The sequence below is a fragment of the Alligator sinensis genome, unplaced genomic scaffold, assembly GCF_000455745.1.
Source record: "Alligator sinensis unplaced genomic scaffold, ASM45574v1 scaffold579_1, whole genome shotgun sequence".
Lineage (NCBI taxonomy): Eukaryota > Metazoa > Chordata > Crocodylia > Alligatoridae > Alligator > Alligator sinensis.
In genome coordinates, this window is record NW_005842023.1 from 2,794,859 (window position 1) to 2,862,047 (window position 67,189).

General features: G+C 44.7%; 1 long non-coding RNA gene across 1 annotated transcript; it reads right to left on the minus strand.

Annotated features, from left to right (window-relative positions):
- Positions 1–18,126: 18,126 nt before the first annotated feature.
- On the minus strand, positions 18,127–53,107 carry LOC102371124. The gene is made up of 3 exons (XR_323664.2): positions 52,775–53,107; positions 32,847–32,978; positions 18,127–18,458 (listed from the first exon to the last, which is right to left on the minus strand). It is a non-coding gene; the product is annotated as an uncharacterized LOC102371124 (long non-coding RNA).
- Positions 53,108–67,189: the final 14,082 nt, after the last annotated feature.

Consider the following 67,189-nt stretch of genomic DNA (forward strand, 5'->3'; position numbering starts at 1 on the left):
GAACGGACATGGATGTATATATGTGTTTAACCTAAGCGTGTGCTTAAGTTCTGTGCTAAATTGTAGTTTTGGCTTATGATAGGAGCTTATTTTGCTGTGGTTGCTACTCTCAAGGTCTCCCATGGCCATGGGCGACTGGTGCCTCCTGAGTTGGGGGGGCACTTGCCCCCCCAGTGGCCAGTCAGTGACCCGGGGGAGGGGGTTCCCCTGTGGCCGATTGCACCAAACAGGGGAGCTATGGGGGAGGGTCCAGCGGCGTGCCAGTGGTGCACCAGGAAGTGCCAGTGGTGCGCCCCCACTCCCTGGCTGGCACTCTCAGGCAAGGCACCAGCACTCCCGCCTGCCCCCCCTGCCTGTTGTGTAAGCAGGGAATAGTAGCTGTCACAGGGTGCACCAGCGCTCTCAGGGGGTGTACATGCACCTGCTACGCATCGCCACTACCCATGCCCAAATCCAAACTAGCTACTCTTGCAAGGTTTTCAATGGTGGATTTGGCCCAAGAAGTTTATGTCAGAATAAAGATTTCATAGATTTCATAGACATTAGGGCTGGAAGGGACCTCGGAAGATCATCAAGTCCACCCCCCTGCCCCAGGGGCAGAAAGTCACCTCAGGTCAAATGATCCCAGCAAGATAGGCATCCAAATGTTTCTTAAAAGAGTCCAGAGTAGGTGCTTGCACTACATTTGGAGGCAGTCTATTCCAGGCCTTGGGGGTTCGGACAGTAAAGAAGATTTTCCTAATGTCCATCCTGAAACAATCTTGGTGGAGTTTGTGACTGTTTGACCTTGTCATCCCTTGGGACGCACTGGTGAACAGGCATTCCCCCAGATCCTGATGTACACCCCTTATATACTTATAGGCAGCTACCAGGTCCCCCCTGAGCCTGCGCTTTTCCAGATGAAGAGTCCCATAGCTATCAGCCTCTTATCATAGGGCCTGTTCTCCTGCCCTCTGATCATGCACGTGGCTCTCCTCTGGCCTCTCTCAAGCATTTCCACATCCTTTTTAAACTGTGGAGCCCAAAATTGGATGCAGTACTCTAGCTGTGGCTTCACCAAGGCCGAGTACAGGGGGAGGATGACATCTTGGGATTTGCTTGAGAAGCATGCAAGCCAGAGTTTTGCTTGCTTTACCAGCTGCAACATCGCATTGGTGGCTCATATTCATCTTGTGGTTAATCACGACCCCCAAGTCCCTTTCAGCCGTGCTGTTAGCAATCGCAGTACTACTGAGCCTATAAGCGTGCTGTGGGTTTTTTTCCCCCCCAAGATGGAGTACCTTGCATTTTTCAGTGTTGAATGTCATCAGGTTTTCATCCACCCATTTTCTGAGCCTGTTTAAAGAAACACTTTGGAGTTTGCATAACGCCTGACCTCTTGCATATTTTCAGCTAAATTACATGCAAGTCACATACTCCTTTTCAACATAAAAAGCCACATCTGACCTGGCACATGCTGCAGGTGGCACCTAGCAGTTGAAAAGCAGGCTTCTAATTTATCTGTCATTTAACATACTTCAGTGCAACAGAATGAACAAAAGCTGATGACCTTCCCATGTTGTGGGTGAAGAGTTTTCTGCACAAACGGATTCTCTCCCATGTGGTGTATGAAAACAGCTAAAAGAAGTTACTCATCCTATATATTATTTCTGATTTTATTTCTGGTAAAACACAACTCTAATCTTCAGATTATTTTAGAGTGCTGGCCTAAGCAATGTCAGTATAAATTCTCCTAACATTTTATGAAACATGTTAGAGCAAAGCTATAACTGCCAAACATTCTTAGTTGGTTAGGGACCATCCTAAACCCTTGCTGTGAGTTGGATTGTAATTGTTTTCATTTAGGACTTTACATTGACCAATCTAGGGTATGTAAGGATACACAGCACATACTGAACATCAACCCTTCTCCTTAATGGGTTTAATGCTCAAGAGGATGCGGCGTATAATTCTTTACACCTAGGGGGTGGAATAATTTGTGCATCTCATATGGATTTAATTTCAGCCAGTGTTAGTACACTAGATTCTGAAGTATTGTGATGGTGAACTGCCTAGAAACACCCTTTTAATGGCCAAAACATTACCCTTTCAGAGATCAGTTTGCTATAATGCAGACATAGTGTGCAGCTGATGCAAAACACTATATGAAGTATGGAAACATCCTGCATTCTTGCACTGGAGCCAAGATAAATCTTTATTTCTGTTACTTAGCTGAGATCCACCCTGTGGAAGTGATGTAAGGGTTTAACCTGGAGTGTGGAATAATTTTATGTATGCCAAATTCTGCTTTGAAATGTACCCATTAACTTCACTGTAGTCAGAATTGAACAGGTGCATCACAAAGAAAATAATCCAGTGTTTCACATCTAGAGTTTTAGTTTCATTTTTCCTTTCAGGGCCCCCTCTTGTAAGCAAATCTCTATCTTCTCTATAATTACCCTTCAGGTATTTGAAGACTATTATCAAATCCCCCTCAGTCTTCTTCTCTCAAAACTAAATAACCCTAGTTCATTCAGCCTTTCCTCATAGGTCTTGCCTCCCAGATCATAATAATTTTTGTTGCTCTGTACTGGACTCTTTCGATGTGCTCGACGCTTTCCCAACTGCCTACATCTTTCTTGAAGTGTGGAGCTGAAACCTGGACACAGGACTCCACATGAGGACTCACCAAGTGACACTCCTGTTAATATATCCCAGTATGTGATCTGCTTTTTTGTATCAAGAGCATACTGTTGGCTAATGTTCATCTCATGCTCTATTGTAACTCCCAGGTCCTTCTCTGCAGTACTGCAGTCTATCCAGTGATTCCCCAGTCTGTTTTTGTGCATGCAACTATTCTATTCCACAGGCAGGACTTTCCCTTGTTTTGTTGAATTTCATCTGATTGATATTGGACCATTTCTCCAGTATATCCAGGTCATTCTGGATCCTATTTTGCCTCCAGATTATCTGAAACTGCACCCAACTTGGCGACATCTGCAAATTTGCTAATCATGCACTCGTTCCCATCATCCAAATCATTAATGAAGATACTAAACAATACCAGACCCAGACCAGAGGTTCCATGGGGAACCCCACTTGATATCTCCTCCCAATTAGACATTGAACCATTGATGATTACTCATTGAATATGATGATCCAACCAATATCCACCTTACAGTACTTTTGTCTTGTCTGTATTTCCTTAGTTTGTTAATGAGAAAATCAAGAGACAGTATCAAAAAAGCCTTGCTAAAGTCAAGGTATATCATATCCACTGCTCACCCCATCCACAGAGTCTGTCATCTTATCATAGGAAAGAAATTAGGTTGGTCAGCATGACTTACTCTTAGTGAAAGAGTTGATGGAACTCAGTGTTTAACAGAATCTTCACTTAAAATCTTGCAGAATTAAGGTCCCTCAGGTTGTCAAAAAGGCTCAGGGGCAGTTTTTCAAGTGGTCAGCACTTAGAATAGGTGCCAGATTTGCAAACATGCTCAGCATCCTGCAGCATATACTGTGTACCTTGTAGACAGATTTCCAAAAAGAACTCAGCACTCAATGTGCAGGATGGTTTTGAAAACTTGAGAGTGTATTCAGGTGCCTCAGTGGGAGCTGAACTTTTTAAAAAGTCTGGCCCTAAGCATTCAGTGCTTCCAGAATTACCCTGTCATAAACCCTGTTTATTTTAGAATATGGGATTTTTCTGTGTCAACTAGTGGCTAGTCAATAGTTAAAAACTAGTGATTCTTCAAGACAGCAAAGGCATTACATTATTTTACTTCATATGACATGTCAAGTGGACTGTGTCTTGAGTACTGTGAAAACCAAGGATATAAACACAAATGCATCCACATAATTTTATTACTGACTAAAATAAAACCATATGATCTCTCTGTATCATTGCCTGAAAAATTTGTTCACAAATATGCTGGCAATGTAGCATGTCCTTAACACTTTTGTTCATACACATACACACGCAGAAACCTAATAAAAAAATGGGGATAGCTATTGTCAAGGAACAGCTGGAAAATGGTGCTCTCAGAACTGAAATTGCCTCAGTTGTTTATAGTTATTGCCATCAACACAGCAAATGTTTAAAATGTGCTGCATATGACAAACTCTAGGGTTTATCCAGTGTCAAATGAACTCAATAAAAAGGTTCTTGTTATCTTTGACAAGCTTTGAATTGGAGCATATATATAGTAACTATTTCTGAAATCAGCTAAAGTAACTAGAGTTGTTCAGTGTAGAATCACTATACTCTATATAGCCTCTGTAACAAAAAGGGAATTTGAAATAGTGATACCCAGCTTCAGAAATTATTTCACAATGGAGGTAAACTCTCTCCAGAGGACAATAATTTCCAGCTGTTTAAAACAACTACCATTATTGTTTTAATATATACTTTTATGTGAACAACAGCAAGGCCCGCCCACAAGCCCCACACCCACTCCAACAAACCCCACGCAATCCCATACCCACACTCCCTCACACACCCCACACCCACCCACAAACCCCACATATACACCCACACCCCCTACAACCCTTCACAAGCCACCACAAACCCCACCCCACCCCTTCACAAATCTCCCCACATACCCACTCATACACTTCATACCTACCCCCAACCATATAAAGTATCTGCATATATTGCTAGAGAAGGTTCAAATAGTGTTATTTTTAGTTTAATTTGTAAAACAAACTGAAAATAATTAATTTCACATAATTTTGAATTTTTCTCTGCATAGTTGCCTGGGTGTAACTATTGTTTTCCACAGCTCTTCTACCAGAGGAATCTACTCCCAGCTAGATCCAGGACTCTTAGGGCCCCTTTATATTACTCCAGCTCTTTTACCAGAATAAAGGGGTGAGGAGCAAAGATGGGAAGCTGGCACTCTACCCAACAGGTTAGTTAAAGCTGTAAAGCTAATCCTGAATATCTACAGTTCAACAGGCTTCTGTTTCCAGTTCATTGTGTATCTTTTTGAGAGAGGTTTGAACAATGAATATATGTCAAAGACCCAATATGAAATGAATCCACTCCCAATATATAATAAATTGCTTTCATTCTACAATATATTGCTTATATTCCATACATTTTTTGGACTGTGTAGTCCTGGAACTAGGAAATGCTGGCTGAGCTTCATCTAACTGAAGTTATGCAACTAATTCACTCTGTAGGTATGAGTGACTGAGTAATGTTGCCCTCTATTGGCTAAGCTGTAGAGAGGATAAGAGATCAGCTGCTGCAGCCCGTGACTACAAGCATTCACTCTTAATAGAATTGATAGAAGGCCTGTGTTTTGTTGGGTTTTTTTGAGGCTCAGATATGGAGATTCTAGTCCCAGCTCCCTGTATGCGTGCCTGTGTATTTAATTTGAAAATAATTGTTGCTCCTATTCGCAGTGCATAAACTAACCTGCCAACTTGCAGGAGTCAAGGTCAAGTGATCTTTACCCACTGCTGCCTGTTGTCTCTGATGATACTTTTATGTATCAGTTTTGCCTGTTTCACTCTCAGATGTCAGCAGCCTCCAGTGGAAGTGAATAATGTGGCATCCTAGAGTGTATGGTTATGATCTCAAAATGCACTTGAGGCAAGCAAGCAGATGCTCAAGAATTTGAGAGACTTAATAGATTGTAAAATCAAATGAAACAACATTTTCTGAGGCAGCAGGTATTTGACAGATGCTATTACCACTTGTTGGCAAGGAACAACTACCCAGTGTCTTCACTTATAATATGAAGAATAGGAACCTGATCACAGTCAGAACAAACACAAGTGTGGCTGGCTGGCTGTCAGGCTCACTGGCAGTCCAGATTGTTATCTTGAGCCCAAAAGGCTTGGGGTCCCATTGGTGGAGGCTGGTTAATTGAGTGGCCCGAACAGGCATCCTTGCCTGTTTGAGTTGCCGCCCCTCCTACCATGTCTGGAGCGTCATCGCCCCTCCCGTGGCATCACCACCACTCCCGTTGGACAGGGAGGTGGGCTCCACACAGCCTGTTATGTCCCCAGGCCATGGGGGCTCAGAGAAACCACAAGTGCCGTGGTTTCACTTTTCCTTACGAGCTGGCATGCCGGTTAACAGAGCAGGCCAGCTTGTAAGGTGCCAGTTACCGTAGATTTTACTGTATATCAATTTTATAAGTCTGATTTCTTGCATCACAAGAAAACTAGACTGGAGGTGAGGTAAGAAAACACAATAAGCTGTTTACAGCACATGTTAAATACATTTAATTCTAATTTAAAATAACAGTTGATTAACCAACACAGATGGGGATGTCTGGTCACAAATTAATTTATCTCTCAGAAAAAAATCAGTGATTAATTTTTGTGTGTTTGGGTTTTTTTGCCAGGTAAAACTTGGCATAGGAGCCTCTCACTATTCTTTATTTTCTTCTTTATTCCTTTACTCCATCAAGAGGGTTGATTTATGCCAATGGTGTCAAATGTTAATTATCTGTTGTTTAACCTAGTAGGAATAAACCCTACCTGGAGCTTGTAAAAAAATCAAAAGTTTGCTTTTGTATCTTTGAGGTTTGGACAAAAAGCTCCTTTTTTCACCTCCCTCATAACTTACTACCTTGATCTTTTTTTCTCATTTATTTTAGAAAGTGGGAATGAAAGATGAAAGAAATGGGATATGCTTTATAAAACTATTTTCCACAGGCGTGCCTTCTATGACAGGCTGTGTCCTTAGAACACCTTGGCGCAAAGCTGGGAGCTTTGGGTGTGGTGGTTATTTCCTGGCATAAGGAAAGACTTCAGGAAAGCACTGGCTTTGCCCCCTCCACCCAAGCAGGTTTCTGACCCTATTTACAAGTGAACGAGTCCTCATGGACATAAATTCTACAGGATCCTGAAGGCAAAATCACTCACAGTATTTTTATTGTGGGATCATTGCCCTTCAAATATAAAATGCATGTATGGCATGCCTGAGGGTATCCAGGTTTGAATTATAGAGTGCCTCTTGAGTACTTGTGGCATCTGGTTTGAAGATATGTTTTTCCCCTTCTTATTTTAAATTCAACTTTTCAAGAGCCTGTTACCTAAAATATTTTGATAGATTCATGGTAATGTTGACTAGCAATACCCTTGCAGAGGATGGAAAAAAAAAAAGTATTGGGGAGGCTGTGTTATATATCACACTTGACAGTTTCTTTCCCAATACTGCTTCTTTCTTTTGGCAGAAATGTGTGACTTTATTTTATTTTTATTTTATTTTATAGTGTGAGACTTTATTGCTCTTCAGAGGTGCTAGACTGATAGCCATGAGGATCAGAGTTTAGTGCAGGCATTGCCATTCTCCCCCTATTACTGAGCCTAAGTCCTAGTTGGAAGGAACCCACCTACGACTGAGATGCTTAGATACTAAATTGATCAGGGGTGTATGAGTAGTTAAACATGTAAGTTCTGTGTGCTCATTTAGTTCTTGCCACCAAACTAACAAGTATGCAAATTAGTGATAATGGTAAACACAGACCTTGCAACAGTGATATAATTTTGTCATGTTTGTATTGGGAACTGGAGCAGGACCAGATATTTTTTTCCCATCAGACTTTTTTCCTGGAGTGAGAAAGTTACATTTAGCCCAACTGGTCTGAAGCAGGGAATAAAATGTTGCATCTAAGCAGTAAATGCCAGACTTATGTCTTCTCTATTTCTAATGAAACTGCTTTCTTTAGTATTTTGACTATTCTTAGCAAACAGAATGGGAACGGGAAAAGAAGCCAGAGGTGAGATAAAATATGGATGGGAACAGAGACCTGGCAAAAGGAAGCCTGCTTGAGGGAAATGAATAGAAGAGGCTTTGACCTATATAAGTATACATCTCCAGAGGCTTGAGCCTCTTATCTCCATAGTTCCTCCGGTGACAGCAAATATCTGTGGAATAGCCAACTGCTTGCCCCCTCCCTACCTGCCACTCACTGTTATTTATCTGCATAGGGGATAACAACCTCCTACTACTGCTCTCAGTTACTGCATTAGCTCAAGTAGCCAAGATCTACCCTATAGGGTCCCAGCCCTGCTGATGGTCTGTGTAGCAGGGCACTAAGGTGCCTGCTACTGAGAGAGCCGGGATAACTCCTCAGGTGCCGGTTGCTGAGGTAACTGGAGGGAACTAATGATCCCCACCTGCTTAGCTAGCTGAACGAAGGGGCAGGGCCTGGCTCCTATGTAAATCACAGGCAGGAGGCCAAGAGGCAGTTCCCTACCAGCAGCCAAGGAAGAAAGAGCTCTTGGTCATGAAAGAAAGACGAAGCCGGACGCAGGAGCAACGTCTGACACTGCTGAGGGAAGAAGAAACCCTGGTAGGCTTGAGTGTGATTATAGCCGGGCGGCTTCTGTTTGTGTTATAGCCCAGGGGCATGTGCTTGTGTTGCTTTTGTTACTGGTGGTTTGGGTGAGGCTATTAGGGGTTGGAGGAGGCCTCATAGGGGCCCACAGCAGTGTGGGAACCCCAGCGCCAGCAAGGGTGCAGCATTCGGGGTACACAGACCCCAGCCCCAGAGAGGGGCAGCTGAGAAACCCCAGAGAAGGGGGCGTTGCTGAGAAGCCCCAGTACGGGTGTGTTGAGTCCTGAGAGAGGGTGGCATTACTGAGAGGGCCCTGGAGAGAGAGACGGGACTGCAGAGAGCCCGAGCACTAGAGAGGGCACTGTGAGAGAGAGACCTAACAATGTCAGGCACATCTGCAAGGCTTGGGGCATGGTACAGGGGTGGTTGGAGCCACGCATAGCCCATAAGGCGGAAGTGTACAGGATACTCAATACCGGAGAGGAACTAGAGATAGCAGGAGAACTGTGGCCAAGCAGACGAAGGGCAGCCTCCCTATAAAATATATAAGATCAAAATCGTGGCGGGCTAGAATCAGAGGGTGCTAATCGGCAACTTGACATGGTAAAGGAGACGGCAGGGGAGAGCACGGCGACCCTGACTGTCCTACTGTTACAGTCTGTATAGCTATCGGTATGATGCAACATGATATAATTTCTGTTTTTCAGTTTGATTAAAAAAATCAGGAAATTACATATAACAAATTACATTAAAAGTACATTAATAAGGTTACAAATTCCAGTGCTTAAAACGAGATGCCTGGAAATCCATACCCCACCTTTCAGGAGTTATGGCTGTGCTCTTATTTTAAATTATTACTGTGAGAGGGGCAATGGAAGCCCCTCTAAGGGCTCCTGGACCCCCACCCCATGCACCCCGGGACTCACCTTAGGGATCTCAGAGAGCAGCAGCCTGGAGGAAATGCAGGTGGCGGCCCCACAGTTCCAGACCTGCCTGCAGCTGAGTATCGGTGGGGGAAGGGGCGGAGCCTCCAGAAGCTGCGGGCTGCTCAAATGGTAGCCGGAAAAGCAGCTGGGCAGCAAACGGCGGGGGGAGAGGACACCGACCCAGAGATGCTGGGGAAGAAAGAAGAGGACGCTGACCCATAGATGCTGGGGAAGAAAGAAGACACTGACCCAGAGCCACTGGGGAAGGAAGAGGAGGACGCCGACCTAGAGATGCTGCTGGAGGAAGAGGAAAGCACTGATCCAGGGACACCAGTGGAGGGAAGAACAGATGGTGACCCAGACACACAAGCAGCCAGAAGGAGGATTCCCAGCTGCAGGCAAGAGGAGGGAAGCCGAGGGCCCTGACACAGGAGGCGGAAGGCACCAGCAGGAGCAGGTACCCCACACGGGGGGCATGACAGCGGGGGCACAAGCAACCCTGCATGGGAACTATGCACTCTTCCAACCCGGAGAAGACCAGGAACAACACCAGGTTGGCCGGGGGCCAGAGCCGGCCAAATTGAGAGGCAGGGTGAGGCACGTAGCGGCAGTGTACCCCCATAGTTACCCGGGGCGCTGGGATGCGTGGGTCCCTTATTTACTCTTCTAAGTTTCTCCTTTATGTTGGACTCTGAAAAGGACATTGTGAGGCAAGATCCCAGGGGGTCCCCCCAGTGAAAATCTGGTTGTTGAGTTTTGTTGAAAGCTCTAGCTGGCCTGAGACGGCCTGCCCAGATACACTAGTCAGCCTGAAGCCAAGGAAGAGAAGTAAGAGAAGGCTGAAGCCATATAACACCTTCAAGCAACAAAGTGGTGCATTGGCTGGGAATTTAGAACCCGGTCCAGAGCCAGCCCCACAGATGGAAGCCCAGGCAGGGCCACTAGTCGGGATGGAGGCCATGCAGCAGACCTTGAATCTCGCGGCCCAGATCCAGCAGCAGAAACAACAGCAAGCCAACAGGAGGTTGGCCCAAGATGAACAAATGATGAAGCAGCAGGAGTTGATAAGTCATAGGGGGATGGACCTCAGGAATCTGAAGATGACGGCGGAGGACGACCCTGAAGCGTTCTTAGAGGGCTTTGAGCGGGCGGCCATAGCTGCAGGTTTAGGTAAGTCCCAGTGGGCTGCCAAAGTGGGTTTGCTGCTGGTGGGCCCTGCCCAAGCAGCCTACAGGACTCTCTCATGACTCACAGCACAGGATTATTATCGAGTAAAGGAACAAATCCTGTATTGCCTGGATATTACCCGAGAGCGCTACCGGCAAATGTTCTGAGTCAAGAAGAAGAAGGAAGACAAAGTTCCCTGGATCCTCCTACAGAAGTTGAAAGACCTTCAAGAGCGGTGGATACAACCTGCCCGAGCATCTAGGGAAGAGATCATGGACGCTTTCCTACTAGAATAGTTCCTAGTAGACTTAGAGGAGAATACCCAGAGGTGGGTATGCTGCCACTGCCCCAAAACGTCTCAAGAGATGCCTCAGCTGGTGGAAGACTACGACTGTGCCCAGAATGAACTACCCCAAAACCAGGTGGGAATGTCCGGGAATACTAAAACTAATGAGAGACAGGGGGACCGGGATAGTAGAGCCCCCATCTGAGCCCTGTTGTAAGGATCAATGTGCTTCTGATGTGGAAGAAGGGGTCATTTCTTGAGGGAATGCCCGGCAAACCCATGGCTCATTGGTCAGGAGATGGAGGGACGATGGGATAGCTGAGGCAGCCACCACATGCCCTGAGATACATCCCCAGTGGATATGAAGGACTGTAGCCTAGGGAGCACCGCAGAAGCCACCCAAAGAGACAAACCGATGGTGATGGCAGTGGTGGCAGGATGAGCCGTCTGCGCTATCTTACACACTGGGTATGATCAGACGCTAGTCAGGGATGGGTTGATATCAGGTGATGAAGGAACCCAAGTGAACCCTATTACGATGCTCTGCCTGCACGGACAAACCTCCACCTATCCTAGACTGAGAGTCCTCGTGACCGTGCAAGGGGTCACGAGAAAGATGCCTGTGGGGATTGTGGTAGGTCTACTTTACCAGATGATCCTAGGCTGGGATTGGCCGAGGATTTATGAGATCCTGGAAGACAAAAGGACCAGGGAAGACTGGCACCCAGGACTCCTAGGAGAAGGAGCCAATGAAGACCAAGGGGAAGCAGAAGGAGCCCTTTGGGATCTGGAGTCCCTCACTAGTGGGGCTCAGTTTCGGGAGGCACAACAAGAAGAGCCGACGTTCCGAGCCTTCTGGGAAACAGAAATCACTAGACAGGACCAGCAAATGGTGCGGCCAGAGCTGTGCGACCAGCTACCCCATTGTGAGGTGAGGAGGGGGCTCCTGTACTATGTTACAAAGGGACAGGAAGGAGAGGATCCAGTAGCCCAGATCCTGGTGCCCCAAGACTATTAGATACACCTGTTACGGCTGGCCTATACAAACCCCCTCAGGGGACACCTGGGCTGGGAGAAGACAGTAGCCTGGCTAATGGGAAGATTTTTCTGGCTGCATCTCCATCGGGATGTGGAGCAATTCTGCACCACTTGTCCTGACTGCCAATGGGTAAACCTAAGAAAGCCCCCCAAGACCCCTTTGCAACCCATGCTGGTTGTCAGAAACCCCTTTTCACGGGTGGCCCTGGACATTATAGGCCCATTGCCCAAGTCCTCTACCAGCCACCAGTTTATACTAGTGTTGGTTGATTATGCAACTTGTTACCCGGAGGCCGTCCCATTGTGGTCGGTCATGGGTCCTCAGGTAGCGGAGGAACTCCTCAGATGGATCTCCTGGGCAGGACTCCCTCAGGAGATTGTCATGGACAAGGGCACAAATTTTATGTTGCATGTGATGGGGGGGCTCTGTCAGGTCCTGCATATAAAACACCTATGCACTTCAGTATATCACCCGCAAACAAACAGGCTCATGGAGCATTTCAGTGAGACCCTTAATGCCATGCTCCAGTGGTGTATGCAAGAAGACCCCTAACGGTGGGATCTGCTGATTCCCACACTTTTGTTTGCAATTAGGGAAGCCCCCCCAAACATCACTGGGCTTCGCCCCATTCAAACTAGTTTTTGGGCATACCCCTTGGGGCCTACTGGATGTGGTTCGAGAAAGATGGGAAAGAACAGAAAGGGAAGGGGCCCCTTCCTCCCAGTACGTACAGGCCTTAAGGGAGTGCCTGCGTAAGGCAAACCAAATGGCAGGGAATAATTTAAGGAAAGCCCAAGAGCGGCAGAAACAGCAGTTTGACGAGACTACGGTCGGACGGGAGTTTCAAGTAGGAAAGAAAGTACTGGTGCTACTCCCCAGCTCCACGAGTAAGTTCTTGACCTGCTGGCAAGGACCGTTCCAGATTGTTCGAAGGGTGGGCCCAGTCGATTATGAAGTCCTGAGGCCCGGCCACCAGTGGGAAAAGCAAATCTATCATGTTACTTTGCTAAAGCAGTGGTGCCATGCCAGTGTCCGAGAGGGAGGAACTGGGTTGGCTCCAAGATGAACCTGCAGGGCGTGAGATATCTATAGGCTGAGACTTAACAACCGAACAGAAGGGACAGTTGGCCCGACTGGTGCGAGATTTTGCCAATATATTTAGCAAAATACCGGGGAGAGCCCAAGGCATGGTCCATAAGATTGTAATGCCCAAGGGAGCAATAGTCAGAGAAAGGTGGAGGCAAATACCGTATCACCGACATTCGGTGGTAAAAGAAGAGATATGAAAGATGTTAAAACAAGGGATTATCAGGGAATCTCAAAGCCTGTGGTGCATCCCTATAGTAATGGTCCCAAAGGCAGATAGGACGTAGTGGCTATGCATTGATTTCCGCAAATTAAACGCCATAACGCAGTTTGATGCTTTCCCTATGCCCCAGGTAGGAGAGCTACTGGAAAGAATAGGGCGAGCATGGTTCATTTCCACCTTTGACCTAATTTCAAGATCATTGTTTTCAAATTTGCTTTTCAATTCCATGTGCTCAGGGAGAGCAGGGTCTAACAGTAAGGAGAGGGAGGAAGGGCTGCCAAGGCAAAATTTTGGGGGGAAGCAGACAGCAATCTGACTCCTAGATTTATTTTCCTTGCTGTAGGAGGGGGACAAATTCAGGGCGAACCTCCAATAATTAGATTCTATACCTGGAAAATTATAACAAACTTATAAATTTTACATGTATAAAAACTAATTATTGGGGTTCATTTTATAGTCCGGACCATCATCTATTCAAGTAAATACAGTATGTACCAAGGTCCCAATCCAGCACCTGACCTTATGCACATGAGTAATTCTACTGGCAGCAATGAAACTTCTCATCTATTTAAATTCAATGCACTTTAAACCTTTGGTGGGATTTTCAAAGAAAACTAAGAAAGCTAAGATCCAAGAACCCAATACGAGAAAATAACCCCCTTGTGTTAATTCCTGCCTGCCTGGTGAGGCCTACTAGAGAGTTTTCAATTGCAGGCCTTCAAACTGTTATACAATATTCAGACTGAATAATACTAAGTGAACAAAACAGGTGTGAGATTATTATTTGTAACCACTCATTAGAACAGATTATGAAAGCTGCCACACTACTTCCAGCACCAACTTGTATCCTAACCATTCAGTGAAGGAACTTTTGTTCTGTGCATTACACATTATCTAAGTTATGTTTTCACTACGGTGACTAAATAAAACTCTTCTCATGACCTTGCCTGTTACATATAATGTTTGTTGAACATTTTTGAAGATTTTCTTTTAACTACATATGAAAATTTCTACTGGCACAAGATGTGTATACATGCAGTGCATTTCACTTCCATTTAGAGCGCTTGGTAAGCTGGAACCCAGGGGGACAGACCACTGGACCAGATCTCAGGAAGCCTGGGCTTCACTCCTAACTCTGACAAAAGCCTGCTGGTTGATAAAATAGGGACAATGATACTGGCCTCCTCTGCAAACTACTTTGTGATTTAGTCATGAAAAAGAGAAATTAGGTATCATTACTGCAAAACAATTCCATGTAAGTGACCTTTAAATCTTTAAGCCCACATAAATTGGATAAATCAAAATCAATTTCCAGGATGACACTGAAAGGCACTCTTTCTCTTTAGGGAACATCTCTTTGCCAAATTTCAGCTTTCTACCTGAAAACATTTGACAGTTATGTCTGTTCTAAAGATGGTAGCAAGTTGTCAGGGGTTTGTTTTTAATAATGGGGAAAAGTGGACTTTTATTTTCACTCAACTCATGCTCAGACTTTCCAAAAATAGTGACTCTTGGAAAGAAACCAGCTATAGAAAAAGTTCAATCAAAAAGGTGAAAGTTTAAGGAAGTTATGAATAACTGAAACTGGGCCCTCAGAATGGAAACGTTTAGGCAAGCTTAATTATAGCTCTGACACACAGGCACTTCACTGGGTATTTGAGTCATTTTCAATTAGCATAGAGAGGAAATGAGTGGTAGAGGAATGTCACAATCATTTTGTATGTTTTTCATAATGAAAACAGGAAGAATAGGGATAACATGGCAAAAACGCTATGTAATATGGATACATTTTGGCTTAGACCACAGATAATGCATTCTTATGCTTGCAATGAATCATCTTTAGTGCGTTATGAGGGCTGCAAGAGATAAAAATGGAGTAGCTTTGTTTGCTGGCTATAAGAAATGTAGCAGAAGACTAAGAGTCAGATTCTATTAAGTGTTTAGGTGAGTTACTTCCCATGGATTTCAGTGAGAGTTTAGATACCTTTTTGGATCTGGGCCTAAAACCCTATTTCAGAGGAGCACTTTAATTCATTGAAGTCAGGTGGGATTAAGAACATATTTAAAGTTAAGCAGATGCTCAAGTGCTTGGCATAATTAGGGCCATAATGGAGTAAAGATGCTTGCCTAAGCAGAAATAATGGTAGTGCCTTGTGTCAAGAGTAAATGAATACAAATTAAGTTTCTGAATATTTTTAATTGTTGGTATTCATGGACTGATAATATTGATGGTGACATCATAGGCAAAGGTCAAAGTTGGGTGAAGGATACAATAAGCAATCATGGTTAGAGTGGGCGAAACTATTAGCCATAGTTTGCATGAATTAGCCACAGATTTCAATGTAAATGGTCTATATTAATGATTAGGTACATGGTTTATATTAATGTTTCATTCTATGGTTATTCCAAACAAGTTATGGTGACTATTGCTTTATAATTCACTTCATTGCATGGTTTGATTGGATTGTTAGAGTTATGTGATATTTGGGGTTGAGGGAGGGCAGGTGGTTGGTTATTCCTTCCTCTATCTCCCATTTTGCATGTGGCAAAACTAAATGACTCCCAAACTAAGATAGCTTTCAAGACCACACTTCTGGTATGCATGCACATGTCTTAACAATTTGTGTGAATTTTCTCTTTCTACTGATTTTCCTTTTAATGACATTTCAGTCCCAGAAATGTTTGGGTAAAGCAAATAAAGAAGGGGTACCCATTTATCATTATAACAAGTTCCTGACTTTTATATATACAAATGCTTATATGAGTATTATTTGCAATACGTGTGCAGATTTAGTAATGCTGGTTGACATTCCAAAGTTCAGTAAGAATAATCCTTTCAAAATGAAAAGACTTCAGGGTTAATAATGGAAAAAAGTAGCTGAGTTTTGGGTTCTGCTGCAGCTGTATTGGTTTCTGCATATTCAATCAAGTAGGACCAGAAAGTGAAGTACTGAACATTGAAATGATTTGGTGATTTTAGCCCATTCTCTCCTTCCTTCTTTCTTTTCTAGCATCAGAATAGAGGTGGGAAGAAATCCTCTCCCCTTCCCTTTATATAATCACCCACTTCGGGATTTTTGGCAATAAAAAAAAAAGAAAAGAATGCAGCTAAACTCCCCCCCCCTGCGAATGGGCTGTTCATTTTCAACTACATTTTGAAGTTGGACCTAGGTATTAGCATTGTACTATTTGCAAGATAATGCTAATGCCTGAAGATTATAACAACAGAGGAATTAAGGGGAAAAAACCCAAACAGTTGGCAGGGGTGGATCCAGGACATTGCAAAGGGAGGTGTGGGAGCACTGACCGGCGCTGCACCTCTCGCTCCCAGTACCCTCTCTCCTGCCAGCTCCTCCAGCACCATGGGACCAGAAGACAGGGTCCCTCAATCAGGTAAGAATCTTCCCTTCCCTGTTCCTTCCCAGTCATGAATGTCCCCTCCCATTTCCCCCCATCCTTTGACCACCACTGCTGCTGTCTCCAGCAGGGGTGACTCTGGGTTCAGGGTTTGAGAGAGATTCTAGAGCTGCTCTTGTCCTGCTCAAGCCAGACTGCGTGTGGATCCAGGCTGGATGAGGGACTGCAGCAGCAGTGGCAGGAACAAGCAGCTTCCCTGCTTTGATGCCTACTCCCCGGTTGTCAGGGAACATACAGTGTAGCAGACACAGAGCGGAAACCTGTCTGTCACTGAGCCCAGCTCTCCATAGAGCCCAGCTGGCATAGACAGAAGCAGGTCTGGAGCCTCCCTCTGCTCTCCCCACCCAGGGCAGACAGCCTAGGGACAGACATTCAAAAAGCTTGAGCCTGAATTGATTCAATCTTTGCAGGTTAGTCTAACCTGGCTATGCTAAATCAGTTTTAACAGGACAGACATCCCAGAAATGCAGGTACATGCCTGCAGTGGCTCAGGTTAGAAGCTGGGGGGTGCTAGAGCAGCCCTCCCTTCCTTCCACAATATGGAGCTGATGGGGATGTGGCCAGGTTCTGGCAGAACACTCTGATTAGCCCAGCAGGGAATTGATAGCAGTGTTTATCACCCAGTTAAGAAAACAACAGAGGGACATTACCAGCTACTTGTTGATTCTGCCTGTTGATTCAGCACAGACTGTAGCCAGCATGTGGTCTGCTAGATAATACACAGACACCTCTCTGCAAGGCAGAGGGGAGGGGGGAATTCCTGCTTACCAGGGACTGGTGAGGGGAGGGGGAAGCAGCCCACAGTCTCTGGAGCTGGAGCCAGGAAGCCGAGGGGAGAGCCAGGCCTCCTGTGGAGCAGAGAGCCCTGCCCAGCCCAGAGAGCATACCAGGATGCCGGGGGTGTCTGGTTGATCTTAAATGTCTGGGACAGACATGGCATAAAATGGTTTGAACCAAATCAGTTAATCCTGATACTACATTCAACCAGGTTTATCTCAAACCGGTTTCAGCCATTCTCAAACTGGTTTATGTGCACTGAACATCTGTTTTGTTACAGGTTAAAACCAGTTTCTGATCACTTAAACCAGTTTATGTGTAATGTCTGTCCCTAGTTCCAAAGACAGTGACAGTGGTGCACAGGGGTAGCGGGGAGAGAAGGGGAGGAGAGGGAAGGTACTGCGGAGCATGTGGGGAGGAGAGTATTCGTACCCAATTCAGGGACATAAAAAAGTCCCTAGTTGCTGCTTCTGTGGTGTCATCAACTGAAAGGGGGTTGCATCTGTGCCACTGCATCCCCTGACAATTTGTATTAGTTGTATACTGTTTTCCCCCTATAACATGTGTGTGTTTTTCATTTAGTTGTGCAATTGTTACCCCCATGTATGGACCAGGACAACCCTTTGCTCTTGCCCGTAGTGCCTCCCAATTCTGTAAAGTTATGGAATAATTGAAATTCTTTCTTTTGCTAAAGGCCAGGAATACGGGCTTTCTACCAACTATGTACTCTGCAAATAGAATGCACATTGATATTAGGAAGTGCAGAGGGCTTTGCCACATTTTTTTTTATTATTATTTTTAACAAATGCCAAAAACAGATCACTCCAGAGACTTTAACTTAAAAATGGTACCTGCAAACTTGTAGAAACCCGGGCCCCAAATCTGTAAATTGTTCTATTTGGACAGGCACAGCTGACTTAGTTGGTATTCCAAGCAGGTTCAGGAGCCTGTCTATGTGGAGCACCATGCAGCATGGGGGTCTTGGTCACCAATCACCACTATCTGCTGCTTGCAGCACCAATCCAATGTAGAATCCTCAGTAAGTCTGGGGAGAGGACAGTAAGTGACAGGACTTCCTGATGGCAGCTCAGGTCATATATCTTCATGGGACTGAGACCATGAGGTGTTGTTCTCAGTGTAAAGGGAAGTTGCATGGTGTTTTCCATGTTCTTCTGAAGTGTGTACAGTCCTTCTGGGTCACCTCTTTCAGTCCAGAAGTCTCAGTCTCCTCAGGAATCTGAACAGCTTTTTAAGTCATCTGTAATGCCAATATTTGATGAGTGCCAGAATCATGGGAGCTTCTGTGCTTCCCTATGCTCATTTATTTTACACACTGGTAGAATTCCACTGACTTCAGTGAAGCATCTGATTTGCAATGATAGCAGGGAAGACTATTTCTTTAAATCATTAGTACAGTCAACAGCCTAAAACAACAATAAGCAAAGGTAAAGACAGCCAGGGCCATGTCGCATGTTATACTTAGTATGTGTTTGATGTACTTCAGATGGAAGCAACTGTGCATTTAAGCAGTAAAAGATGTGCTCAGTGTGGTAGTATCATAGCAAAGTTATGACTTTTCATGTGAGGAGTATTTCTGGATGGTATTAAGTAACATATGCTCAACTATCATTGGACTACTCCACAGAGATATATAGCAATCTGCAATCCTCCAGGATCCCAGGCTGCACCACTCCTAGCCCCCCACTCTAGCTCTATGGGGTGGTCTATCCACCTGCCAGAACTCTACTGCCCAGGGGGGTGATATATGGCCCGATGGGGGTGGTACCAACCCCAAAGTGACACTCCCAGCTGCCCCGTCAGGGTGTGAACCCGGCCCACATGACACCTCCTCAAGCAACCATTGACACTCTCAAGGTTTGCTGAGGCCCACCACTTTCTCAAGCACTCTGGTGTGAACAGCAGTCAGCTAGCTTTGTGAACCAAACTGCACCAGAGAATGCCCTCCTCAGATCCTAGCATGCAGGATTTGAACTAGAATTGTGATGGGGTGTTGAACCTAATCATGATCTGAGGAGTAGAGAGAACCATTGCTACTGCTACCAGGGGCATGAAGGGCAGCCAACAACACCAAGTGGTTTACAAGTGCATTGCAGCCCAGATGGTGCCTTGGGGGCACCAATGGAACTGGCTGAGACCCACACTAAAAGTGCCTGATGTCACAGTACTTTTGGGAAATGGATGCCAAGGTCTCCTGTGCTGAGAGGAGCATGGTCCCCTACCACTAGGAGCTATCCAGAATCCTCAAGGAGGACCATATTGTTGCTCCCTGCCACACTCTGCACTGCACGCTCATAGGTCTGGGGCAGCATAATGGTGACAAAGACAACAATGGCTTTGCCTCTCTGCTGCCTTCTCCTGAAATAGCTGTGGAGAAGCATAAGCATGCTTAAACCATGGACTCGTTCTCCAGCAAAGCTGTGACTAGTCTGACCCTGACTCAGGACACACAAGGTGGGGACAACTTGAGTGAGACCCTCATTGAGCAGTAAGAAACAACACCATGCCAGCTCTTAGTAAGTTTCATCAACTCTGGGGAAAGGGTGATTGGTAATGTTTTTGGGGGTCTGGGAGTGTCAAATCCAATGATTAACATGAAAGATATTTACTGAGATGTTCTGAAAAAGCAGATGACACACTATTAAAGGTGCACTGCAGTGAATGAAGGGTTCACAGTCACTCAGAGGTCTCCATGTACCTCCTCCTGCCTGGCAGAACATTGTCCCAGAGAGTAGTCAGACAAGGCATCCCTAATTGGAATGGCCTGCTGGTGGTTATGTTCAGGATACTCAACTGGGAGCACCACTTCAGCTCATCCACTGTCCAAATGCCAGGGGCTTCCTCCTCTGTGCGTCCATCTGGAGCTGTCCCAGTTTTCTGGAAGGCTTCACTCTTCACCTCAAATAAATTTTGGAGGATCTAGTCAGTGGCCACAAAACTGGGAATGTCCCTCAGCCTGAATTCAAGATCCTCAGGGATGTCCAGCATGCCTTTAGGCACCCAGAGGCACACTCCACCACCATCTGACAGTTGCTCGACTTGTAATTTTGAAGAACTCTTTCCTGGGGTCCAGTTATCCAGTGTATGGGTTCATAAGCCAGGGGAGAAGTCAGTAGGCCAGGTCCCAGATGATCAAGGGGGAGGATGGCTAGTCAACTCAAATATAAAGGCCCCCGCCATGCCTCAAATATAAAGCCCCCCCCACGCTGCACACCCCTCACATGAGCTGCTCATGGCTCTGTCCCGCACCTGCCCCAGGCGTACAGCACCTGCCTCTGCCCCAACCCCAGCCTCAGCCCCAGTCCCACTCCCTCCCCCACCGCTGGGGCTGTGATCTGCTCCTCTTCCCCCGCCCCCAATGCCCCTTCCCTCACAATAGACTTGCCAGCTGAACCCAGCTGCTCTCCATACTGATGGGCTGTGCTCCTAGCTGTCTGCATGCTGTGCTGCATCTGCACACATGCACAATGACATTTATTGGGAATGTTATCGGCCATATCAGACAAAAAAAGCCGGTTGTCAGTACTGTCAATTTTACCTATATTGGTGCGAATCCAATATGGCACCGATGTATCAGTGCACCTCTATTATTCCATGATGATATCTTTGAGTCTAACGTATCTTAAATTAAAATTTAAAAAGCATCTTAACAAAAAAATATGATTAAATAAAAAAATCTTTTAAATTAGAAAAAATCTGATATATATTTTTTTTAATTGTTGATTTTTATCCATCCTGATAGAAAGCCATAGGTCAACAGTTTCTTCCCTCAGGTCTACATGTTACAAAAATAAACATGAGAGAAATAGTTCTGGGACTGTTCCTCAAGGCTGCTCCCTTTCTTTTCCCATAGGGTTTAGAAAAAGGTGCACCCATTATAGCCTGAGGTAAATTTCTGTCTTACTGAGGGGCCTTTAGGTCTCAATATTAGTGTTTTGCATTGTGTCTGACTTCTTATTTACTATGTTGTGAGTGCAGAAGTTAATAAATTACAGCCTGACTTTAGATGCTGGTCCTTTGAATCTTGATTAGGAACTGTACTTTGCATTCAATGTTCGAATCTGGAGTACAAGGAGCAGAACAAGGATGACAGAGAAGAAGCATTGGGCTCAAGTTGCAGCAAGGGAAATTTAGGTTGGATAGGAAAAACTCCCTCACTAGGAGGGTGGTGAAGCACTGGAACGGGTTACCTAGAGAGGTGGTGGAATCTCCATCCTTGGAGGTTTTTAAAGCTGAACTCGACAAAGTCCTGGCTGGAAGGATGTAGTTGGGGATGGTCCTGCTTTGAAAAGAGGGTTGGACTAGAGGACCTCTTGAGGTCCCTTCCAACCATAATTTTCTATGATTTCTATGATTCTAAAGGGGGCGCCCTGGGGTAAAGCCTGGCACTTTATTCTCTCCAGGAAACTGGAGTTCCTGAATACATGGTAGGTGACTCAACCACCAAAACTTGATATTAGTGAAGCATTCCCATGGTCCACAACTGCCTGGAGTATAACTGAGAAGAACCCATTACTGTTTATATAATCTAAGGCATGATGAAGAGGGCATAGAATGGGTATGTGGTTCTCATTAATGGCCCTCATGCAATTAAGGAAGCCCATCTGTTCAAATCTGGTGATGACCTTGTGCAAGATCCCTGAGCCAATGAACTGAGGTCCCAGCTCCTCAATAGGTCATTGTTCACCCTACTCTGAATTGCTTGGTGATGAAACAGATGCTGTTAGCATGCATCAACTTCCAAATCACCAGAGCCATGTGTCTTTTGACAGGCATGAGGCATAGAAGCCTGATGTCACTGTACTACAGTAAGAACACAACTCAGCACAAAAGTCTATGAATATTCCATGGCAAGTCCCAAGTTTCAAGCATGAGTTTATCCCACCAGTCAGTGCTCACTAGTAGTGCCCAGCAGCATTGAGGTGGCATTTAATACCAGGCCGACAGTGCTTTGGTTTGGATAGCATCATGTTGTGTCTTTTGCAAGTGGGTCAGCCTGATGTCCATGATAACAGTCCTCAAAGTAGTGCCTCACCCAGGCCAGGAGCTTGTGCCACCGAAGCACAGAGTGCCTGTGGATTATAGCAGCTAAGGCAATGATTTGCTTGGTTCTGCCACTTGCCATTCTCCAGGAATCTGCTAGAGACACTATCCCAGTTGGGACAGTTGATCAGGGAGGGGCTGAAGATCTCTTCTCCACTGGCCAAGAAGGGATTGAAATTCATATCCTCAGCGAGATGGTCAGCAAATCAGTACTTTCCTCTGTGCTCAGAAATTTTCCGCCACTGTCAGAAATATGTGAACAAGGTGTGCCAGAAAATCATGCCAGGACCCCTGTTTAGGGGCCCTGTAGTGGCAGAGCATGGGCTATGCATATGAGAGATTATAGAAAATATTAGGGGTGTGCAAAACAGACCATATTCGATTCAGATTCGGCCTGAATCAGGGACAGTGATTCGATTAGTTGATTCAGATCACTGTCCCTAATTCGATTTGGCTGAATCCAAATCTGAAGATTCGATGCTGATTCAGAGAATCAGTGATTCAGCCATACTTACAGCTTTAAATGTTTTTCTTACATATGTTGAGGTACCAGGTGTGGTTTGTGAATGCTGTGATGGTGGGGTGGATGGAGCATCCCACAGGAGCGCAAGGGGGCCCCCCACATGCTCAGCGGTGAACCCAGAAGTGGACCAGAAGTACTTTTGGTCTGCTTCTGGGTCTGCCGCCGAGCATGCTGCCCCACCCGCCATGCCCTCCTGGCTCAGTGATCAGCCGTGGGGGGATCCAGACCCAGGAAGCACTAGTCACCAAGCCAGGGGGTTGGGGGAGGGGGAGCCAACTGCATGCTCCCTGGTAGACTTGGAAGTGGACCAGAAGTGCTTCTGGTTCACTTCCGGGTCTGCTGCTGAGTGTGCTGGGGACCCACCCCCCCATGCTCCTGTGGGATGCTCCACCCGCCCCACCATCACTGCATTCATGAGCAGCCTGCTACCTTGAGGTATGTAGAAAAAACATTGAAAGCTGTGTCTGCCTGAATCACTGAATGTTTCTGAATCTTTCCAAATCAATTCGGAGGGTTCCAAATTGATTTGGAGAGATTAAAAGGTCTCCTGATTTGATTCGAATTTGGAGATTCAGCCACTGAAGTGGGCCGAATCTCCGCCAAATCAAATCAGGGACCAAAACTTCACACAGCCCTAGTAAACATTACTGTGCAACTGCTCATAACATGTTTTAACTTTAATATTGCATAATATGTGTTAAATCTGTGGAATGTTAATGAGGCCCTAAGATCTGCGCCCTTGGGTGAAGCTGGTGGGCATTAATTACCACCTCTACCTGCTTGTTTGTGCCCTGGGCCAGCTTTTTCCAAATGCCCCTTTAATGGTCACCTCTATCTGCTCCTGCAGCAGGAAAGTCCCTCTTGTCTTCCCCTCTCACTCTCTCTGCTGCTTCAATGTATACTAAGAGGCAATTTACAAATTTAGTGGCAAGGATGAGTGACAGAGCAGCTGGGATGGGATGCTATGGAAGGAGGTACAGAGAAAGAGTTAAGAGTACTGCATAGCTGCAGGGCAGCCCCAGGGATGGAACAGCAGGTGAAGGCGATTGTTAGGAGGGCACAATTTAGGGCCCACAAGGTTTGGAAAACAAGGGGAGGAGGGGAGTGGAGGAGAACTTGAAGGCTCCTTCTCTATGTCAGCACCTGGGACTTGCTCCCCTCTTGCCCACCCCTAGTATGCTAATGACAATACTGATGAACAAGGAATATTTTAAGGTCTTTGAATCTGAGGCTAAAATGGCAGATTCAGCACATATGCACCTGGGCATGGCCAGAAGATGGATTGAAAACTCTGGCAGTCATCAGGAATGTTCATTTACTCCAAGAACTCTAATTGATTGATGAAGTTATTAACTGGCACAAAGGTCTAACTAATATCTTTAATCTTTGGACCAACTTTCCAGTTCCACTCAGATGGCTTTTTGCTCAAATTTCTGGCAACACTTTTCAACATTGTAGATTTATTGTCTCTGACTTACAGACAACGGGTTCTATAATTACTCTATTGCCCATAAATTGATTATAAGATTATAAATCACAACTAGAAAAAGCAAAATGCCACCACCTAAGTTATTTTTATTTTCTGACCAAGGGATAGAATAAATTAACATAGAAGTTGGAATTATAAAGTCAACAATCCTCACCCCCATATTAAAAAGACTCAATTTAGTAAATGAATCTAGATTAGAGGAATTTAAATATTACGTGTGCCCATTAGTATGCTATGGTTAACTGTGGAGTAATGTACATGTAGGCTGGGTCTTTCCAAGCGGTCTAGAAGGCACAGATGAATAGTCCCACTAAAATTAATGGGAATCTAGTGTTCAGCTTCCTTAATTGGCTTTGCAAATCTCAGCTGCACCATGACTGACTGAGGAGTTCTTGACAATACTGCCAACCCCCAGACAGTAACCAACCACAGTCTCATACAAAAAGAAACAGTCATTTGGTTCTCTCACCACACTTTATGGACAGTTATTTAAAACATTAGATTAAAAAAAAAGAGACAGGCAAACAAATTAAAAACCATTCCTTCTCCCCTCCAAAAACTCAAATACTAGACAATTCAGCCAGAGATCTTGTAAGGATGTAGCTAATCATATTCATAACATGTAGATATGGCATATATTATTATTTTTCCTTGAATTGTTTCATATTTACCCGTTTCTTGCCATTTACCAGATGGACTGAGATCTCTATCAAAACATTATTTGTCTATACTTGTTTTGATCTTGTTTTAAAAAGTCAGCTAGCTACTTTACACTTCTGGTCAGACCGAAAAAAAAGCAAGATGTTTTTGTGACACTGGTTTCTAAAGGTCACACTACTCATTTTCTCCATCTTATCAGAGATATGATGTAAAGAGTAGGCGTTTCTGGCAAGAAGCCTCATTTTTGTAAAGCAGCGTGATTACTCATGCGTACAAGCCTTTGTCCAGACTGGTAACTATTATTATATCTGCTTGGTAATCATTCATTCATGCACGCATGATACAGGTTAGTTGGACATTTGTGGCTGCTTGTGGAGTAGGAGAAGGTTCCTTCAGTAGGAGAAGGAAGCTGCTTACCCTTGGGCATAAATGTCAAAATTTTATTTCTCTATTGACTTTGAGATCTTAAAAAGGCTAGTCTAACACAATGCCATAATTGTTCTTGAAGATACAGCTCAGCAGGAGCTCACTGATTGTCTGTTGGCTTTTTGTATCTACAAAATATAAATTAATACAGACCTTGTTAACATATAGTTCTGTTAGATCCATTATAAAATTGGTGATATCTTTCAAGGCAAGCACTTGATTCCAGATTATAGTAAATCACATCTGACAATCTCTTCCGCCAGACAAATGGGATGTGATGGTGGAGATGACTTTGGATTGGACATGGTTAGTTTTGTGTTTCATTTTTGTTGCTGTTGGCTCTTTCTGCATTATGGTCTAATGCTGGAGCTCTCTTCTCTTTTAGTTGGGAGCTAAAAAGTTTCTATTATTGGCCATAGAAGAAGAAACTGTCCATAGGATTGATGTTGATTTAAAGAACTGAAGTTAGAACAAGGACAAGATAAAAGGACAAGATAAAAGACAATGAAATGTATGGAAAAAAGTTCTTAGCCTAACATTTTTAATCAGATCCATTAATTTTGGGTTCTTTGGTTCTTGGGATGCCAAACATGGGGATCTAATACTTCAAAAGAAGTTCAGGATGATGAACATCTCTGAAAGACTGGATCCTATTGTAGAGCTTGAGTTTTTTCAGTTCTTGCTCAGGAGTGGTTTCTGATCTTTGTAGTTTGTTGTAATTTTAAAATAACTCTTTCAAGACAATGGAGCCACCCTAGTGGCCTTGGAAGCATAGTTTATAATCAGATTCAGAGCACTTTACTGATCATTAGATAGTTTCAAACTTCTGTAAAATCAAGAAGATGAGTTTTCAGATTCATTACAAAAGAATCTCTAGTGTCTCTCACTTGGGACACAAAGGGCACAGACAGAAGTGACAATTTTCACCCATTCTGGCCACAGAAAGTGGTCTATAGCCATGAGTAAACTCAAGTTCATGGCTCCAAACTGCTTCAAAAATGGCTGATTGGGGGAAAATCTGAACCCCCACTGCATGAGGGGTCAGATGAAGATGTTTCAAAACAGAGCATCTTCTGTAACTTCTGTTTGCACTGCCTGCCAGCCTGTTTTCAGAATAGGAGTGGGGGAAGGGAGTGGAGGGAGTTTGGTATGGGTTTTTTTAGCCCCTACTGGAGGTTGGGGTAGGTTGGATACATTGGAGACCCCCCACCTTGGGCGGGAGCTGTCGAATTCACCCAGCCCACCCTCTAGTGCTGGCTCGGGAACCCCTAGAATGAGCTCCTTCTCCTCCTTTTTGCTCTGCTCCCATTCTGAAACAGGGACAGGCTGGGAGAAAGGAGGGACTGTTGTTGCTAAGGGAAATCAACTGCAGGCTCTTGGCCAGCAGCCAGATTCCCTTCCCCCCTGGAACCAACAGTGCACTTCTGTTTGGTCAGGGGGATTGTTGTAACTCAGAACGCTTCCTGCAAAGTGTTCTCAGTTACAGAGGGAAGCTGAATTCCTGGCTGAGCCCTAATGTAATAAATACATTAAGTAATAATAGCATGTTTCAAGGACTTTATGGCCAGGTACATTAAACTTAAACTGGCATAAGTGATCGTAAACTGGTCTAAACCCATAACCATACAGAAATTTGGAGCACATAGACCGATTTAAAAATGGTGGATCCTGGTCTAAGACAGAACTAGATTGATATGGTATCAGACTTAATTAGTTTAGGCTAGACCGGTCTGTCGAACTTCTGTACTACATCCCCTGCTGGTGCAAGTTAAATTGCAGTCCACCAACATCCCAGCCTGCTTTGCAGGCTCCCCCACTAGTTTCCTCTCGCATAGTGGCATGCTAGACTCAGCCTGTGTTCGGCTGTGCCCTGCCAGTTGCTGTTATGGTGGCAGGATGGGGGAGGGAACCCCTACCACACAGCCCCCTCCAGAAATGCTGGCTTGAATCTGGGGGTCCTGTCAGCAGGGCAGGGAGCATGGGGGAGTGGGACATGGGTGGGATAGAACAGGGGCTGCAGCCAAGACACCAGTGACACCAAGGTACCAGTAACCCGGGACCCTGGCTCGGCCTAGCAGGCAGACCCTCCATGTGCTGCTGAGGACAGGGCATTGTGGGTATCTGAGCCTGGCTGTAGCCAGACATGCCCCCAAGACATGCCAGGCATGGCCCAAAGCTGGGCAGCTCCTGGCTGACAGAGGCAGTGGGACAGGGGCAGGCATTGCTGAGAAGCACAGTGGGCTGCAGGTACACAGGGTCAGGGCTGTCATTGATGCACACCTCCAGGGGCATGGGGTGGGGGCAGAGGTGAGGTGGGGGCAAAGCAACGGGATCTGGCTCAAAGGATGATGAACCGTTCCATGCAGATAGCTCTCTGCTGCTGCCTGCTTCACAACTCTGCCCTGCCCTTCCCTAATCTACCCTGCTGTGCTTGGCCATCTCTGAGTTCACCCACTCTGTGGGCCACTGACATGCAAGGCAGCGACTTGGGGGTGGATGGCCCCCCTGCAGTGACTTCTGCTTCATGAGGTGCTGGCCCCAGCCCTTGTTCCTGCCCCCTACCCAGGGCCAGCAGGACCACCCCAAGGGGCACCGACTTGAGTCACAGCCAAGGCAGGGGTCCCCAAGGAGTGGTGCACTGAGTAAAGAGCTCCTTCCCCATGGGGAGTGTTCCTGGTGTGGCTGTGGGACTCCTTACTGGGTAAGTGGCGGGTCAGGGTAGCGTGGGGCAGAGCCAAGTGCCCAGGTGGCACTGCAAGGTGGGTGGCAGCAGAGTGCTGTCTGCATGGAGGGACTCAGCATCCTTGGAACTGGGTCTCATTGCTTTGCCCCTGCCCTATCCCCGCTCCTGGAGGTGCAGGACAGCCCTACCCATCCATAGCTCACCGCGCTTCCTAGCCATACCTGCCCTTGTCCCAGTGCATTTGCTGACTGAGGAGCTGCCCAGTGCTGGGCCATGCATGGCATGTCTCAAGGGTGTGTGTGTGACTGCACTGCTGGGGAAGGCCACATAGTGGGGGCCTCCCCTCTCTGTCCCCCCTCCCCCAATGCCTGGCCCAGATGGCCAGCTCCCAGTCCTGCCCCCCTGCCAGTGGTTGGCTATCAGTGGTGGTGGAGGGGCTGAGGGGGTGGGGGAACAGAGACAGCCTATTGGAAGGCATGTTGGAGTGCCCCAACCTGCTGACCTTGACCACTGCAGGCAGCGTGCATGCCCCCCTCCCCACCAAGGGTGAATGTTCGTTCTGTTCACTCCTGACCTAACTTTGAGTGCTTAAAGTTAGTCACTTCTGCCTCAGGATTTTTGAATGTCTGTACTTAGCCTAGTTTGGGGAACTAATGAATTGGAACTTGGCTATCATGACAATCTGGAAGGCATTTTGTTAACATATCACCTGAGTGGGATTGTTAGGGTAGGAAATAATGTATGAATTCTCCTTCTTAATGAGCCATGAGAACTTAGCCAAGTTAAGTATGGCACTGATTTTTCTGAGAAAAATCTTACGCTATACATTTAATTTAATTGAGGAATGACAGCTTGTGTTTCATTCCCAACCATCATTTTATTCTTTTCCTTGCAAGACAGGAGCAATACAGTCCCTTGTGATATTCACCTCACAGATTGGGTGAGGCTAGCATGCGTGTTCAGTTGCCATTTTTTTCTGTTGTCTCTTTGTATTGTAGAATCTGACAGTGTTTGGCCATACCACACAAGTAGAAGTTTTCAAGAGAAAATAGAATTGTGTTAAAAGTTGAAGGTTAGTTTTATCTAGGCTCTATAAAAGGAGTTGAGATAGTTTTGAACAATTATCTGACTGTACTAAAATCCTAAAAAGTGAATTACTTTCACTTCAGTTCACTTCTAAGACAGACCCAGTTCTGTCTTAGACTTAAAAATGTGGATCCTGGTCTATCTATATACCCCAAATTTCTGTATGGTTATGGGTTTAGATCAGTTTACGATCACTTATACCAGTTTATGTGTAATGTACCTGGCCTAAAGTCCTTGAAACATGCTATTATTACTTACTGTATTTACTACATTTAGGGCGCAGCCATAAATTCCCCAGTGCCTGTGTATGTATGAGTTACAGAGGTGTCAAGCTGCAAACCCTGATCTACTATGTAGTCAATAATGCTATATAGTAGGATACTTCTGCAGTTGTTCCCATCCTACATCTCTGTGATAAATGGGTAATTCCTTTTATTAATTACTGAGACAACCTGAAGGGTGCATACCTCCAAAAACCACCTACTTTCTTCTTCAAAGTGGGAAGTGGGAGTTTATTTTTAATGAGATGCCCTATATAATGCTAAATATGGAAAACAAGACTGGAGCAGAGAATCCCATAGTAAGAAAAAGTGGGATTATATGTGAAGCCAATCTGTAATTTTCATGACAATAAGTAGTTTCCACTTGTTTGGTCTGCCTCTTGTGGTCATTACAGACTTCACAGCACTTCTCACAAATGCATGTTGGATAGCCCCAGAGCCCTAAATAAATTTCCACCTATGTAATTACTGTACGGTCTTACTTCCTACAGGCCATTTTCCATTAACTATATTATCTTGTACTTTCCCTGCTTAAAAAAAAAAGTCTTCCTGGCACTGCTGCTTTTCTGCAGTAGAAGCAACCACATTTTAATGATGGGCAAAGTGATCTTTGCATATATAGAGCCAAATTCATCCACTGTGCAACTGTTTACATTTCCAGTGCCAATGGATTTGCACTAGCCCACACCACGGTTGTACTATATCTGTAGGTTAAAAATAATTTGGGGCTTAATAGTGTTATTGAGTATCATTCATAGAACGAGAACTGATTGGTATATAGTACAAGCTATTTTAGAGTTTTAATCTAAATCTTGCAAATATAGGATGTAAATATGAAGATATTTAAATATAATTATTAAAAATATTTACCTTTCAACCTATGACTATTATTTTAAAATATTTTAAGGCCCTATGTTTTTTATCTAAAGCTGTGAAAGATGTTCATCTGTGAAAAGCATGCTCCAGAAAGCAGCATAGATCAATCCAGCTTTGTGACATTAAGGGAAAAATCCTTAGCTGAGATTGTGGCCTAAAAAGTGTAAACCAAAAAAACAGAAAGAAAAAGGGCATTCTTATATGTAAATAACTATTTGTCTCCTGTATTCCTGAATACAGACTAATTATCTTATCATTCATTAGCAGATTATTGAATTCACTAACAGTTTCTGGAAGCTGTTTGGCAAGAAGATATGGAAATTACTAACTCATAGCTGGGTAAGAAAAAAAAAAAAAGAAAAAAAAGAAGGTAAATACACACATTGCTCTTGCTCTCTCTTTCTCCCGCCCCCAGCTTCTCTTCCTTGGACACAGTAGATTTATTGCCTCACAGTACTCACAGATTATGTTTTCATAGTCACTAATGAGGTCCCAGCAGTTTTTTTTTTTTAAACAATAACAGGATATTACCACTTCTAAGATATATTATGTGTTTCCCCCATCTTTACCCATTTCTGTTGAATACTCAGAAGTGTGCCAGCATAAAAATTCCCATTTTATTATTGCGATAGATTGCCCAACTTGCATGATATGAAAAACTGCTAAGCTGTAACTTTCAAACTGTTAATTTGTATATAACCTTATAAAAGAAATGAGAAGTGTGCTATTCATGACTTTGTACATAAAAATGCCAAACAAAACAGTTTTTTTGTTTCTTCATACAAAAGAGTAACATAAAAGAGATCACATTTCAGTGCTGTGCATTCACTTTTACCCTCTCCAAGATCTTGGCTTTAACCCATAATTCCTGGCAAACTTGCTTGAGGCACCCAGAGAATATTTATGGGTCATGGCTAAGAGTAACATGTTTGCAAGCCTGGTTCACCATAGTCTTCCTCAACTAATCCAGCAACACAGATTAATTTTGGTCCTTATTCAAGAAAGCCTGGAAGCATTTGCTTAATATTAGGTAAATGCCTAATTTCTACTGACTTCAAGATCAGCTCATATTAAAGTGCTTTCCTTTTTTGTGAACGGGTGTCTTCATGCAACAAATTCTTTCATAACAAGAAAGAAATCCTGGTCTGACTGACTTGATGGCGCACACTGCCTCCAGCAGTCAGATCGCAAGGTATTTTTTTCACTAGAAGTCACACATTTTCAGAGCTGAGAAACAATGGTTTCTTTGTTTGACACGTAAAGGTTTAACACAACAAAAATTATTGAAACTAAACAACAACATTTAGGGAAGAGAATTTGCTCTAGTTTATTTAGTTCTCTGAAGCAAGTTTGCTTTTCTATTCTTTTCTTTGTCAAAGACTTGCACCTTTCATTCAGAAGATTGATTTTAAGAAAGCTCCCTCCTATAAGCGGACTTGCAACAAGTAATGTTCTACAATCATTCTGAAATACTGTTGAAATGTATGTTGTAGTTCAAGGTCCCAATCCTGCCAATACTCATATACATACTTAACATTAGACATACAAGTATGCCATTTCACTGATATGGGATTACTCACGTGCCTCAAGTTAAGTATGCATGTAACCACGCAGGATCGTGGCCAAAGAAACCATTTGTTAGAAATGAATCAAGGTCAGTCAAACTTTTAAAGCAAACAGATTGTTATGTTCTTAACTATGCTGCATGCTTCCCATACATTTTTAAATTCTTTCCTAGTTCCTTCTATGTTTATCTTTTAGTTTGGTAAGGATGTATCAGCAACAGACAGAAATCCAGCCTTGTTGAAGTTGACAGGAGTTTTGTCAGGATTTCATCTCAAGAAGCATACAAACATAAGAGGTTACCACCACTTTAAATTTTTTTTTTTTTTTAAATAAAAAAAGGAACAACTTCACTGACTAATTTGTTATCAGTTTCCTTGGCTATTTCCCCTCCTTTTTCCTTAAAGCAAGTGATTTGACAGAGGATCTGGGAGACTGTGTGCACAAAAAAGGCAGTGGGAAAGAGTAAAAATTCCCGTGATTCAGGGCTTCTGTGTATGGGACCTTTTAATGGGCCTAGTTCTTTCTACTTTTGAAGTCAATGAGATTTTTGCAGGAAATTCAATGAGAGCAGGAATAGACCAGATATTTATTATGTTATAATTCCTTTTTCTGACAGTGATGGGCACAGCTGGGGATCATTTTTTGTTTTTATAAGACTTGACACTCAGATCCCTACAAGCAAACATTTGTCCCCCCTCCGATCTGATGGCACCATCAGGATCTTTTTGTTTAAATGCTTTTTGATACCATAAATCTTAATTGTGAATGGTTGTACAAACTCAACTTCAGTCAATTATGATTTCAGTTTCAGTTTCTCTCTAGTTTCTATGTTTTAAAATTTCTATGAAAAATATAGCTTAATGGAGCAACATGGCAAACACAACAAAAGCAACATTACATTTCATGAATAAATCTAGCCATCATTGAGAAATAATGGTCAAGAGGATCTTGGAACTCCTTCTGTACAGACATGATAAAACAAAGTGTCCACTTACATTTCAGGTAACTGGAGCTAGTGCTGTTTTCGCTGAAGTTTAGTTGTGAAGGTCTTATGCCTTAACCCAAGTTTCTCTCTCTCTGTTCTGCTCTACATTTGAACGTGTTAGTCTGCTGAAGTTGAGCCTCCTCTTCAGAGCAGACAAATAGTTGGAAGATCAGGACAAAGGAAAACAAATTTAGGAAAAACCCAGCAGTGTCCAGAAAAAGATCCTACTTTTTTAGATTAATAAGTTACCTCTTTATCTCCTAAGTTCTTGCCTTTTCTCTTGCATTCTCATCCCTACTGTTTTTAGGAGTCTGGTCATACATAAGACTGGCTGTGTGCAGATCAGCTCACTCCAAACAACACCCCCCCCCCCCCCCAATTTCTGTCATATTGATGAGCTTGAAGTGTGGGGGAGACTAATTTGACAGAAAAAAAAAATTCAATGCAGAAGAGACCATAAATGTATGGACACACTACCTGGAAACTAATCAACACACAAAACAAATGGAAAACCTCAGGATTGCTTCCCTGATGTTTCCAAATTCACTCCCTCAAAGTGCGGGGTGGGAAATGAATCTTCATGGGCTGGGTGCTTACTGAAAGTCTTGCATGAGAAGAACAGGTATTTTGAGGGAAGTTTTTCATAGGTGTTTTGTAACAGGGGGCCTTCGCAGGGCTGATTTCCCAGTGGCCCACCCACCTGTTTCTAGGCTAACCGCCCGCCTTCTTGCCCACCATGCCTTGTTGGTAATTAATTAATTGATGCAAGTTAAGTGAGAGGCTGCCCATTTCCTGCCCTGATGCCAGAGGGCGCTATCTGTGGCTCCGTTCCTCCCCTACACTGCAGCTCAAGACTTGCAGATGGCATCCAGATATTATCAATATCACTGGCCCCACACTGGGCCCCAGAATCCTCCTCAATGAACCCCACCTGGATTCCTCTCCTCAGGCGGTCTCATCCACCTTCATACTGGGCAGCATTGCTCCCTGCACTGCTTCCCCCTTCTGGGTGTGGTCCCCCCCGGGACCTTTGGCTATGAGCCCTGGCCCACCCCAGGCCCTCAGCTCTTGGGCGTTCCTCACGGTGGCCCCCCGGCCTTTCTGGTCCTGGCCCCAGCATGGACCAGTCAGGGGAAGTTCAGACAGGTTTGAGTCTATGGCCTCACTCTCTCTCTGGGGTCCACCTTCCAGACCCTACAAAGGGGGTTACCCACCCAGTTGCGGGAGCTGGATTTAAGGTGCCCTGACCCACCTTTCACCGGGGTGGCTGCTGGCTTGGCATTTCTTGGGGGCTCCCACACCACTGTGAGCCCCACCAGGCCACCCACTCCTGGCAGGGTGCAGTTTTAGGTCATACCCAGAACCAGGAGCCTCCTGACCATCCCCTACAGCTCCTCCCTTACCTCCAGATGATACCAGTAGCTAGGCAGTGTTGTTGCCTAGCTCCCAGCAGTGAAATGCCCTGCTTATATGGGCAGCCCTGAATCTAAAACGGCTGCCCTCATCAGGCACCTGCCAGCTGCTGTCTCAGGCCCTTAAAGTGGCCGGCACAAACAGTGCCCTGCCACATGTTTCCTTTTGTGGGTTGCTGGACACCTCAGACAGGAGTAGAGTTGTCTGAGGGTGGCTATGAATCAGAGCTGGCAGGAATAAGCTATCCTATGAAGCAAAATGTGGTGGAGGCAGGTGTCTCATAATGGGGATGCATTGGGTTAGATGTAAGGGAAGAGGTGTCTCTCTATAAGAAGCTAACTGTGTAAGTTTGCATGTTAGTAGCACGGTCATAGGCTTGTCAGCGGACCCCCTGCTACAGCCTGAAGATAGGCTACAAATGAGAGGTAGGATCTGTTTCATTTGCAGCTTGCATTTCAAGAGCCTTTGGCCTGCAAGTCGGAAACAGCTCATTGGAAAACCATGATTCTAGTAGCTGTTTTCCCTCAGAGTTTATGGCTGGTATGTCCTTTGTGTTCTAATTTCATAATTGATTAATATGTTAACAGTGAAACAGATTAGTTATTTCACTTGAGGGCAGTCACAGAGAGCTAAAGGCCCATCCTTTCTTTGTTACTTTCTTTTTTGTCCTGCTCTTGAACTCTTATCAGCATCTTCCAGAGGGAGAAGTAGTAACAGAACAAAGTTCACTGTTTCTTAATGCCTTTACCTACATGGTTTATTCAGTTGTTTTTAATGATATTTTAAAAGAAGTTATGTTTGTTTCAAAATCCTCCCACCAGAGCTTCTGCTGGCTTCACAATGAATTCTTACTTCAACAGTCATAATTAATGTGTCTCAAGGCAGAGGTAATATTTCAGTTTAAACCAGGCAAGCTTTTACCAAAAGCTAAAAGGGATGTTCATTTTTCATATAAAACTAATAATAATATGTAGCACCAGATGCACAGCTACCTGTTCTGCAAAGGGAGTTGCTAACCTCCCCCATAGGGCTGAACACAAATGCAGGGACCTTTTGCAGCAGATTTTGAAGCAGGATTGGGGCCAAAGGTCAGCAGATGGGAGGCTCAGAAGTAATAAATATGACATTTAAAAAAGCACATAATACTTTGCACCTTTCACAGTCCAAACAATGCATATGTCCTGGGGCTGGTGGAATCTGTAGTGCCACAAGATACTCAGAACGGCAACTGTAACCAGCTATGGTATCACAAGAGTGAAGAATGCAGAGCAGAGATAGGAATGGGGCTAGGACACACAATACAACCCTTGACTAGCCTTTGCTACCCTAAATAAAGACACCATCTCTCTGTGGAATCTTCAGGGTGGCTAAGTGACACAAATGAAGTCTACTGTTCCCAAGGGTGATCTCCACTGTGGCACCAGGGTGCACTTTGATGTCCTCAGTTGGAAGGGAGGGGAATAACACCCATCTTCACTCCTGAGGCAGACCGATTAAATTTGAAAATTTGGACTTGGCTATTCAGAACCATGGCAAGGAAGTTTGGCACCCAGGACAAAGCCTGTAGCGGCAGCCCGCCCTCGCCCTGTCCACAGATCCAGGGGGCACACCCCCCCATGCTTGCCCAGGAGTGCATGCAGCAGTGGGAACTGCCTTCCCCCTGTCCCTGCTCCCCACTCCCCAGAATGAGACACTTGCAGCCTGTCCTGCGCCCTGTCTCAGCTGGGCAGCGCCTGTTGGTGCCCCTTTGCTTCGGCACCTGGGACAGTCCTCTCACTCATCCTCCCTTTGCTGTGGCACTATGGCTATCTAATACTAAGCCCCTAGACATGTGAAGCCTGATTTCACAAAGGGATCAGTACCAAGAGCTCATACTGATGTAAGTGGAAGTCATAGGTCTTTTGGTCATCAGGTCACTTATGTAGGTGCCTAATCTTTAAATATGGGCTTAGAAACCTAGTTTTAGGCAAGATAGGCAATGATTCTAGCTCTAATGTAATTATACTTATTTTTTATCTGTTTAGGATATGTTTTGTGTATAGTCATTAATGAGGCATGTGTTGGCACCTATTCTACAAGAAGTTCCTAATAGTCAATGTCACTTTGCTATACTAATGCAGGGGGAACAGGAAGGCAATATGTGGTAGTAATGAGGTTTTTAAAAGACATAAAAAGCTAGTGCCATTTAAAGTGCCACTTTGGTGATCAATATCATTGTTAAGACCGTGATCATTTCAGAGCCACAGTAAGGAACCAATGAAATCTTTACAGACTCACTACATCATGCTTTTGCTATTATGTTCCTAGAAGAACCATATAGTCATAGAGCTCTTATCTTCCTTCATTTCAATTGAAATAAAAAAGATTAATGACATTAAACCATGAGAAATACTTTTTCACATTAGATTTTATGTCTTCTTTTCAATTTACTAAAGAGTAAGGCATCTTGTTCAAACCTCTGTGCTGGTGCTTTCTGTAAAGTATACCCATCTTTGTCTTCAGCCAGAAGTCTTTTCTAATGATGTCCCATTCATAAAAAATGCAAGAATGGCTCATTTTGGTTTGCAATCACAAATATAGATTGACTGTATACATTTAGCCTCTCCCCTCCCCCCTCACACACACACACACACACACACGCTCTCTCTCTCTCTCTCTCTCTCTCTCATGAAAACCCATAAGTATTGGGATAATAGGATAAAAATATCCAGGTATTATTTGGAATTCCAGATAATTTACTACTAGGAGATTTTAGGGACTTTTTTTCCCCAAGTGATTCAATATGTGCTGTTACCTAACATCCAAATCAGCTTCATACAAAGCTTTATGTGCTCTTAGAACATACTGCACTTAAGCTCAGTAGGACATAGCTTCCTTGTTATGACAGATATAGCAGCAAGTTCCAAATAACAGTCCATTTGCCCAGTGTAGATTTAATATATTAACAAAGTTAACAAATGATATCTTATTTCTTGCTCCTTCTGGTGTAATGCAATACTTACAAAAGCATACTAGATGTTCCACTTTAGTGACCCTTTCTCTCTCATGGAATGGATACACACACACACCCCCACACACCCTCCATTGCTTGCTCCTTCACATCGACCTTCCAAAAAATTATTTGGAGATAGTACAGTGTTTCCTAACTAGATTACATGTTATGTTCAAGTTTTCTCTTCAGTGAGATGAATTGTGACAACTGTAGAACAGAACAAAAAATTGAACTTGAGGATGAAGATTTCATGGCACCTTCAATAGCAAAACAACAAAACCATCAGGGAGCTGAATTCCTCACATGTTATCATGTGTCTTATTTAGTACTGGCAAGTCACATCACTGTATATGTGGTTACACCCATCATTTCTCTCTGATTTTGTTTGGGGCAGGAGGGAACATTTTTTTTTTGCCTTCTCCTTATTGTGACCTTCTTTTATCTGATTGATCACTCCAGCTAGATCTCTATTAGTTTGCAAGGGTGGGGGTGAATGTTTTCCTTTTTTTTTCTCCTTCTCTGCTTCTGCTGTTAATTGTCTGTATGGATGTTATCTTATTTATAAGAGAAAAATAGAAGATTTGAAAAAGATATTTTGCCTGGCTCACATTATAGGCAGGGATGTTGTGTAAGAACAAATGATAGAAGGGAAAAATGGTTTTGATGGAAATTTCAGGCACAGAAGTAGGAGTGAATGGTATTGTTTTACAGCAGAGAATGTTAGGTGTTTTTTGTAGGTCTAGTCAAACCAAACACTTCCTGCTGTAGGATATGAAAATGTACCAAAACAGGATAGGACCAAAGGGAAGTTTCCCTGAGAGAGTATAACATGTGGTAATATGATGGCAAGCTCCCCTGTGGCAGCACAATCCTCATGGAGCTGGAGGTGGCAATTATTTTGACTGGAGGTCACTTTAGGAATTTTGGTGAGCTGCTGCCGGCCTTGCAGGGGGTGGGCGGGGAGTGCAGACACAGCCTGGTGTGGTAGAGAGGGGAGAGGGGCAATTGATCCTATCCAGCCCCAGCCCATCTGTCCCACATCCACCACCAGGGGCACAAGACAGAGTGGGCAGGCAGGCTCTCCATGGAAATCTCTGTGGCCAGGGTGTGCTCTGCCAGGCAGATGGGATGGAGGCATGGGCGGGTAGGGAGCAATGTCTGGCGGCAGGCAGATGGGTGGGAAGGGGCCAGACACCAAGACCAGGGCCAGGATCATGGGGTGGTGACAGCACAGGGGCAGGGCCTGGTGCAGAGCCGCAATCTGCTCCCTGCACAATTGCAACTCTGTCATCACCCCATGACCCTAGGGCCCATCTGCCTGTCCCACTCCTAGCTGCTTCTCCTCACCTGTCTGCAGCCCCATCCCATCTGCCTGGCTGAGTATGCCCTGCTTGTGGATGTCCCAGGCTGGTCTCCATGGAGAACCCACCTGCCTACCTGCTCCATCTGGTGTCCCTGGTGGTGGGTGCAGGGTGGATGAGCCAGGGTGCCCAGGCAGCAGGACTGGGTCTGGTGGTGGTGGAGACACTAGTGGCAGCAACCAGAAGGAGCCGTTGCTGCAGGGGCTTCTAGGAAGTGGAGTCTGGCTGCCCTCCTGCCCCTGCCCCACCGTGTGCCTGGGGGCAGCAGGACCAGCCACATGTGCCAGCCCAGGCTGCCCCCTATGCCTGGGCTGGGTGGGGCCAAGGAACCCACTGTGGGCTGGATGAATCCCTTGGTGGGCCAGATCTGGCCCACAGGCTGTATTTTGCCCACCCTTGTCATAGAGGGATAGTGTAGTGTGCAGCAAACCAACAAACAAAAAAAAGTAAGTTTCTATGATAAAACTAGAGTAAAAAAGTAGAGAGGTATCACAAGATGTCACGAGAGATGTGACACGGTGTTTACTTTAAAACCTTCCTAGAATTATGCATATATAGTGCTTCAGTGGCTTGTCCACGTCAAAGGGAGAACAACAAGGCCAATGAACTGAACTTGGGTGTCCTGAATCTGAGGCTAATAGCCTAACAGATGGACCCTACTAGGAAGAGCAGAGTTTATCAGCTGTGAAGAAATGGCAATCTAAATACCTCTGCAGGATAGCAATTCCCAACATGCTCTGCCACCAGCCTGAACCTCATACCAATTCCCAAGGAATTCCAGAACAGTGCATAGTAGCATATCTCCTGATCACTGATAGTCTAGTATGTATAACCCAGTTTCCCACACTTCTCTGTTGAAGAATTCTGACTATTAGAATACTGCAGTATTCCTTCTTGTTCATAGTGGGTGCATCTATACATGAACTTGATCCAGGATCAGTTTACTTGCGAGTAAACTACTTATGAGTAAACGCTCCCAGGCAGGTGTTTACACATGCAGGAACATGGGAGAAAATTTACTGCTAATGGTAACAAACTGCTCCCGCGTCCTAAGACCCTACAATGGGCCCCTGTTTCCACCAGGGAGAGCTCTAGGTCCCCTGCGCTGGGTGCTAGCCCAAGGGCTGGCAGGGAGCACTGGGCCAGGAAACAATTGTCTATTCACTGGGGCTGGGAAATTGCACCCTGCCCCCGAGGGGCTGCCTGCTGCTGAGGCAGAGACAGTGTTCCCCTGTACTGGTAGCAGGGAGTTCCTGGCCCTGGCTCCCCAATCAGGGGCAGGGGCAGGGGCAGGGGACTTGGAAAGAACTGCAGGGGAGGGGCAGGTCCCAGCCCCCTGCCCCATCTGCTGGTGGGGCAGCTAGCAGCTAGCTTGCTGAGGATTGTGGCAGGGAGCTGGGATCTACCCCACCCCTACAGATCTTTCCAAGCCCTGTGCCTTGATCACCCAATCAGAGCATAGGGCTGGGACCTGCTCCTGACTGGGACAGTTCACAGTCCCTGCTACATGACCGCAGGGTGGAGGCTGGGGAGCTTGTTCTCTCCTCAGCTGTGTAAATGTAGAGCTGGGTGGGGAACAGGCTGAGGAGCCTGCTCCTTGTCCAGCTCTGCACTCACAGAGCTGAGCAGGGAACAAGCTCCCCAGCCTGTTCCACACTGCCAGCTCTGCAACCACGGGGTTGGTGCTATGAGACAATTATCTCCCAGTCTGAGTTCCACTGTCACAGGTCTGAGGCTGGGAGAACCTTATCTCCTAGCGCTGGCACTGTGGTTGTGGGGCGGAGGCTGGGAAACCCTTATCTCCCAGGCACTGATCTCAGAGGGGGGCTTGGATCTCCCTGTTGCAGGGGTAGGGGGACATAGTCCCTACCTGGGCTCTGGTGCCCCCTGGTCAATGTCTATATGAGTGCTACTGCACCATTACTAATCATGAGTAAATGTGCTACTTGCATTTGCAGGTAGAAAATGTACTCATGATTAATGAGGTTTACTACACAGTAAGCATGTGCATGTGTAGACGCACATGCTTACTGTGCAGTAAATTATGCTACATCAGAGTAAAGCATCTTGTCTAGATGTGCTTAGTGTAAATAAAACCACTATAGAAATTAAAGGATGCCTTTGAGTAAAATACTAATTGTATTTTAAGGGCTTTCAGCTACAAAGGTTGCCTTCTTTCTACTTTGATATACACAATTCGCCACTCAGATGCCCCATTTTTCCAGGATGGTCTATTGCAGCCTAACACAGCTATGGCTGCTGTTGAAGACCATTTTAGCTAATGTTGCACTGATATTATATTACAATTCTCTAACCTGCACTGCCAGTTCACTTCCAGGAACAGTCCAAAGTTTTGTGCACTGTCTGCAAAATTGCTAATGATAGCATTTAACATGTTCAGAGTGCTTTAAAAATGTCAAGCAATTAATAGAGGTTAATTATCTAATTATGTAGGATTACCTTTCCCAGGGCCAGCCTTAGGAAAAATGGCACCCTGGGTAAACTTGTATTTTGGTGCCTGTTCTTTGACTTTAAGTATATAGTAGTATTAGCAAAAGTTTCAGAAATAAAGCCCCAGGAGGTTGCTGCTGGGCTTAATTGGGAGATCTGCTTCCCCATGGGCAAGCACCACTGTTGCTGTGGGGATCAAGATGGATGGACTGGAGCAGGTGCCACCCTGTCTGCACTTGCCTGGCCTGACTCCTCAGCTAGGGACAGACATTACATATAAACCAGTGTAAGTGATCAGAAACTGGTTTAAATCTGTAACAGAACAGACATTCAGTGCACATAAACCAGTTTGAAAATGGCTGAAACTGGTTTGAGATAAACCTGGTTGAATGTAGTACAGGTTTCCCTTGCTTTATGTGGATTCTCTACATGTGAAATCGCTTTTATGTAATGCCCCTTTTTATACTCAAAATTCATTATATGAGAGGGAAATTCGTTATATGTCAGGTAAGTCTGTAGGGGAAGGGGCGGGGGGAGGGGCACAGCACAGCCCAGTGGTTTCAGGCAGGTGGTGCTGGCTGCTCCCGGGGCTGCAGCAGGGAGTGAAGCGCAGTGTCAATGGGTGCGGGGTGTGGGACAGAGGGCCACGACTCTTGCTGCTACGTGCACCCTGGGAGGGCTGCGGGCTGGGGGGCTGCACCAGGCTCTTCCTCGGGGGGTTTGTGCCTCCAGATCTGCATGCAGGATGACAGCAGGCTACTGCTATCGGCTGGGTCTGCAGTTGCACCGGGCTGTTCCCGGTGGGGGGCTGGGCTGTGCTGCACTTGGGGCAGTTGCCCATGTTGCCCTCCCTTAAGGCTGACCCTGACCTCTCCTCCCAGGACCTCCTCTGATACCCAGGTTCAGTGGCAGCACTAGGTCTCAGTTTCCCACTCCTGGAAGCTGGTGGCAGAACTTTCCAAGTGGTGGATCCCTCCTGGCTTTAAGATTGCTCTCACAGGAAGCCCAAGCAGAGCTGGGCCTCTCTTTAAGGCACGATGAAAAATGGACTTCTTTGTTCAGCGTTTCACTAAGTGTAAAAGTGTCAGCCCCCTTGTTAGTTTGACTTGTAGATGGAACTTGCCATCCTGTTTGTTCCAGGCAGGAGAAGTGGTTCATATTGCAGACCATGGCAGTGCATACTTTGTGTGTTTGATTCTGGGGAAAATGTAGCATTCTCATTCTATATTGTGTGAAAGCTGCATGGACTCTGCAGTGACTCCTACCATTTTCCCAATAGCTGGAAGAATGCAAACCATCACAACAGGGCTCCAGGACTTGAAAAGGTCCAGAGATCTAAGAACAAGGGGGATTAAAAAGAACCGCAGGTATAGAGAAGCTTTGAAAAAACATATTTCCAGTGGAAACAGTGTGTGCACGTTTGTGGAGGTCAGGTGGGAGGACAGGATATCAGGGTGTTGTGAAAGGCTAGCAGAGTGGGTTAGCAAGCTTGAAGGATGTAAAAAGAGCAAAGAACGTTTGTGAGCTCTTTGGCAGATGCCTAAGCAGGTGGAATGCAGAGTGTTTACACAGTTCATATTTCAATATACTAAGAAAACACAGAGAGCCAGGCTCTAAGCTGTTATTAAGCTCTGCTCCCCTTCTGCCCCAACCACTTCTTTAAAAATCTACCTTCAGATCTTGTATGAAACCACTCTCTGCTACACTGATGGTGCTGTGGCAGGGACTGTGCCACCAGCTGAGAAAACAAATTTGAGAAAAAGAGTGTGCGCTCAAGTTAACAAGCCTTGGGCAAGCAAACCACTTTCTCTCTCTCCCGCCCCCGCATACCCCTACCCCCATTCTCACCTTCTATTCCCCAAAGCCCCTGGAATAGTATGCTATGGTAGTGGAAGCTATTAGACACGGAATGGTGAACTAGCTGCAGAACAGCAAGTAAAAAAGGGAAGAGAGATTTACAATGTTCCAGTTTTGACTTTTTGCATAATGAAAACCAGAGGTCTAATAAAATGCAACATCAGTGACATAGTAATGGGAGGGGAAAAAAAGAAAATAAACTTGTAAGATAAAGTAAACTTTATGTGCATATGTAAGGACTATTTCTTTAGATACAGACATAAACATACCCTCTTTTACCAATGCTAGTTAAGAAGATTAAATGAAAGTAAACTGAATTATAGGGGGTCAGATAGGAATATTTCCCACAGGCTGAATCAGTGTTCAGCAGACTAGCTGGACACGAATTCTGAAGAACTTTCTATAAAAAGCCTCAATTCTCACCCACTGGTGTCATCCACATTCAAGTCAAAGGCATTAAGGACAAAACACAATCAAACAAACAACCCCAAACCCTTAAAAGTGGTACAAGTTTTCAGTTTATTCAGAATTCTCTGAGAACTCTTACGAGAAAAGATTTATTTTGTTTGAATGTTTATTGAGCAGAGCTTTTTTTCTTTTTTTTTTTTGCTGGGCAATGAGTAACAAGCAGTAAAATATATTTTCATTGCTAAACTAAGTTGGTGGGGTGAAAGCTACATGTAACATCTGTCCAAAAATGCTTTGCATCTTTAAAGCAATGTTTAAATACTGAGGGCCACGTTGTACAGACACAGTCACATTGCCCATGGGCTTTACATCATCCAAAGCCCCTGGGTATGGCAACCACCACAGGATGCAGAGTGAACATTCCTTCTGGGCTGTCTTGTCCTTGCTCCACGGTAATATTGTGGGGCAGGGGATCCTGCATCCAAAGGCTAGCACCTTTCCATGTGTTTTAGTGAGTCTAATTAAGAGTTAAATAAATACCCCAGTCAGTATCTGACTGATCAAGCTCTCATTGCTCTTAGCTACTTTATTTATAAAAAGAGTACTCCTACCATCATAGTTGTGGTGTAGTGTATAGTTGTACTATAACCATTTTGTGGTGTGAAGCTTAAGTAATATTTTTCTGTGAGATTTTTTTTTTTTTTAATGGAAGGCAGTAGAAAAGGGCAAAGAATTATTGATGCTGGTATTTAGGATAGTTGTACTGTCTCCAAAGATGCTTGAACAAAATTATTTTTTCTTAAATCTATTCTACTCCTTACTTTTTAGAAATATACATAATCTGACAGCATAGCATATAACTAAATATATATTCCCCTCTTGGCCTTTTAGCTAGAATCAAATGTACTGTCAATTTAATATTTGATGCATTTCCTATGCAAGGACTATGTTATAAATGCATAAACTAATTTTATTTGTTGACCTGTTCATGTTAGATTTTGTTTTAAACTTTAACTAATCCAATTAAATCTAGACATTTTTGTACTGATTTGAGCAAAGAGATTCCAAATGAGATGCAGAATTCAAGTGTCCCAACAATGATTCAAGTTTGAAAATCAGGCTTTTCTACACAAACTGCATACTACTTTGGTTTAGCCAACAGCTTGCAAGAGATAGCTCAGGACCCCTAAGCACTGCAAAAAGAAGTAAATGCTTAAAAATCCTCCCTGAAATTTAATATACAGTAAGACAAGGTGTAATACAAGTGCTGAGATGTACAGTCATACATGTAATCTGAGCTTTAGCTCATTGAAGATTGGGCATTTTGAACTAGTCATGGGGTTTTGGGATAAGTAGGGCTCCCAGGCACTAGAGTAGTGCCAACACTGAGAAGTAATTTCTGTAGCTGCAGTCCATGGTTTGCAGACTGTGAAATGACCACATGAAATGGGAGGAAAAAAATCAAACAGAACTGCACCAACACAGAAAAATGCCTGGTTTTTGTGAACACCTCAAATACAACAGCACCCTCCACTGTCCACTGAAGGTAAAATACATTTGCTGTGATAATTTCTTCCATAGGGATGACAAAGGGCAGCCAGAGGGAGATTGTTCTAACTAAGACAGATTACCCCACTGTTTGAAGAACATGCATTAAATGTAGTAGAATGCAAAAAAGTGATTGGAATTTGGCCTTTCATATGAAAAATAATGGAAATGACATTTTAATTTTTTTTTCTGCTTTGGAATATAATTTAAGATGAAACTGTAATTTGTGTACTGTGTGTGCTTTGCTATGATGCAATTCCAGAGAATATAAAATTCTTTAAAATAGCTTGTTCTGCTTATCCAGCTATTGGAATGTATTCTCCCAGATCCAAGAAAATAAAAATCATATGTGCTTTCTTGCCATATACAGCTCAGCAATGTCAGAAGCTAGACTGGTTATTTGTCAGAAAACTATAGACACACCTGAACATTGCAGCTTACTTCAGATCCAAGTGGTTGATTGCTGAACAGGACTGTCAACTCCTGGCATCATACCCTTGGAGCAGTGAAACCCAACATATGCATTTTTATCCAGTAACAATGAGATGGATTGATACTGCTGATTTCCTTAACCTTTGCTCAGCCTCTCTCTCTCTCTCTTGCCCTTCTCTTTCATTTCACTTTATTTTTTAAGCCTTAACATGTCATATTTTTTCTTGCTTTTGCATGACTGGAATTTCCTGTTTTGTTCTTCCCCCAGTCAGCATATGGTTGTACACCAATTTGGTTTTATACCAGTTTGATTTTATATTATATTAAGAAGTGTGCACACATATACCACTATCCAGAGGACTTCACAGCATTAATGCATCAATTAAACCTCACCAACGCTGTTGGACACATAAGTATCATCATCATCAGATCATACCAGTTGACACCAGTTCACATTATCAACAAGGGCAAAACTACAGCACTGAGATGAGATTTAGTAAATCAGCCTACAGTCACACAGCTGAGGGCCTTGTTATATGTTGTACTTAGAGTTGCTCACATGTTGATTTGTGTTAGTGCTAGCTTGAGTTTGGAGAAGTCACACCTTAAGACTAAAAATCTTCTCCGACTGTCCCTCACCTGCACAGATGTGCCTTGCCATTACAGGGCTGGTGAGCAGGGGCCTGACTAGGAGCTGTAGCTGTGAGTTGCCACTACAGGGCTGGTGAGCCAGGACAGGTTTCTATCCCTGCCCTCGGTGGGGGTGCATGAGAGATGGGTTGAGGAGGGATGCGATCATTAAGCTGGGAGGTGGAGAATTAATGGGATGGGGGACAGTAATGAATTGGGGGGTGGAAAGGAAATGGTGGTTGAAGGGTGATAAAATGAAGGAAGTCAGCTACTGAAGGATAAAATAAAAGACAGTAAAAAAATTATAAAGAAATACAAAAGTAAATTAAAGAAGGTCTCATGTTTTAATAAACTGGGGTGGGGGGTTGCTGGTCATGCTTCCAAGAGTGGCTGAGAGATAGGACTAGTGAGGGAAGGTATTTTTGGGGAGCTACTGTCCTTGCCTTGGGAAGGAAGCCCCAGCTCATGGGTACCTGGTCCAGTCCCCTACCTTGTTCTCCCACCTCCTCTAGACCCCACTTTTGGACCCATCTGTGCCCTGTGACTTGGCTAGCTGGTATGTGCTTTGCAGGCTGTTTGCATGGGGTTGCTCCTTTGTGGGTGGGAATGTCACGGCCTAGAGGGTTGACAGGGAGAGTTGGCTTGGTGCCAGAACCACCCCTGGGCAGTAGAATTCAGGGGTGGAAAGTTTGTTGACACAGAACAGGGGGTAGGGACGGGGATGGGTGCTGGAGGACTGGAACTTGGGTGGCTTATCTGCGGAGAGTGGCCACACAATGGAACACAAGCTGGGTAACACAGATCAGAAATAAACCTGCCATAGAGTGGTGCAACTTTAAGCCACAAAAAGTGCGCTTAAAACTAGTTTCAGATGCTAATGTTGGACAAATCCAGGGGTTAAGAGCTCCAGGAGCTGCCTAAAATTAATGTGTAATAAGGCCCTAAGTGTCCACCTCTAGCCATAGAAATACTGCTACCTCTGCAAACAGTACAGTCTTCCTTTGTTCTGCAAATAAACCACAACTACAGGTGCAGGATAACTAGTAGTTTACTGCCACTAGCTCTAGCTGGCTGCCAGGGCTGCAAATGGCAGAAAACCTACTGGGAAGTATGGAGTGGAGGAAGCAGTGGTGGAAAGGAGAGGCAAACCTTTCTTTCTTCCAAGGGAGCTGCAGGCAGCCATTGCAGACAAAAAAGAGGGAAGTAGTGCCAGGGTGCTGGGGATATAGATTAACTGAGTAAATCCTTCCCTTTTGGCTCCTGTTGTTAGGGTTCCCATAAAGAGACTGAGAGACCTCAAAGTTTTCTTCATTATTGTTATTTGTATTGCAGCAGTACTTTGAGATAAAGGGCACCTATACATATGCTTTGAGGCTGCTCTGACATGCTGTAATTACAGCATGTTGGAACAGACATGATTAATCAAGTCTGCTGGAGTATGCTAATTACCAGCATACTCCAGTGTATGTCCAGCAGACTACAGTGTCATGTGTATCAGCGTCCCCGCACTGACAAATGGTGTTGGGGGCACTTTAAGTAAAGCTCGCTGAATGAGCTTTAAAGTCCCCCCACCAGCATTTTTCAGTGTGGGGATGCCAATAAGCATGATGCTCTGGGTGCTGTAATTAAAGCACCCCCACTCCCCAATGCATGTGTGTGGCGGCGAGGCACCACCACGGGCTCCCAAACAGGAGAGAGCAGACCCTGCAGGCCCCATACCCTGGGAACAGACCCCCGGTAGGGATGACTCACTTCCTGCAGGGCAGCTGGAACAGGAGTCATGACCGTGGCCGCAGCCGTGTGAACTGGTGTTACGCCGGCTGTTTAATCAGCTGTTTCCGGCACTGTTTAATCAGCATACTGGCTGCCGCAGGAAAGTTTAAAAGTCCTGCCAGAACTAGGGCGGGGAGAGAGCTGAAGAAGGAGAGTGCAGGCTGGAAGCTCACTGGGTGTGCTGTGTCTCCAGCGCGGGAAGGGAGCGACACAGCCTGCGTGGCTCCCACAGGCAACACCAGGGAGATCTTTAAGCTCCCTGCCGGGGGCAAAGCAGGGGCATCCCTTCAGCTCCCAGCGGAAGTGGAGGCCGAGGAGGCAGGGGAGTCCCTTGCACACAGCAGGAGGGAGGAAGTATTTGAGCCCCCTGGAGGAGGCAGGGGTAGAGGAGGCAGCTCTGCAGACCTCTCTTCCTCAGGGGAATATATATTTTTTAATTAAGATAAACCCTGAGAAGGGGGAAAAAGCCACCACAACCAAGAAGGCAGGCCCTGGGCCACCCTACAGGGCCAAAGATCATTATTGACAGACATCCACCTGGTTGGCGAGTGGACGGGGTGTAGGGGAGGCGGAGCCCCATGGAACATCGCGCCAAACAACCGTAAGTACTGCCAGCCATTGGGAGAGCCCCCCTGGGAAGATCTCTATTGGGAAAAACCCCCTCTCCTAGTTGTTTTTTTTATCAAAGTCGTGGCAGGAGAGGGGAGGGGCTACACCCCAACAGGCTACACCCTGACAGGCCGGGTGGCACGAAGGGTGCAAAATGCCACAATGTGTATAAACGCCCAAAGAGATCAGAACCCCATTGTGTTACGTGCTGTACAAACATACAGTACATAGGTGATTACTGATTACACTATCTTGAAGAGCTCACAACATGACCTGCCCCAGGCCATATTGCAGATATAGAAATAAAAACCAGGTTTCCTGATTCCCAGTCCAAAGCACTGTTTTCTAGACCATCCTGAGATCTAGAAGACAGTTTAGAGGTTCTAGAAGAACTTCTAAAAGTGTAGAGGTAAGATCCCCACACCTTTTTAGGAACCTCCTGTGACACGTCCTTGGCTCATACTCCTCTCTCCTGGATGTGTGTGTACAGCTTCCAGTAGTGTTACAGGGATTTGCTGAGGGAACAGCTCCAGCTGAAATGTGTCCTCATCTGCAGAGCTCAGCACTAGAATGTACTAGAATTTACCTACATTTATAATTTTATGAGGTCAAGGAAAAAGCATTGATTTTAACAGCTTTCAATAGCATTACAGTAGAAATATGTAGGGTGTGTGGCAGTCAAAGGGAAAGGCAGCTGATGTACCTAGATGACTAATTACTTATGATTACAAAACTTTTTCCATACAGACCTAGAGTAAGTCCACACTGCAGTCATCATTACTGCAGCAGAGAGAAATAATATTGGAGCTAGCTTAGGTATTCATAACAGTCCAACTCAGTGGGCATGTCCAGACGAATGTGCATGTGCATTTCCCCAGGGACAACTAGCAGTGGCACATATTTGTGCTGCTAGGGAATGCCCCTGCACACAAGCTCTGGCATGAGGTAAATTGCCCTGGGTGGGGTAGGGAAGGCTGGGGTTAGCATCTGGGCTGGCCCCAGAAGCCTTAACCTGGGATCCTGGCAGCAATCAGCAGCAATCCAGGCACGTGGAGCCTGGCTGGCAGCTGGAACATAGCTCTGGCTGGCCAGGCTCCAGTTTCAGGCTGCACACACCGTTGTCACATGTGCTGCCACACTTTTTTTCGAAGTGCTTTTGTTTTGATGTTGGGATTTCCCGGTATCTAAGTTTGGCTCCATGCTGTAAATATGCAGCGCGGAGAACCAAATCACATGCACGGGGTGTGTTTTGCGGTGCCTTAAAAGCCTTTGAGGCACCACAAAGCACACATGTGCTTGTGTGGACATGCCCAGCGTGACTAACTTACTCAGCTACTTGGGTAGCTTTTGCAGACCATGCTTAATTCTATACTGTTGTGGGTAGTGCCCAATTAGTTACCAATTGGTACTTTAGTTGACTTGGGCAGCTCCATGCTACACCACAGTCATTTCTGCTGCTACAGGGCAATGATACTGTTAGGATCCTATTTCACAATTTATTTCATATTAGGACAATGTAATTATTTTATTTTATTTGCATTGCATGTCCTACATACATAATAATTAGAACTGGGATTTTCAAAGGGGCCTAGCTTCCACTGAAAGTTGATGGGCATGTAACTCCTCTGGGCTCTTTCAAAAATTCTAGCTTAAAACATAAGCTCGAGGGCTGCTGACAGACGTGGAAAAAAAACCCCAAAACACAAAACTTCACTTTATGGGAAGAAGTAATGTGTTGATTTGACCCAGCTCCTCAGCATCTGTATAAATTGGGTGCTTTAGCAGGGCTTTTTGGCACTTTTATCTCAAGTTGATTCAATCAGCTATTAGATAAAAGCACAAAAAAGCCCCACTAAAGTGCCTGATCTATACAGATGTTGGGCATGCTGGGTCCAAGTAATGTGATACCTTTTTTGGGCATGTGCTGGGCTTGGTGCTGGAGCATGCTGAGTTTAAAGTAAAGCTCCATTTTCGTTTTTTAACATCTGCAAGCAGATGAGAGGTGCCTACTCCATGTGCCATTTACAAAAATGTATGCAACAAATATGTAAATCAAAAGCTTATTCCTTGCCTCATATACATATAAACAGAACAAATAAGTAACTAAAACTAAAAAAAGAAAGATGAGAGTATATTTTCAAAGTGCCGTTATATAAAGAACTGAGGAGACCTCATCTGGAATCCGATGTATGATCCTGGTCAGCCATGAGGAATTCAAGGATAAGTTCAAACCAGAAGAGGAACAGTTGAAGAGAAGGGATCCTGGGGAACTTGGGAAAGGGGGAGAGTATTGGCTAAGAGAAGACTAGGAACACTTGATTTGTTTAGCCTTGCAAAAATAAGGTTGAGCGGGAATATGACTGCTATATATAAATAGATGGTGGGGAGGGGAGAAAACCTGAAGGAGGCAAAAGTGCTATTTAAACTAAAGGACAATGTTGGCACAAATACAAACATGTATAAACAGGCCATGTATACTTTTTGGCTGGAAATTAGAAGAAGGTTTCTAGCTATTAGAACAGAGAGGTCTGGATCAACTCTTCAGTAGGAGTGGCAAGGGGAATGCCACACTGGTTTTAAGATGGAGCTTGATCAGTTCATGAAAGGGCTGATATGACATGGCTGCCTGCACTGAACCAGGGGATTCCTTCCAGTGAATAGCACTTCGGAGTGCTTCCATTTTTGGCAGCCCAAGTTCAAACACTGTTAAGAGGCCTGATTTTCAGAAAGGGCAAAACACTGGAGGTTACCATTGGGGTGGGTCCAGGGGGGAGGGGGTGCAGTGGTGCAGTTGCACCCCTATTTGATTTCTGTTCCTCTCAGACTTTAAAACCAACCACCTGGGAGGGCACTGGTATTTCTATTCAGGCAACCTGGAGGGATGAATTGACTTCATGGCTTATTATCATCTGCCTGATCCCTGATTTCTCTCTCCACAGGTGCTAATAACCATCTCCTTTTTACTGGTCTTGATGTTCCACTGTTTCTTCTGCAATGCTATCTGTTAGCCATTCCAGGCCAAGTCCCTCTTCTGTTTCACAGCCCTGCAGACTGTTTTTAGCTTTAGTTTAAAACCTTAACTTTGGTGTAGAAATGACTATCATTGAAATACTGGAGGCACAGTCAAGACACTCAAGAAGACTAGTTCTTACAAATCTGAATAAGATATGTACATTGGCTGGGATGATCCAGTTGGGGATGGTCCTGCTTTGAGCAGGGGGTTGTACTAGATGACCTCCTGAGGTCCCTTCCAACCCTACTTTTCTATGTTTCTATGATTTAACTATAATGACTACAGGACTAATGCTAAAACATCTGTGGGCTATGTTTTGCTTAGTTTGTTGTATTTTTTTAAACTTAATATATAGTCTAGCAAATCAGTGCAAATTCCAATAGTTACACTGGTATTTACTTTGATCTTAAATTGAATAACACACTGCTAGGCCCCTAGCATATTAGTAAAACTTCTAGTTTCTCTTTAACTGCAAAAAAATGTGTGTCATGTTATGCACGGCATCACCTGTACCAGATCGTAGATCTGCCTATGGTTGCCTCATCTAGGACACTAAATATGGAAGCACCAAAAAATAAGAACCTTTAAAATTTCCCACTATTCACCTGAGCAGACTAACATGAAGCCACTTCTCCTCCCCTTGATAACTGAGGAAGAAAGAAGACTTTCAGTAACTTCTAAAGAACAACAATTTAGCAGGTGGGGGCAGGAGCAGGGAGAGTATTTGGGGCTGGAGAGGGGCTTCCCAAATTACCCTGGCACACAATGCTTTACTAGCAACACCTTCTGATTTTTAGAAGGTGAGAACCAGGTTAAACACCTCTACTGAGCACCACCAAAAACAAAGAAAAGCAATAACTGAATGGCCTAGGAGACCTCCACACTTTAAGTAGTCATCCTGCTATATTGAACTAACTTAGTTTTGATGGGACAAAGACACAGTTTCTAGTAGTAAGGACTACATCTGATAATAAAGCCACACATACAGATGAACCTCAGGTAGATTAGACCCAATAGAAACATTTGACAGAAATATTTTCTATGGGGAAACATTGTTTGTTGTTTAAGCAGATTCCTTGAATGGAAAATGTCAATTTTGACAAAACTTCTAATGGGAGCAGTGAAAATTATTGGTTTAGACTCATTAAGAAAATCTTAGACTATCATTTGATCTTATATTTCTGTAAGAACCAAATATCATTGAAATATATATTTTTTTAATTTGGTCCTGTGAGAAGTGTTGACTTTTTGTTCTGATTTGAAACAAAACCAAATGTTAAAATAACAGAATTTCTTTTGGAAAAGAGGCTTCATTTTTAACCACATCCAAAACAGATTTAACCTCCATACTAGATAAGCTATCTTGGGCTGCTGCAGTTTGACTTTCTAAGCAGCAGCTGAGTATCTAATCCCAAATCCTGAATGCAAAAGGTAAGCAAATCACTACATACCCTCACTCCAAGAGCAAATAAATCTTCACAGTATTTTCCACTGCTTCTTCATGTCCATGAACATCACCTCTTTTCTTTCCCAGGGATGCTCAGCCAAACAGTCCTTATCCATGACTTGATCTGAACCGGATAACAGGGATGTTAACAGGATTGAGTACAAGATTGCAGCTGGATGCACAAAGGGCTTCAATTGGGACACCTGTAAAACAAAGTAATACAATATAGGCAACATGACATCCTCCAGGGCAATCCTAGGGGCCTGCCATGATTTGCTCTTAAACCACTTTAATAGATGAAAAAATATTTGAAAAGCAAAGCTACATGAACTGTGTCCACACTGTATGTGGCACCTCAGTAATTTGTACACACACCTAGCCAAGTCCTTTCCTTTTTCATGTCTTTGTGACAAAGTATTTAGCAGAATTCACAGATAAGCTGGTAACTGATGGGGCTGCACCATAAGTACCTTTGTTATAGCCTCAAACTTGTGAACTCTGGGTTATTAACTGTGTGCCTTAGCACCTGCACCACTTCCCAGTTTCCCACTTGCAAATATGCTGAGGGTTTACATCTGACCAGAATGGATCCCATTAGTGGCATCCCTCCATTAGCCCTACTCCTATAAAGCTCTTATACAGCTTTTATTTTTTGGCATCATCCTGGGCCTGTCAGTCACAGAGAGTAAAGGAAGGAGGAAGAAGAAAAGCAATGCAAAAGGAGTAGCATGTCCCCGCTAGGGGGAGGCAGTGAATGTGTTCTATCTACATTCTGGGAGTGGGCAGGTTTAATTCTGCATCACTAGTTATAAGCCTCTAAAACCATCAGGCACTATCAGACCCAAAAGATAAATAGTACAGTTGCTCCCCACTATGTTGCAGACTTCTCTGAGAAAATGGGTACGAGTCCCTCTCCTTGTGGAGGCAACAGGAGATATTGTAGAAGTGTGTGCGTGATGTATCAGATCAGCCTACTGGCAGGCTGAATCTAGTCATTGTTGTACACAGTTTAAGGGCAGGCGGGCCAGTCCCTGATATTTGGGGGGTGGGTACTGCATGTGCATGCATACTTGGGGTCTCCTACTTATCTTAATTCTTACAGCAATCTTTGTAAACCCAAAGATAAGATATTTGATTGCCCTACCCTTCGTATCCACTCTAGCTGACATTTCACTTATTAAGCACAGCTCCCTACAAATGGTTTACTGTACATTGTCTTACAGGTCTTCTTTTGAACATGCTCAGTATTCATGTTTTCTGCAATTCCTAGTTCAGCAGATTCTGCTAATATTTGGCACTTTAAGTGGTATCACCAACTTCTACACAGAAAGATTTGGGAGGTATGAAGTCCACAGCATAACCAAACCATCGTGACAGCCCAAATCCTCCAAAACAACAAGAAGCAGTGTGTGTAGACCAGGGTTCTCACCCTGCAATTTGGCCCACAGAGCAGTATCATTTGAAGTGTGGAACTTGGAGTCAAGGGAGTGGTGGCAGCATTCATTGCTGCTCCTCTGCTGCCAAATTTCTGGACCTGTGGGGATCCCCTCAGCCTGGATAACAGGGCCTTGCATAGTAGATTGTGCTGGTGTATGTCCAGATCTGGTAGGCAGGTGGCATGGTATCAGATTGGGGTGGCATGGGATCTGGTCCACGGGGCCAGAAGTTTGGGGGCCACTGGTCTACACCTGTGGTGGCAAAGATACGGCCCACATCATCTGACCTCTTGTGCTGGCCCTGCACAGGTCGTGTCTGGAAATCCCCCTGCACGCTGAATCCAATGCCTGTGGTACATACTTTGGCCAGTCCGAGACTACACTACACATGGCACCTGTTCTAGCTGATCCAAGCCAGCACAGATCTCAGAGCAGATACTGCATGCAATCCTGTCTCAGTGCAGTAAAAGCAGGCACTGGATCTGGCATGGGGGAAAGGTGGAACTCCATGAGTCCTCTACTTGCTGGGTGTCCATGGGTTCAGTCTGGTCCATGGCACTGAACCCATGCTATTAATACAGCTGATGCCCAGGGCTGATGCCTTCCTCACCCACCTAATGCATACTTCATCTATATATATATATATACACACCTGCAGAGCGGTCCTGTCACTGTGCAGGAAACTACAAAGTCTTTCAAAACGTGAGGCATCCTTGTAGGTACTTTACTATGTGAGTTACCCACATTCTATCGCTATCCCTCAGGAAATCCAGGTGCTGATAAAATCCCTGCAATCTCTTCTGATAATTTCCCAATATCAGTAATTTATGCTCCTTGCCCCCCCACCCCCTTCCAAACTGTTCCCTTTGTTACCAACCTTTGGAACTGCTGAAAGGCCATGAATAAACATCTTAGTAGATGAAGCTGTGTTCTAATGTAGACAAAGGAGTTTTGAAAGCAGCATACACTGTACATAGGATTTATGGACTTAGTGGCAACAATCAAAAAGAAAGAAAAGGAGACCTGAGAACACTAATTAAATATGTTGGAAGCAAGGGCTTTTCTGGGGAGAATGTTTTTCTTACTGGACCAGTTGAATAGTTGGAAGAGAGGTTAAACAAGCTTTTTGGGCACAAAGTACCCCTCCCCAGATCAAAGGAAAGAGACTATGTGCACTAATCCTTCCCAATTATTCAGTTGGTCCAATAAAAGATATTACCCCCTGAAAGGCCCCTTGTTTCTCACACATTTTCTGGATCATCACAATTACAACGCCAGTCCAATCCGACTAAACTTGCTATGGCAGATACTTTCATTCTAGAGCCAAGATTCTTGGCTCACATTCTTCAACTTCATAACTGTGATATTCATCATATGAACCAAGAAACCACAGGAAGGATAAAATGTATTTCCTCTCAAAAAGTGCTCAATAATTGCATATTATTTACAAGGACAGGGACTGATGAATGAACATCCCAGCTGGTACCCAGTGCTGCATCGGATTCAGTGATACTACCTGACTGCTTCTTATATTAGAGGAAGCTTCAAATCCAAGAGAAAATTCACACATTCTGAACATTTGGCTTTCTTAATGAGAAACTTATGAGACAGAGAAAGAAAGAGAAAGAAATTACACATTCATTTTCAGATATTTTCCAACATCAATTACCAGTTTGGAATAAAGCAAAAAGATGAGCTCCAAAATACATATTTCTAGTTGGGAAAGATCAAATTTTAGTCCCACTATATGTTCTTTTGAAATCAGATTTTGACTCAATTTAAGATCAGAGAAAGGGCCAGATCTATGTGTGTGTTTGCAAATTTGAATATACTATATTTATTTATTCTTCATATTTTGTAAATGATTTATTTGTGTTTAATAACACTCCCAAAGCAACATAATTACAATTATAACGTAATAGAGCATCCACATGAAGAGTTCTCTCATCCTACCAATAATATTTTATTTATATATATAATTATATATCTATAATTATACCTCCAATAATTACACCTCTATAGCCCTCCCAGTCAACGGCTCTCTGTAGACAAGCCTATAATCTGCTTAGTAAAGAAACCTTGTATATGAACCACCTATACAAGGTGGTTCTCAGTAATTTGAGGGAGCCAAGAAGTTGAGTCCTAGGGCTACTTCAACTTATGTTTTGCTGCCCATGGCTTATAAGCCCTAGAAACAGAAGCCACAGTAATTACAATCTAGCTATGCTGGCAACATGACCCTTTACCTGGAGCTGAGATTTGGAATAGAGCCCTCATGTCAGCACTACATCAGCCCCATAGGCAAGTCGTATGTTCAAGGGTCCATTTCACCACTAAAAAGCCTCTTTATGCTGCCAGAGAAGCATAAAAGACCTTTAGCAGAAGTGAGAACAAGGCTGACAATATCTTGTGTGCCCTTTCACAGAAACATTATTTTATGCTCTCTTCTGTTTTAGTGCTCTCTTAATATAAAATAGAGGTGTTTCTGAGTGGAAGGATTTGGGCTTGTTTGTGTATGGGAAAATGTAACACATACGGACAGTACCAAAATCAGTTAAGTAAGCAGTAAGAAAAAACACATGCAGTGCATGGAAACTAGCCATCTCATCAGAACATTACCAGTGCCTCCCCCTCAAAGTCCCCATTTAAAGCACCGATGCTGTACTGATTACAATTCTTGGACGAGGTGAGCTTGCCAAAACAGAACATTCTGAGCACTAGTACTCCCCAAAGACTTGTCTGGAATGCTGCATTTCTAAAGCAGGAGAAAGGGTCCTATCTTTCCAAAGGGAGAAGTGTTGTCTTATCTTCTTTTATGCCCATAGAAGGACTGATAACAGTTTCAACTAATGTCTGCATGCAGTTGATGACTCAGGTCCTTTTTTTCCATTTGCGTTACTCTGGTCTCACCCACCCCAGAGAAGCACAATACATTCACAGATGCTAATTTGAAACTAACAGAACTGTACATACTGACAAGTATGTACCACAGCTCCCTTGAAAAGTCTAATTATACAGAAGGGAAATTAGCCATCAGAACCAATATTGGATAACCCCATAGTATCAATATCACTCGGTGTTATAAATTTAGGGCTCAGTTTTGCACCCAGATACCTGAAGCACATTCATACACCAAAGAACTGCCAGAATCTACTTTGGTTTTTTGTGCATAATAGCAGTTTTCTCAAAATGGAGATCCAGACAAGGAGAATAGAAAGCAATGGGAGCCCTGGCCATATTCCTAATTGGGACTCGTATCAGTCCAGGCCCAACAGTGGTCTTGTCCATATTTGGGTTGCCATCAGACTTCAGAACTAACATGAACAGAACAGTTCACCTCTCTTAAGCAGCTCACCACAGTTTGTATATATTGGCTTTCATGGGAAATGGAAAGAGCATTTCCTTAAAAAGAAGATTTCTATGATTTCATCCTCTGATTTCTGGGGCTCAGGCCATAGGTACAAGATATTTCTACACATACCTTGATGTGTTCCTATGCAAAGAAAAGAGGCATTATATGTGGTTACAGCCTCCCTGAATCTGAACTGATGCTTGAATTTAGTATCCTTCTTCAAATGTGATGGGCCACATTTCACATTCCTCATCTAGTGAAAACTGGTGTGAACTCCATCAGAGCTAGATTTTATACCTGTGAAGGATCTGGCACCAAAAATGTTGCTGGTTCTTTTTGCTTTTCAAGCTAACTTTTCCTTATCGTAACTTATTTGAATATTCCTTCTGGCTGAGTAATGAAATGTGAGGTGGGAAATGGCTTGAAAACCAAGACTGCAATGGCAACAAATCTCTAACTTATGTTGTTGTTAAAAACCAAACAAACAGAGGCTGGCAACCAGGCTGACAAATTCTGATTTTGGCATTCTTCTGGCTCAGGGTGTTTGAGAATGAGTAAATGTAGGTGAGATATGACAGTATCCAAAATCCAAGCATGTATTAATTACACTGTAGTGATGACTTCCCCACTTCCCCCCACCACTGTCTTTGTGTAAATTATTTCACTTGTTTGACAGCTGAGTTCCATTAAAACTTTGTATGGATCATAGTAGTCATTTTGATAAACCTCTGATAAGGTGTCCAGATGTCCCAGTTTTGTCAGTTTCTAATTAACAGTCATGGGGTCCTGTCTGTTTAAAGCTGATGTTTGCTGCTCAGAACCATAAAATGGAAATGTTCCCTGCATCTGAAACCAATTCTTCAAAGAAGGACTTCCCCGCCCCTTCCCTTTGCCATTGGATATTGAGTCCCAGTTGGAGAGACTGCAAATTTGATCAGCCTAGCAGAAATTACAGGCAAGCCTGGAAACAATATTCTTGTTTGCATGTCCCAAGAAAGTGCTGATTCTCATTCTCTCCATCTTTTGTACCCACGCACACACACAAACACCCTGAAAAAGAGCTGACACTTCTCTGTGCTGTGTTGTGCTTTGCACATGCAATACCCCCTTTCTGAGAAAATGCCATTTCTTCCTCTGCTTTAACAGGGTGTGCTGGCCAAAAATTACTGACACAGAAGAAAATAAAATGCAAAATTTACATTACTCTTTTCCTCATGGGGATTTAAAGGGAGGAGGAGGCAGACTTAATACGTTGTATACTTTAACCCTTTTCTAAATTCTGGTGGCAAGAAAGAGCCTAAATGATATGTCTTGTCACAACAGCTCAACAGATGGTATATTTAAACTTTGTTCACTCAGTATAGAGCAGCAGTGACCTAAAAACACCTGGGCATCCCATGGCCTTCAGCTGGCTGAACAACTTTTGGCCAGGCCAAAATGGCCTTGTTCGTAGCATGGCCAGAAAAGGAAATCCATAGCCAGACCAGATTTACTTAAATAGCAAAAAATGGGCTGAGGCACCCAAGAAGTAAATACAGCCATTCAGGGAAGTTAGGGGGAAGTTAGATCATGTTCAAAATGGCCACCTGATCCAACGTAGTTTGTCCAGGTGCAGACCCTACGCTTAGATCTTGAGTTAGGTTGACCTATGTGTGCACTGTACATTTCAGGAAAGTTAGATTGGTCTCAAAATGACCAACCTGATCTAAGTTAACTACACCTCAGAGGAAGTCTAACTTAGATTGGGTCTGGTGAGACTGATCTAATTGAACTTCTGTACAGTTCCCAGAGCAGCCCCAGGGCTGGGAAAGGCCAGTTACTGGCACCAGTCCCATGGCTTCACTTTTCCTACAAGCTCCTCTGGCACTGGACTATTTTTAGCTCCCCAGCCTCTAGCCCCTCCCCAGATGGACAACCTACACCCATCAGTTCTCCCTGAACCCACCAAACCCCCATCCCACAAGCTGCTCCCAGTGCTAGTTTTACCAGATTTGCTGGTGCTGGAAGCTAAGGAAGTAAGTCGGGGGTGGGGGGGCAGGCAGGATTGGGGGGTAGGTTTGCTGGGGTTGTTTTTTGGGGTGTCGGGGGGGGTCAGGGTGCTAAAAATAGCCCCTGGTCCTGGGCAAAAGAGAGCACACTTCTTCCCCACAAGCCTCCCTATGGATCCTAGTAGCCCCCCTGATCCTGCCAAACCGTCCTAGATCCCCAGCAACCCACCCCTGCAGACCCCACTTGCCCCTCCAATCCTCCCAAGCTCCTGTGGACCCTGTTAGCCCCCCTGATCCTCTCCACAGATACTGTTTGTCTCTCCTTTTTTAACTTGATCTAACCTCCCCCTAAACTCCCTGAATGTTTGTATGTGCCCTTAGGGACTCTAAACATGGCACAGTGCAGTGCTGTACAAAGATACCTGAATTAGTTCCGAACAAATAGTAGCTTATTGAGATATCTCTGCTTAAAGATGGGCCCCCAAGAAAAGATGAACCTATAAGAATTAAAAATGAAAGGGCAGGAAGAGCAGGAAGGGACACTGCCAAGGAAGTTTTTGGTGCTGGTAGCCCCGGCACCTGGGTTCTTTCCCTGCTCTGGGACAGGAATGCTGTTAGCTTCCATCTAACTGGATGACATGGTTCCCAGTGCTCTGACTTATTAAGCTTCCACTGAATGAGGAATATTCATGAAACTCTTGTAACACAGGCTTGCTCTCTGTCTATTCATATCTACTTACATATAAGGTTTCAGCCAGCCCCTCACATACTATCTTCAGGGAGGCATTTTTAGTGCCTACAAGCACCTATTGGTCATATTCCCATTCATTTCCCACTGTTCTTACATAGTGCTTACAGAATAATAATAGTAGGAAAATGTCCCGATAAATTTTAGTTCTGTTTTGTGAAAATGAGTTTACTTAGCATTTGGATCAGCTCAACTGAGAAGCCATAATTCCTTTCTAGCATACAGAGCTGTGTCCCTACTCCATCTGGCTATTACTTATATTAAACAGCCGGAAGAGTATTAATTATAACTCAGTGTAAGAAGAGCTCTAGAACACCATACTAAAGAAGGTAAAAATCTTTTAATTTGAAAATACTGATATAATCAGGTTTAAGTTTAAAACCAGGCCAAAGGAGTCTCCTCACTTCTGAAGGAAGAAAATGCAGGGGTGGTATTCTATTCTTTTCTGGATGCCAAAATTATCACTTATACATAGGCTGGCACTCTGACCCTGCTCATGTGAATGGCTACATATATGCCCAGAAACTGAATGCTAACCTGTGCATAAGTGGCATTTTTTGGATTTGGATATCCATGCTGGCAACCAAATCTAGTTGTATAGGTATCTAGAAAAAGAATAGAACGCCATCCTCAGAGTGCAGAAAAGGTCCATTTCTGTATGCAGGAAAGGTGGTAGAAGAGCCAGGAAGCTCTCTTGGCTTACCAGAGGAGTCAAGGAGTGCTTAAAAAAGAAAAAGGAAGCTTACAGACAGTAGAAACAAGGGGTAGTTACCAAGGAGGAATACACAAGTATAGCCTGTATTTGTAGGGAGAGGATAAGGAAGGCAAGGGCAGCAACTGAGATAAGGTTGGTGGCCAAAATCAAGGACAATAAGAAGTAAAGGGGAGAAGTAACCAGAAACATGAATATAGGTTAGGAGGAGATGTCCTGGTCAGCACAATGGCTGAAAGGGACTTTGGTGTTATGGGTGATCACAGGATGATCATTTGATCTCAGCAGTATTCCTGCCCAAAGCAGGGGGGGTTGGATTTGATCTTTTGAGGTTCTGTCTAGCCCTTAATTTCTATGATTCTATGAACCTACAATTACTATAAGATACTTCTGAAGGGATTTGTGTATGTGTTTAAAAGAAAAGACAGCAAGGCCAGCATGCTGAAGCAGAGGGAAGGGAGAGGGGTTTAGATTCCTTCTCCCACCCACACAGGACCCCAGTTGGGGTCTGTTTGGCAGGGGCAAAGAAGTCCATGCCTGACTTTTCCCTGCTTGTCACTGCAGCAGAGGGGGCAGAGGGCATGGTCAGATGCCAGCCCTAGGCTGGCATGCTGAGGCCAAGGTGAGGGAGGCCCTGGATCCCAGCTGGGGTTTGCCAGGGCGGTGGGGCAGCCCCTGCCAGGCTTTTGCCCCCCTCTGACTCCCCACCTTGCTCTCTGCTCAAACTGGGCTGGCAGGCTGAGTGGGGGCAGGGGGGTTTAAACGCCCTCTATGGCCATGTGGGATCCCAGCCCAGGTCTGCTGGGGGGAGGGGCAGCCCCTGCCAGGCTTCTGCCCCCAGCTGCTCCCCACTTGAGGAGGGGGGCAGGCAGCTCCTGCCAGGGTTTTGTTTCCCCCAATCCCTGCTCAAGCAGAGATCAGGGTCTGTGGCCGCATCCTGTCTGGGGCTGGCAGACTGAGGGGGTGGTTAAACCCCCTGCCTGGCCATGTGGGACCCTAGCATGGGTCCAGGGGGGAGCCCCTGCCAGGCCTGTTCCCCAACTCTCTGCTCGAGTGGAGGGCGGGGGTAGGTGTGGCCATGCCCCAGCCTGGGGCTTGCATGCTGAATCAGGGAGGAAGCAGGGTTTAAACCCCCTCCCTGGCCCTGGACCCCAGCTGGAGTTTGTCTGGGAGGCGCAGGCCCTGCCAGACTTTTGCTGCCCCGCACCATTTCTCGCTTAGGTGGAGCAGAGGACATGGCTACATCCCAGCCTGGGGCCAGCAGGCTGAGGTGAGGGAGGGAGATTTAAACCCCCTCTTTTGTCTGCATGGATGCCATGCTTCTGCCCCCACCCTGCCCCCCACTCCCCATGCAAGCAGGGAGAGAGGGCAGCCCCTGCTAGGGTTTTCTCCCTCTCTTCTCACTGGAGCAGTGTGTGGCAGGCATGACTATGCCCTCGTCCAGGGCTCACACACTGAGGTGGGGAGGAAGGGGATTTAAACCCCTTCCCTAGCCCACATGGGATCCCAGCTGGGGTCTGACAGGGTGGGGCATCCCCTGCTAAGCTTCTTCTCCCCATGCTCTAGGAGTTTGGGGGGCTGCCCCTGCCAGGTTTTTTTCCCTCCCCTGCTTAAGCAGAGAGTGGGGGGCATACTGAGGGAGTGGGGAAAGGGGGGGTTAAACTCCCTACCATGCCTGCACAGGACCCTCGCCAGATCTGCCTGGGTCGGGGAGAGAGGGGCAGCCCCTGCCAGGCTTCTGCCCACTCCCCGCTCCCTCCAGCCAAGGCAGACATGGATGGGGTCTTGTGCAGACCAGAGAAAGGGTTTAAACCCCCTTGCTCCCCACCTCAGCATGCAAACCCTGGTCTGGGGCCTGGCCATGCTCTCTGCTCCAGCACGGAGGGAGCGGGCAGAAGCCTAGCAGGGGCTGCCCCACCCTGTCAGACCCCAGCTGGGATCCCATGTGGGCTAGGGAAGGGGTTTAAATCCCCTCCCTCCCCACCTCATAGTGCGAGCCCTAGACTAGGGCATGACTGTGCCTGCCACTCTCCGCTCCAGTGAGGAGAGAGGGAGAAAACCCTAGCAGACCCTGGCTGGGGTCCCATGTGGGCCAGGATTGGTTTTCCCCCCCCCCCCCCCCACCTCATCATGTGACTCCTGGACTGGCGTGTGTCCATGCCCCCCACTCTCCACTTGGAGAAAACCCTGGTGGGAGCTGCCTTCTTCCCCTGCTTGAATGGAGGGCGAAAGGGGGCAGAACATGGCAGCCCCATTCAGACTCTGGCTGGGATCCTGTGCAGCCAGAATGGGGGTTTAAACCCCTTTCCCTCCACCTCAGCCTGCCAGCCCTGGGCAGGGCAGGGCCATGGACCCTGCTCTTCATTTGAGCGGGGAGTGAGGCGCATGGGAAAAAAAACCCTGGCAGGAGCTGCCTCCCTCTGCCTTGAGTGGGAAGTGGGGAGGCAGGGCACAGAAGCAGGGGGGCAAAAGCCTGGCAGAGGCTGCCCCTCCTGCCCACCAGGCAGACCCTGGCTGGGGTCTGCTGCAGGCCAGGGATGGGGTTTAAACCCACCTCTCCCCCCTCAGCATGGTGGCCCTGGCCAGGGGCAGGGAGCAGGGAGGATAAGCCTGACAGAGGCACCCCCTCGCTACTGGCCATAGGCTGGAGTCTCATGTGGGACATGGAGGGGGCTTTAAAGCCTCCCTCCCCCTGGCATCAGTGCGCCGGTCCCAGGCTGGGGCTTGGCCACATCCCCCCGCTCAAGCAGAGACAGGGGAAAAGCCTTTGATCTTCTGTCCCTTCCCTTTGGCAGTGACTGGCAGGCTGGGAGGCATTCTCTAGTGCCACCCCTCCCCCCGGCGTGCCTGGCCTGAGCCACTGCAGTCATGTGGCTGCATTTCCATAACTGAAAGTGAACGTCTGTTCACTTGCTTCTCTGTTCATGCTATGCAGTTTAGACTAACCTGCAAAGACTGAATGAACTCAGCCTCTGGCTATTTGACTGTCTGTACTTAGCTTGTGAAAGGGGTGGGATGTCTTCAAGTATAGACACACTTCTTATCTCTTGCTTTGTCACTAGAAAGCCAACATACAGTTACCAAAAGCAAGAGACGGTGATAGATATCAACATGTCTTTCTTTGGTGACCGAAGGCTAGAAATGTCCTTGTGCATGAATGTACAAATTCATCCAGCTGATTCCACTGGAATGAACCTTAAATAAGGGACTACAGCTGCCAGGAAAATTAGCTGGGCATGTGAAGTCTCAGAAGGAAATGAGGAACCCCAGTTGTCAGAATTATAAACTGATACAATTGGAACCCTGCCTTCCAAATAACTCGAAGAAAAAAAATGCAGAAAGGGTCAAGGTAGTCAGACAATAAAATTTTTTTAAAAGTACATTTCTATCTTCCTCATCTTTGGGCTCTATCAGATGTGCGGCATCTAAAGCAGAAGCCCTGCTTTGTAGAGATATGTTTTTTCACTCATTGTCCATTAGACTTTAATATATTTCTTATATACACTATTTAGTTAAGGCCCCTTGCCAAATACTTTCCATTTACCACTCTATTGCCCAGTGCCATGCTTGCTTAACTTCTTTAATTTTTTCTTCTTTAAAAAAGAACACGTAATTGAGAGTAGTTGGACCACAAAAGTCTATTGTTGGGAGTGCTAGAGAACAGTAGAATTTATAGGCTGTGCCTTTCCTTTGCTCCCCTCCCCACCCTGCCTTCAGGAGTTAAGTGCTTACCCCAAATTACAGAAAGAACTCTTAAGGTTCAATAATTAAAAACAAAAGTTAGTCCCTATGGTAAGAAGTAGCAAGATCTGCAAGATATCCTGCAAATTGAAACTGACTGCCTAACTCCCAAATATTATGGATACAAATTAGTTATATTTGATCATTGGATTTGTTTATTCAAAGTGCATTCTCTCTCTCATGCTTTTTTGCATAACTTGTATTTAGAACATGCGCATTCTGTTTACTGTAAAGATTTAAGATAGAGAAGGTGACAGCAGTATGCTAGTATTTTAATTTATGTTCAACAATAAAACCCACCACCTTTTATGACCAGCAGTGTGGCTGTCCTCATAGTATGTCAATCACAACTAAGTTACAGCAAAACAAAAACCAAAACATTGATAAAACAGGTAAAAGATCTCACTACTTTCCATACAATATGATGTCTAACTATAAAGTTGTTATGATTAAAAAAATCATGAGTTCAGTGCTGGAAAATTAAGCAAGAGCTGCCATGCATATCTCAAGCTTATCTGAATGATGTTTTTTGAATGGTTTTTTGATGCAGAAATTAAGGCATGCATCAAATGAGCAGCTTTCTGAAAAGCACTTCTGGCACTTTCTGACTGCAAAAGAAATATGAACATGCTTTGCTAGTTATTTCTATAGACAAGATTTGCATTTTTAAGTAAGTGTTTTGGGCCCCTAAGGCTTTAGAGAGATATTCTTTGTATTTTCTTTACATATTAGTAAAAATAAATGAAAAAATATAGTTGTTTTCATGGCACATGGGCATTTTTTCTTTGACCCTTGATAAAAACTCAGGAGTGAAAAGACACAACAAATAATTAAAATAACCAAAACCAAATAGAATTAAACTGACTTTTCTGAACCAACAATAAGCTTCAGTTTATTTGAAAGTATTTATGGGGGAAGGTTCTTGTTGACTTTTGTTTTATCTGAACTCATTCCTGGTATCTACAGTCCACAGCAGGGTGCAACATTCATACCATGATAGTTAAAAATCTTGGCAGAAATTTTCACCTCTGGAGACGAGTTCAAATCCTGTCTTAGGTCAAAAGGTGAAAGAGTGGTGGGCTAGACCTACCCCCTCATGGGAATCTGTCCACATCACAAAAACCCCACACAGTCTGGCATATTTAGAAGTTAGTGCCTAGGAGAGTCTCAGAGTTGGAATAACAGGGTTGTTGCGGGTCAGAACTGAGCTGCATTAGCAAGGCTGTGTGTGGGAGGTTGGCACAGTCCCTGCTGACATTGTGCCTGGTTTTCAGCCAGTACTGAGAGTCCTCATGTCATGTACACTATTTTCAAGGAAAAAAATTCTGATGTAAAAAAAAAAAACAAAGCCTTGGCACTACACTACAAAAAAGTCCAAGATCCTTTTCAGATGTGGAGGGAGCCATGTGAATGGGGTTCTTACATGATGAGCACTGATAGATATGCTACCACAGGCAACCTGATAGCCACTGGCCACATCTAAACAAGACGTTGACTGTGCAGTCATTACCATGCAGTCATTTAGTACTTGAATAAACAAGTATTAAATGACTGCTCAGTAACCTGAATTACTACACAGTAGTGCCGATTAATGTCTTTTTTGTGACATAAGTGCATGGTAGCTTAATACTGCTGTGCAGTAGCATCGCATCATGGTTGTTGCCACACGATGCTACTGCGCAGTAGTATTGGCCTACTGCACAGTCAGCATCTCGTGTAGCTGCGGCCACTGATGTGTAGTGCTGGACAATGAGAACTCCTAGTTTATTAATGCTTGTGGCATATCCAATTTATTCTCAAGAAGCCTTTCCCAGGAAAATTCTCTTAACATACTCATACATGCACATGCACTTAACAAATCCTTGTCTGTTAACAATAAAATAAACACAGCTGATCTGAAAGGCCAACAGTAGTAGATTAAGAGCCCCAGATATGGTTCCTGGAAAAGCACATGCCGTACTATTGAGAGTGTTAGAACCCAGCAAATAGAATTAACTCCCCCACACACTTTCATTTTGTTTGACTTCCTGTTGAGTCAGGTACTGGCTCATATTCTTAAACACCAGGACTCTCTTTTCAGTCTGACTCCTATCATGAGAGCTACCAGCCAGGTCTCTTTTATTAACTACTGGGACTCTGCCTTGGCATAACTCCAAGGCTATAGATTTAAGGAAGAAATTTTCTATTCCACAATGCTGACTCCATCCAGAATGGGTCATAAGGCAAAGCCTGTGGTGTGTAATAATATTTGTACTGTTGTCTAATCCTAGAGGAAAATCGGTAGGGAAAAAGAACCAGAAAGAAGAGAACTGGTTAAGAAAAATCTAATAATTCCAACTCTGGGACAGATCAATATAAGGGAATAGAAATACCTTTATTATCATTCAGAGAGGTTCTTACAAAGGCTTATCATGGAAAAAATACCCCTTACAATCATCTCTT